Raw genomic sequence first — 71,637 nt, 5'->3', positions numbered from 1 at the left:
CTCACTAAAACTCTCCAATCACCAGCCATAGCTTCTTTGATCATGCCGGAATGAGGAAGAAAAAAAGGGATACTACTTTACCCAGGAGAGAAAGAAAAAGCAATCCGGTGAGCATTTTCGCCATAAAGCGCGAAGCAAGATCCGTGATACGAAAACCAAAATCTGGGTCTCCAAAACCCAATGTCGTAGGTTCAAATCCTTAAGGTGCTACTGAATTTTTTTCATTTTGGTCATGTAATAGGAAGGTGTAAACCTAGAAAGCCTTTGGTACTTCGGTAAAATACCTCATCTAGGGTGCGCTGCATCTTATTGCGCTCAAGGAGTTGGTTCACAAAGGTGGTCTACTGCGCAAGGGTGTTTGTCAAATTGGCGACATGTTGGGGCAGGTGGTGTTTGCCATTTAGATTGGAAAAGTCTGAAAAATGGGCGTCTTCATGGGTGGTGGAAGTATAGTGGGCTACAGGTACAAAACTTAAGCCCAAAATGGGCATTCCTGCAAGAAAGTTGAGTGTAAGTAACCCTGAATCGATCACATGACCTGTGGTCGGAATTTAGATTGCTAAAGGTGGCCTTGGAATGGGGCCACGGGCTGGGTCGCCAGAGCGGGCCGCGAGGCGCATTGGGCCAATGCCTACTCACCTTGGGCCTGCATGGCTGTGGGCCCTCCCAGCCATTTGACTGCTACATCTTGGCCTGCTAGCTGGGTAGTTTAGGTTTTGGGCCCGTTAAGCTGTCTAGCTAGCAGCAACTGCCACGTTTTGGGCTCGAGTTTGGGCTTCCTGTCGCAGTGGGCCAAGCCTCCTGCCCTGGGCTTGCTGGGGCAACTGCCAAGTTCTGGGCCTCCTGCCTATCGGCTTGAAAATGAACCTAGGCCTTTTGCCTAGGGTTTGGTTAGGTGCGGCATTGCAAAGGCAGCGGCAATGGAAATGGTGTCGTGGCCTGGTGCCTTGCCGTGGGTGCTAGCTCATGGCAATGGTGGTGGAACAACTCCGCAATGGTGGAACTCCTCCTGCCGTCTCATTAAGCCTTGAGGATCTCCATCGTAGGGCTATGTCCTCGCCTTTACTCTCAAGTCCAAATCCTTGCACGTACAGGGTTCCGTTCGTCATAGTTCCTAAATTTCCTACCATTGTATCCTCTTTCCAGGGATTGATCAAGAAACTTTTCTAGGAAAAATTAATTGATACGATGTGTGAGAAATTCAACGTAATAGAAAATTCAAGAAACATATGCGGGAGGCTTCTTCGAATATTTTGAATCAATTTTCAACGAAAGCACCAATTTCTTGATGCAAATTTCCGCCGTCTTCAGTCTTGATGAAAATGCACCTGCAAAACAATCAACACCTTTGATCAGAGACCTAAGCCTCACTCGCCCATGAGGTGAGGGAGTTAGGTCAACGGATCTCCGATGCCTAAGTTAGTTTCTCTAAGAGAGTAAAGTGTTTAGGACTTTTTTAGGGTTGCCAAAGCTTTGAAAATTTGGTAGAATATCGAGTATTTATAGGGATAGGGCCGGCCATATAGTGTTTAATGGAAAGATATTCTCTAAATATTGCCAAGATATTTAATAGGAGATAATATCTTAAGATAATGGGGCAATTATCCCTTATTGATTTAAATTAGGATTACTTACTTGATTGGAGTCAATCTTCAATTAGGAATGTATTAAAGATAAGGATTTGGGTAATTAATCCTTATCTTTAATTCCTTGCCAAGGGTAGGTAAGTTGTGGGCAGTCGTATTCAGCTACTAAGATCTCCAGGGATGTGAGCTGCGCGTGGAAGCATCTAAGAAACCGGCCCATCTATTGAGGGCAATCTTGTCTTTCTTGAATAAAAGTCCACGTGTCGCCTTTAGAATTTTTGGGATTATTTTAGGTTCCACACTATTCATACCATGTTTTAATACCACCTTAGGTGGCATCTGATGTGAATAGCCACATCATTTGAAAAATTTGCAAAACCCAAGAAAAGTAAGGAGAAAGACTCCTCATATACCACAATCATCATTTAATTAACTAGTTTTTCTTAATTATTAGTTTATTAAATAATGAACTAAATTTAAAAATCTAATTAATTCAAATGATGTGGCTGTCCACATCAAATGCCACCTAAAGTGGTATGAAAATGTGCTACAAAAACATGGTATGAATAGCATTACTAATAAATCACCGTAATTTCTAAAAATTTTATTAAATGGCATGATTTAAATTTTTTTTCTTTTCTACAAATTTATAATATATCTAATATACTTCCACCCCGTCCCCTCAACCTTCCCCATCTCGTTCCTCCCCTCACCCCTCCCCCCTCTTTCCCCGTACAAACTCATACATATAAATTACAAATTCATACATAACTCACAAGTAAATCACAAATTCAAAAATTACACATATAAATCAAAGCATTTCGTAGTGTAAAATTCTAATGTAAAAAATTAATTTTGAGATAAGTGGGGTATATCATATACCTTTGTGAGAGTTCGAGAGAGATGGCAAGTGAGAAGGCTGAGAGGATGAGGGGATTTTGCAGAGAGAGAATATCAACTGCAACGCAAGGAAGAAGAAAGAGGCTCTCGGTCTAATCTAAGAATACCAAACCTTTGTCCGACGAACCTATTCGTCGGCAATAGTTTAAAAAATTTGACATGTTTATTATGACCTAAAAAATTCGACTGCCAAACAAACCATTTCATCAGGCAAATATTACGTAGAAATGGCCACGCAATTAAATTATTTGCGGAAAAAAAATCTTTGGCCGATGAATTTTACATTGTTTTGTCGGGCAAACTCTTTAATCTGGGGGTTGCGAAATAAGTGAGAATTCGAAAGTTTTCCTAACAAATTTAGTATTGTTGCCGGACAAAATTAGATAAGTTTGGCTGACAAAAATGGTAAATTTTTTGGGGCAAACCCAAAAAATTTGAATTCTTCTCAATTTTTTATATATTTTCAAACGATTAAAATATCATCGAATTTGATGATCAGGTCAATTCAATGTGTAGTTTTAAAGTTATTAAAATGAAAGGTCATATAGTCGTTTAAATCGTGATGATACATTTGTACCGTTGAACCTTTTGTCATGTTACCTAATCCCTAAAATTTTGGTTTTTGGTCATTTTTGACGTATGCGATCTTGTACTATATTCAAACACATTTGATGATTGGATCGTGGAAATTAGTTTTGTAGTTTCTTTATCCAGTCAATACAATAGGTTCAACAAACACTTATAGCTTCTTCTATACTTCTATTAAGTAGAATGTAAGATTTTGTGGTAACCACTAGTGTAAATATTTATAGCTACTAATCGAGTCCCTTCATTGTATTCTTCTAGGGTCGAGGAATGTAATTGTAAAAAATCATCAAATTCGGAGCCAAAACCATTAAATCATGATGATATGTTTCTAACCGTCAAAGGATTTTGTCTCGCACTAACCTCTGAAAGTTAGTTTTGGGTGATTTTCCTGTTCCTTTTGACTCATGAAAAGCAAAACCTGAACCCTTTGTAAGATACAACTTTGCCCATATTTGAGTTTGTAGTCGGGCATGGATTTTGCCCGATGACATTTGTCATATTTTTTCAGGAGAAGTCCTTCCAGAGTTTTTTAACGTGAAACTTAAATTGCGAACTGAAATTAAATTAATAGAATACAATGGATTGCACATAATATTACCACAATGAATATACAAACTAAATTCAATCATTGTTGGTATACTTGTCTGATGCATTATTATAGTTTAAGTCAATTTTAGAATAACAATGAATTTAAAAACTAAATTCAATCATTGTACGAGGTGGTTGCTCCGTACTCCGAGAAGGTTTTAGGTGATTGTGGATGAATTCTCTCATTAAACATTTTGGTCATCATTAGTATCCTCATCATCATCATATTATGGTTCTAGCAAGTCCAAAATATTTCTTATGTTGTATGAATTTTACTACCACCCCTCCCTCTTTGGATCATCGAGATAGAATACTTGTTTTGCCGTACTTGCAAGGATGTAGGGATCATCCTCAAACCACTAGGTGCTTGTGTTGATGGATAACAAAAAATTATCTCAAATTACATTGCCTGAGTTGTCTGAGTTCGCATCATACCAATGACACTTGAACAGAATGACCTCTTTGTGCATTGTATATAAGAACCAAACCACACTTATAAGTTGCCGAAGACCAAACTATTTGCTTTTTTCCGCGGGACAAAATCTCCATTGTTTTGAGTGCACAATTTCTTGTCCCGTTCTGCTAAAGTCTGTTCATGTGACAGCTAGAGTACATTTTGTCTTTAATGGGACCACATGCTATTTCCAGTATTTTCTTTGTCGAACAAGCAATTTGTCATTTCTTAACTGTTTCATCTAGTAAGATCCAAATACCACTATATATATAATTTAAAAAATACTTACATGCTGGGTAAACCAACTCAGAAACAATTGTTTGTCTATTTCAACCTAATTTGAAGGATATTGGGTCTTCATCGATACCTCATGATGTTCGGGGAATGGGTACACTTCGTCGTAGTTGTTTAATATGAGTGAATAAGCCACCTTCAAGTCACCATCTTTGAACAGTTTAGAAGAAGGTCCTTCATTGACAAAGACAAATAGTTTTTTTACCCGTTCACACTCATCAAAATTGCTAGGGTGCTTGTTGAAGGATGCTTGAACATTCCAAAGGTACATCGCACAAAACCCAAGTGATTCTTGTATACTGATCACCTTCACTATAAATCCTTGAAATCATCCCCTGTTGTGCTTGTACTAGCCAAGCAGTTTGAGAACAACGTACTGGCAAGATTACCACTCAAGTATATTAACAAACATATTGACAAGATTACCTCTTAGTTGGATACATCCAACGATGATGCACCTACCCATCAAGCTTTGCCTCATCTGGCAGCTGTATCAGAAGATGAACCCTACTCATGAAAAATGTCAATGGATATATTTGCTCTAGCCAGCATAAGACGTACATAATTCTTCACTCATGTCATCTAAGTCCAACTTTCACAATGTTTTAGGATTGGTGGAAGAATTGAGACAAATATACAATTGTCTCAACAATCTCATTGTCTAAGTTGGGCTGAATACCAATTGGAGGGAACTGCTACAGTAACACATGACAAACATAACTCTTCTAACCTGACAATGTATCATTGTCCATTTTAACGTGACTTGATATATCGCTAGCATACCGGTCTGGAAATTTCACTTTGCAGCCACTTCAAGAATCATTTCTTGCCATCTGGCTTGAAAGTACAATTTGGCTTGTCTCTTCTCGTATTTACCATTGACATATTCCACCAACAGGTTAGGTCTTATCCTTACCCAATCAAGTCTTCATGGTGTTCTTTGAATTCCCCTCCTCAATAGGAGAGTTATTCCTACCACATTGTCATAAACGTTCTTCTCAATGCATGGGATTCACAATGTGTCTGATTTTCAACTTCGACCAGTATTTTAATTCAGAAAATATACTCTTTCTTGCCAAATTCAGATGTTCCCTTAGTCTCGGTCTTTTCGTGAATTGGAGACTACTCAACTTGGACAATATGTCATTTTTGGACCATTCCTTTGGTCTAGGCTGAACTCCATTTTCTTATCAAATGCTTCAAGCTCTCTATGCTACTCACAATCTCATGAGAACCATCCTCAGTGTCCCAAGTATCATACATTTCCAACGTGCTAAAATGACAATGTGTCTTCAGACTACAATCAATCAGTTACATATTACTTGGATATATTGTTTAAGCATGGATATATTGTTTAAGCGTGTAACATTTAATGAAACAGCTTTAATTAATAATTGTTAACCTTAAACTAAACAAAATTAGTTTAACATGTGAAATGTCCATAAAGTAACATCTCATGATTGGCTTGATAGCATATTTCCAATAGCTTGAAAGAGCTTAGTTGCGCATGGAGGCGCCTGGCGACCTCCTACCAACGCATGTGGTTGGCGTGGACCATTAACTTTTTTACGAATTCAGCTCTAGACTCCTCCTAGGGTATTCAGTGGGCTAATTCAAATCAAAACTCCATTTCTCCAAATTCAATTGTTTTAAGTGAGTTTGACTTACAGGTACATGCATTGAATTTCTTTTCTGGATGGTCAACTACGATTGGCTTGATCACTTCATAGGGTACGTATGTAGTTTAACTTCGAAGTTAGATGCCGCCATAAAATTAAATAAAAATTAAATGTTGTATTCATGTCTCGAAGTTTGGGTGTGGCATTAATTTGTTTTGTGATAGCAACATATTTATGCGACTTTGTTATCTTATTTTTTTGCGTTTACTTTAGTTAATTTCCATTTACTATAGCAATTTAAGTTATTTTCGTATTATTGTAGGTCCAGTTGGTAAAGATGACAATAAATAGTCAAATGAAGCAATCTGGAGCAGTTTTGGACATGGATTGGATAGCATGCGTGGATAGTATATGAGCTGGTGTAACATCCCACATCGCCCAGAGGTGTGATCCTTATATGTATATTCCCATATCTACCTAGCGCGAGGCCTTTTGAGAGCTCACTGGCTTTGGGTTCCGTAGGAACTCCGAAGTTAAGCGAGAAGGGGGCTAGAGCAATCCCATGATGGGTGACCCACTGGGAAGTTGCTCGTGAGTTCCCAAAAAAAAAAACCGTGAGGGAATGGTAAGCCCAAAGCGGACAATATCGTGCTACGGTGGTGGAGCGGGCCCAGGAAGTGGTCCCGCCCGGGCCGGGATGTGACAACTTGACATTTTTGGTGTTTAAAAGGTGTTAAACACATGTTAAAATCTGGAGAAATTAAAGTTGAGGCTTAGAAGGCAAGCAATTACACAAGAAAGAGGAATCCTAGTTGGAGAGAAGTTTAGTGGTTTGTTTTGGAGCTCAAATAAAGTTGTTACTTGTTTTGAAGTCCAAATAAAGAATCCAAGATGAATCTGGCTTGTTAGAAGACCAGGAACATAATGGGAAAGGAATTGGAATATCTAGCCTGATATGAAGGTTCCAAATAAGGCAAAAACATGCAAAATAAAGGCTAAGTTGCTGGGATCACTTTGGAATATCTTGCAGCCTCTTTTATCCTATAAAAACTTTCCTTTTAACCACTTTTACATGCATTTTTATTCTAGACGAATTACACAATTTGGAGGATCTATTTTCCTTTCTTTTCATTCACTCTAAAGAAAACCCTAGTCTTGCCCTGTATATATATATTGACACACCCCGACCTCAATTGAGGCATGTTGGCAGTCACGTGAGGGTGAAGTAACCATGTGCGCTGTGCGGAAATGGTAACGATGTGAAAATGGGACTAAATAAAAACCACAAGTTATCTTACCTTAAACTAGCTAACAAGTACGAATGAAAGTGATTAGAGTAAAGACACATACAAACAAAGCATAGGTATCAAAGTGTAGTCCAAAAGACTAAATAATAATTATACAGATCATAAAAGAAACCCTACACTGGTGGATGTCTGTCAGAACTGCCGAGAAGTCCTCATGAGCCACCGACACGAACTTCTATCTAGAACCTGAAAAGGCACAAAACAGAAAGTGTGAGCGAGCAAAAACAAAACTTTCAAAACCATTTATCTTTTCAAATATAATAACCCCTCACTGTAAAACCCGTATAAGTTTCCCAGAAAATAATACTATAAACATATATGAAAACTATACTCGAGAATAACCAAACCATGTGTATGCCATGACAATCATCTCAACCATGAATAAGCCAAGTGAATTGCACTAATATAAAGTGATATATCAGCCAGAGTCACCTAACGTGACCTGTACGGCTGAATCAATAACTCAACAATTAAATCAAATCCTGCACACAAGTCGGAACCACCTATGTGCTCTGTACAACAGGCTAGGTGTAAATAAGTACACTCAAGTGCTACGATCATTTAAAGGCTGTGCGAAGTATCGCAAGTCATCTACAAGTCGGAACCACCTAATGTGGTCTATACGACAGGCTAGCACCTGCCTTGAATCCAAGGTGAGCATGTGGTGCGAGAGGTGAACGATCACATGAAGGCTAGGCCCTATCCTCGGGCAGAGCACTAACACCGGGATGCATGATATAAATCACTAAAATCAACTCATCATAATCATACTCACTACCATCACAATCATCACTATATACTCACCTGAAGCTTACCTGAGCGTCTACAGCGTCGAGCAGTAATATGCATAGCTATAATAAGGCATATTCTAATATATAATGCATACGACATGGCATTTAAAACGTAAAAACCCATTTAAGCAATTTATGGGAAACATAAGGCATATATACATATATATATATATGTGTGTGTATATATATATATATATATATATATATATATATATATATATATGTATATATATATAACCAAAAAGCTCATTCACTGGTATGTAGCCAGGTCGTAAGCCCCAAGTCTTGCCTGGCTACGCTCGTCCTCTGGAAACGTCTCACCTATATGTGAAACAACTATTTTAATGTTACTTTTAAGCACATAACCATCACTATGAAATAACTTCTCATACGTCACTCAATTGGGGTGTTTGAATATACTATTGTGGCCTACTCAACACCACGAGCATCCCAATACTTATAGAAAAAAATTTCAACATCCCACGCGCCCTCACGCACTGGCAAAGGCACGGCCATGTGCCTGACACAATGGATCCCTAACGGCGTTAAGGAATATTCTGTTAAATAACAGCATATTCTGTCTAAAAACTAACAGTGTTACTTTACGCTGTTAGCATATTCCATCAAAGTTGACAGAATATTCCTCTTCTTCTCCAATGGTTCGCCAGATTTTGAAGCTGGCCGCCTCTACACTAGCCGATTTCTGGAAAAACTTTAAATCTTAATATCTTCGTTGTTTTAACACCAACTTTCATGAAATTGGTACCAAATTGAAGCTCTCAACTATAAGAACATGATCTTACCTATTTAAAAGCCTAAAATCAACGGAACATGGTCAAAAAATCCTTCGACAGCCAGGCCAAATCTGCAACTTCCTAAACCCGTGTATCTCGACGTCCAAACGACTCCAAAATTGTTCTAAAAGACTAGGGAAGTTGTTTGAGAACTACCACGAGCGTTAAATCCTTAAGTAGATCCCACGATCACGTCGAAGTAGTTTAACTCCTCGCCGAAGTTTAAGGATTCTCAGGTTCTTGAGGTCTTTTCCCCAAACTACTGGTATGACTGTGCTCCTCAGCTTGCAAGGAACTTAGAAGTAGTATCCACTAGCTCGATCTGTGCATGACGAGACTGGTTGGGTGTGTGGGTGTACGGACTATACGAAAGGGGAAGAATCGAGAAAAAGGGTGAGTGCAAGTACGTAAGGGTGAATGTGTGTGTGTGTGGTCCGGGTTGGGTGATAATAAAAAAGATAGGGCCTTAATTTGGGCCATAAAATTTAAGGCTAACAATTTAATCCAAACAAACCCAATTTTCCACTACAACCTAACAAGGCCCTTAATTCACGTCGGCATTCTCGTGGCATCAAATATAATTTGATTTCGTCAATAGAAAAATGATTCACAAATTATCTATGTACACCACGTCACAAGACCCACGAGGGCAAAATCATCATTTTCACGCATTCCAAGGATAAAATATATATTAATTTGGGACGTGCCGTCACATATATGAAGTGTCCTGCAACGTTTGAGGGGTGCCACTCCTACCATTCATCCATTGAAGTTGCTGGAATTTTCAGAGTTCTTTCTCTCTTTGTTTTAAGTTTCAATGTTTATTTTATATTGTTTTTCAGTTATGATGAACATCTGTAACTAAGTTTCTTTTTAGTTAGAGATAAATTCGAAACCATAATCATATGTTCTATATAAATTGGTTACATCCAATTATTGTTTCATAAAACATGAATACGATTTACTTATCTACTTTATAGAAAACTTATTCTTGTATGTTTATTAAGGATGCATACTTAGTTTTCATGCAAGGATTTGATGCTAGAATATAAGGGAATTCCACCTAATCGTTATGAACTTATATTTGCAAGTAGTAAAAGTCACGAGTTATGATCGAGTTAAGTAAATCCTTGGTAGGAGTATCATGCTTTTCATACTTACGAATGCTTTGTCAATGCTTATGATTTTCACAAAACTTAATGATCTTCGAGATGTATCTCTATCATTCTTTTCATAGTTAGCGAACTTGAGAAGAATAATTTGGTTGCGTCGTTGAGTCCAATTCAATGAACTTAAGAAAATTTGAGAGTTAATTAGTGTTGTTCACAGATAATTTGGGGCATTGTTGTTCATGGTTTATACGAAGAATAACTGGAAATCAATTTGTATGCATATGATTTATGTGTAGAGAAGAATCCTCTAGTTATCCTTTCATCCATATTTCATTCACAACTTAATTTACTTGTTGCCATTTACTTTTGTTTTAATTAAATTCGTCCAAAATCCCCCCAGTCATTGTTTTGTTGTTAGTTTAACTTAGTTTTCGATTTATTGAGTTTAATTTGTGTTGATTAGCATCCCTTCTAATCCCTGGAATAGAACGATCTCTACTTACTCATACTACGATTGCATAATTTATAGGATTTAATTTGTATGTTAATTTCTACCACATCATTTTGATCTAGGTACAGACTAGATTGACAAGGATGAGCTTCTTAGGGGGGAGTAAGCTGAAGGTGTGAATGGATTTTATTTCAGAAATGTCTTACGTATCAAACATGCTTAGCTAATTATGATTGCAGTTACGTATGGAGGTGTGAGTGTGTAATCGTATGTTTCAGCTTACATTATTTATGGCTAGTGAACATGGCATTCATTCAGGTCCATGTTACGGACATGACATTCAACTTACACATGTATGATTTATATTCAGCTTGTTCATATTACTGACATGACATTTAGCTTACATGTGTATGATATATATTCAACTTGTCCATACTACGAACAAGAAATCCAACTTACATGTGTATGATATATATCCAGTCAGTGTTTAAAATATTGACTTAAGTGGAAGTATCGATATACAAATTTATAGAAATATCTATGGATATATCGATATCGCTAACATATTAGTGCCTTCAACGAAAATTATGAAAATTTTCAATGGAGTGAGTATATCAACTCATTCAAATTTAATCGAAATAAAATAGAAATTTGTCCATAAAAATTCAAAGGTTCAAAACCTGCAATGGGTTCCAGCAAAATTTAGTAGTGAGTTTGTAAATATCGCCGATATTCATTGATTTTCCTGTACCTCACCAATATGGAGTTAAGTTTGCGTTTCACCCTCCCTTTCTATATCAATCCTTAATTTTTTTAGATTTCAATGAAAATATTAACCATTTCTTGGATATTTGAAACATAGTATCAACTTACACGTGTATTATATATCCAGCTTGTCCATAATAAGGTCATGACATCCAACTTACACGTGCATTATATATATTCAGTTTGTCCATACGGGGACATGACATCCAACTTACACTGTGATATATATTCAGCTTATCCATACTACGGACATGACATCCAACTTACACGTGTATGCTATATATTTAGCTTGTCAGCTTCCAGTGTATGATTATATGCTCTCAACTTGTCATTACTTCTAGATAAATCAGTAACTACATAGTTATATTTCAACTTACACTAGTTATGGCTAGTGTATGAGATTGTATGCTAATAACGCTTAAACAACTGGAATAAGTAGCAATTGTTATTAGCATATTCGACGTCGACACACCTTCATAGGCTCTGGCATATTCTTACCGAGTAGGATATCTACTCAGTTTTACCTGTAGAATTGGTATTAGTCAACCGTGCTCTTAACATATTATCGTGTATGTAATAGACGGTCGAAGACCTATCAAGTATGGCCCTTCGGGGTTGTGTTGAAAAATGTGGTAACTTGCAGGTGTTTATTTTGGGCTTATCTCACTTTTCTCAATTGAAAATTTTAGTTATGACTCCATGCACATCATGGCTTCGTCACCTCTTCGGATGATGGTCAGCACACATCAAGTTCAATGTTCACTGAATATCCGGGTCAGAATGTATCAATGAACCATATTGGTTGATTAAGATTATATTTTCTCACGTTGGAATTCAATTAGTAGCTAGTTTTCAGAGTAGATGCTAGCTGTGTATGCATGCAGACAACTCTGTAATATAGACTCTAAACAGGATTCAAAGAACAGCACATACTTTAGTATGTTTGCCATTGAAGAGAGAACTTTCTTTAATTGCATAGCTCACGCATGTTAACGGATTTAAACCTTCAAGTTCATAAATACTAACACCTCATAATTTGGATTAACTACGACTAAGTAAACTATCAATTCATATTAGCACACGACTTACAGCAAAAAAGAATAACATCATCACAGAAATAGACAACTTCAAAACCGTAAACACCATAATATGCATCTTTGCACAAGGACAATTCAACTTGTACGAATGAACGCTGCGCCCAGTGAGACCAAAACCAAGAACATGAAAGCAAACCAAAAACTAGACTAGAATTGCCAAATGCCCCTTACACCGAAAATTCCATCTGGATAAGTCAACATAACTAGGTACTAGAACATATAGGATACTCAATCAGTCCACCAGTAAATCAAACCGAAACCAGAGGACATTACCACAAGCAAGCGTATTGGTGAAACTAATAGTGGGTAAGCACATTCACTATCTTTACACTCAACTAGATTGATCCCAACATATCGGGGTCATCTACAAGCGACTATTTATCTCTCTATCCAGCCTTTGCCTAAAGCAAAATGTATTTTCTTCATTAGATCATCAATCTTCCTATCTTTCCTCACAAATCACGCTACACATCAATTCAACTTGTTCGAAACGCTTTGACCAGTCAGACCAAAACGAATAACATGAAAGTGAACCGAAAACTAGACTAGAATTGCTGAATGCCACTACCACTGAAAATTTCTTCTGGATAAGTCAACATAACTAGGTACTAGAACATACAGGATAATCAATCAGTCCACCAGTCAATCAAACCGAAACCGGAGGACATTACCACAGGCAAGTGTATTGGTGAAACTAATAGTGGGTAAGCACATTCACTATCTTTACACTCAACTCAACTAGATTCATCCCAACATATCGGGGTCATCTACAAGCGACTGTTTATCGCTCCATCCAGCCTCTACCTAAAGCAAAATGTATTTTCCTCATTAGATAATCAATCTTCCTATCTTTCCTCACAAATCACGCTACATAACCGAGAAGTTTTCGATACAACCTTACGGAAATAGCTAAATGCTTAAAGGAATCAAGAAAATGGGCAAAATTATTCCACCCCAAAAAAGATAAAACAAAAAAAAAAGAGGTAAAATATATTATAATTAACAAGCATCAATTCCAGTTGAATAACGAAACCAAGAGGTACAAGACTATATCAAATCACATGCATATATCATTCATTGTACAGAATTTCGCTTAAGTAATCCATATAACAGATTTGAAGTTTGAAAGAATTTACATTTGTAAATGACGGTGACGGATCCATCAGTGCCTCGCAGCTTTTCAACTTCTGAACACGAAAAATCAAATCCGAAATCCTTGTAATCTCTCTAATCTCTCTCTCTGTCTCTATATCAAAACTTTGTTTCTGAAATACCAAGAGAAAAATTCCCAAATCAGATTCAGAACAATTCCTAAACTTAAAACTTACTGGGGCAATTTGACCACTATGGGAAATTAAAGGGGTGGGAAATGATGAAAACGAAAAATTTTAAAAAGGCACACCTACGTCTGTTTGGAGTACGAAGAAGAAGTAGGGACGCGCTTGTTACGGAACATCATGTAACCGACGGGTAAGACCACTCCGATCATCATGATCGCCGCTCCGATTATGTATCTCAGCGGGCTCGGCGGTTCCACCTCTATCAATCTCCTTAACTGCACCGCACAAGATTAAGCCTCCATGATTCACAATTTTCATAAACAAAGAGATACAGATCTAGATCCATGATCACAGAGAGAGAGAGAGAGAGAGAGACTTACAGGCATTGTTGGGGCTCTGAAGGTTGAGAGAACGAGAGGCCGTCCGGAGGTGACAGAGGAGGCGGCGGAGGATCGTTCAGTTTGACGATGGAGGGAGGAAGAGGATCGGCGTTGAGCCCTTGAGTCGGGAATCAATGGCTCCTCACAAAGTCGTTAACTCGAGCCGCTACTTCGTAATGTTGTTTTCTGCACTTCTGGGAGCGTTGGATGGGCCTATGTTAAGTGGCGCCAAGGCACAGCCCAATAACAGCCCAAGTTAGTTAATTTCGTGCACAGTCCACACATTTCTTTTTACTTTTTACGCACATTTTTCAATTTTCGTCCATCGAATCAAAGTATGTTTAGGATCTTATATATATCTGAATTTTTTTTCATTGTTATAAATATTGTATTTAAATGTGATTGTGTAAATCCTAGATTATATTTGATACTAGTTATTTTTCCCTATTACAACTTGTATTCCTTGGAGGAGAAGGATTCTTCCCTCCCTTATTACTATAAATAAAGGCATTGCGGAGGGAGAATAACACATCCTCTACACAACCCTACAAACACATCTCTCTCCCTACTCCTTCTATGTTGTGCGCCCCCTCTCTCCCCTGTCTATATAAAATAAGCCACAAGACGTTATTAGCTCGCTCATACCGCTGCACTTAGGAATCTGACGTGGAAGTTTTTTGCATCAAACCAATTCATCAATGTCGTCAAGCAATCAGGTTCTTCCAAAACAACAGTTTTTATCTCGATATTTTTGCAGCCCTAATAGCATGAACATTCACCATAATGCATGACCCAACTTTACGTTTTTCAAATTTTAGATTCTACATAAATTGTGTATGCATTATATCCATAATTGTTGAATTATGTGAATTGATATTGCCATGAATTGCATCAAATATATGTTCATGCATTGAATTATAAGTTGAATATGCATTGAATAGAAATTTGAAAAAAAATTAAAATTAGGGTTTTTCAAGAAACCTATCTTGTCACCACCATGCCGCGAGCCGTTGGCTTCCAGCCACGTCATGTCGAGCCACCAACACCAACTTGTAGCCTATGTAGCTACGCCGAGCCACAAGACCACATGCCGGAGCCATAGGCTCCTGGTTTGAAACCCAACAAAATTTGATGCCTCCAATGGCGTCTCTACCATTGCAAGAAGGACTGCAACCCAACCTTGACATTAGGTCATCGTCTCAATGTCCTAACGAACGTCTCCGCGAGCTTTTCCAAAGATTCCTTCGAATCTCATCGGATTTTTTTCGAAATTCCAATTTGAATATCTAGGGTTTTTAGTTGAAACATTAAGATTTCCCTTCCTCCGTTCATATTCGCGGTCCCCGTTGATTCACAAACTCGCCTCGAGATTTTTTTGTCCAAAAACACGGTCGTCTGAAGCGGTGGCTCCAATCTTCTTCCCCAATGAGCACACCTAGCTATGGCTAGGGTGTTTTTGGTTCAAACCTAAACCCAATTAGGGCTTGGTTCCTCTTAGCCCAAAGCTAAAACCAATTATTGGTTTTGGGCTTGCATATTACAGCCCATATTCAGTTCATTTAACACCAGCACATCGGGCTATGGTGTCCTTGTTCACAGAACCACACCAGATCCCAGCCCGTAAATGGTAAGTCGATGCACCTGCATCGTGACACACCTTATCACAACCCCCCAAGGTTGTGATGTTCCCTTGTGCCACAACACATAGGATTGCGTACCCCTGGTACGCGTACACTATGAAGCACCAAAGCATACTTCCAGATAGAGCTTGTAGCCCTAGCCTGCTTCTTGGCGCACCAGATGAGAGCTCTTTTTGGGCCTTTTTTCTTAGGCATGTTACCCATATGAACCCAGCCCATGTTTTTGGGCCTGGACCGCACTCTCTCAGTCTGCTCAGCCTACCCGTGGGCTTTGACCCATTATTTTTTAGGCCCCGAGTTTAATTGCCTATTTTTGCAGGCACTTTTGGGTTTTATAATTTTTCACCCACACTTTAATATTGGCCCGAAGTCCAAATAATTAATTCAATTATAAATCGAGACCTGAAGATCTATTTGCATATTTTCTTGTTGCATATTTATGTACATATATTTGTGTTTGTCTGCAGGAACATATGAATCTGAAGTTCATAATTCTTTCAAAACCCGAAGTTTCTAGAAGCATGCCTTGTTTGAAAACCTGAAGTTTTCCTTAAAAACATCACCCGTGAAAACTCCAAGTTTTTTCATGTAAATTTAAACCAATAAATGTCTATTAGAACCTGAATGTTCTACTCCTATGTGAATGAATTGATTTTTTCTCCATTACACTAACCATATTCATGTCCATTAATTTTGTGATAGGGACATGTCGAATTTGAACAAACTCAACTTCACCGCTTTAGAGATCTCCAAAAAAAAAAAAAATACCTCAAGTGGGTCCAAAATGTGATGCTCCACTTCACCGCAACGAATTTGCGTCCTACCATTGAAGATGGGACAAACAACCCGGTTGGCAAAACTAAGAAAGCCACTGCCACGATCTTTATCCGAAACATTCATGATGCATTATAAACCAAGTACCTTTCTCAGGAAGATTCATGAGCGCTTTGGGTCGCTTTGGCTGATCGCTTCGATCACCAAAAGTATATTTTCTTATATAAAGCAAGACATGACTAGCAACATCTGCGCTTCCAAGACTTTAAGTCTATGAATGAATAAAATTCTAAAGTTTGTCGAATCCGATCACTTCAAGTTCTATAATGAGAACTTGACCGAAGAGGATCTCCTGGATAATACATATTCGACCTTCTCTGTTTCCAATATTGTCCTGCAACCATATAGGGCTCAAAAGTTCACTAAGTTTTCAGATTTGATCTCTGTTTTACTTCTCGCGGAAAAGCAGAATTAGTTGTTGATGGAAAATCATCAAGCTCGACTTACTGAGGTGACTGTTGTGCCTGAAGCACATTATAGCACAAACGAACACCCAAAACACCAACATAGGAGTGGTAGGGGCGGCCAGAAGCCACCCCATCAAGGTTAATAGATCCAAGACCCATCTAAGGGAGGAAATCAAGCCCAAAAGCACCCTAACCTTGCTCCTAAAACCCCAAACTTCAAGAATAAAGGCAAAGCAGTAGACACCATGAATGTGTATCCCGTGTTTGTCGTACTCCCTAGAAGGTTGTAGCTGAATATCATTCTTGTCATAAAAAGTTTGAATTAAACTTTATGCAAGTGGATGAACCGAAGAATACCAAAATGTAGGTTTCTGACTTTCAAGAGGCTATTACCCCTATGAAAGATTAGAATCTTAGTCATGAACTACTTTTAGCTGATTTTTAGACATTGACGTAGTAACTGCATATCTCTATAGGGATCTTGATACGGAAATTTTTATGAAAGTTCTCGAAAGACTTACATTGACTGGATCAAATATTTCCATAACCTCATAACGCACTCTCAATTCGGCTGAGGCGTTCACTATATGGTTTGAAGCAATCTAGAAGAATATGGTATAACCGTCTGAGTGAGTATTTGACTAGTCAGGGATAAGTGAACAACGAACTATGCCCTAACGTGTTCATTAAGAAGTCACATTCCAATTTTATGACTGTAGCAGTTTATATCGACGACATGAACCTCATCGGAACTTTTAAGTAACTCGCAAGAAATGCCACGCAATTGAAGTTGGAATTTAAGATGAAAGATCTAGGAAAGACTCGATACTGTCTCGGTCTCGAGATAGAGCATCGTTAGGATGGAATCTTAGTACATCAATTGAACTACACCCAGAAGGTGTTGCGCCGCTTTAACAAAGATAAAGTAAAGCCTTTGGGTACTCCTATGGTCGTTCGATCACTAGATGCAAAACGAGATCCCTTCTATCCAAAGAATGATGATGAAGAGATTTTGGAGCCCTAAGTTCCTTATCTAAATGTGATAGGCATTTTGTTGTACTTAGCTCAATGCACTAAACCTGACATCTCCTTCGCTGTTAATCTTTTGGCAAGATACAGTAACACCCAGACACTGGACCGATGTTAAAGACATCTTCCGTTACCTTAAAGGTATTAGGGATCTAGGCCTCTCCTATCCTTACAGATCCTCAAGTGATGTCGCACCCCCTTATCTCAAGTCGATTCTCACCTTGTTGGTTTATATCAACGCAAGATACTTATCTGTTCTGCACAAGGTGCGCTCTCAAATGGGTTATGTCTTTACCATTGGAAGCACCACAATCTCTTGGAAGTTAACTAAACAGACCTTAGTTACCACTTCGTCTAACCATGCTGAAATTCTCGCCTTACACGAAGCAACTCGAGAATTCTTCTAACGGAGAGCAATTATGGGCTATATTCGAAGCTCCTGCGATCTTTACCTTGTCGTTGATGTCCCGACGACGATCTATGAAGATAACGCATCATGCATCGAACAGCTCAAAAAGGGTTACATCAAATGAGACAACACCAAGCACATTGCGCTGAAGTTCTTCTTCTCACATCAATAGCAACAACATTAGAAGATTAAAGTTACACAAATCCGTTCACAACATAATCTGGTCTATCTCTTCACTTAATCACTACTGAATGCGACGTTTCAGAAGCTTGTTCAAGGAATAGGTATGCATAAACTTTCTGAGTTATAACATTGTTAGTTCTCTTTGGAATTATGTCAAACTCATGGGGAGTATCCTGAAGTATACTTGCTTGATCTTAATGTACTCTTTTTCCTACGATTAGGAGTATTTTTCCCTTAGGGCTTTTGCTACTAGTTGTTCTTCCCTATTAGGACTTGTAATCCTAGGAGGAGAAGGATTCTTCCCTCCCTTATTACTATAAATAAAGGCACGGTGTAGGGGGAATAATACATCATCTACACAACCCTACAAACACATCTTTCTCCTTACTCTCTCTCTCTCTGTACCGTGCGCCCCCTCTCTCCCCTGTTAGGTAAAATAAGCCACAACACCCATTGAATTTTTATTCAACAATTTAATTAATGAAGGCCTTGCCGCTCAACATCCTTCAAACACCCAAAAGATTTTCACGCTAACAACATGCTTACTTGCAAGAATAGGAATTTGAATCATTTTTATTCTTGAGTTTTCTGTGTTTACTAAAATATGAGTATGAGAATCATTGCACTCTTTATTTTTTTTTCCCCATATTTACTTACGCATATGAAATAAAAAAAGCGTAAGTTTCCCCTTAAAATCGGTAATCAAATATCTAAATTCTCTGATTTCTTATCACTTAGTACTATTGGCGTGAGTAATCTTTAGGGAAATAGGAATGTAAATATTGTGTAAATATTAGAGTCCTTTATTAGGAAGGATATTTCTTTGTGTCCTTTTTTGTTTCCTTGGAGAACAAGGAGTGTATGTACTTATATACCAAATTATGCAATACACGAAAAGTAAGCCATAAATTTCTATTTGGCATCAAGAGCTTGGTTTCGTTCAATGGTATTGTTGCGCTCGTGGGTTGCAGTGTACAATTGTTGTGCAATTGTTAGTATACGATTGCTTTGCACCCATTGTCAATGTACCTTTTTTACTTAATCACGCGGGTAGTATACAATTTGGCTTAGGCAATAGTATTTGTATTCCGCTGCGGTAACTTCAAGTTCAGCCTATGTAAAAGGGTTGTCTACCGTGCTTTACTACTGTTTGTAGTGCGGCAGTAATCAAAATTGTCGTTTGCGGTTGGCTTGTTGTCCAGTATCGTGCCTTTGTTCCTGTGCGTGTAAAGTACTAGTATTTCATCCTTCTATTTGCAACATTATCCATGTACCAGTTATTCCGTGTACCAGTTGTTCTGTGTATTAGTGTGCAGATTTTGTCTACAAGTTCAGCAAAATTTTTGGAAAAAAAAAAAAAAAAGATTCGTGGCTGCTTGCAACGTGTGAATTGTTCTCTTGTACCGTGGGCTACAGTTTATGCTAGTTATTTATGTCCATGGATCAGTGTGTCTACTACTGGAATTGCAGCATTATGCCATGTGGTTGTCTACTATTGCGTAGTTTGTTATGTATCGGTATTATGCGTACTTGTTGTTTTGTCAATGATGTGCAATGTGTAATGATTGTTGTGCAGTTGTTATTACAATGACCAATACAGGTTGGATTTTAGATTCCAATGCAACAGATCATATGACATATGATAGAACTTTGTTTTAGTCCATGAAAGATCATCATAGAAAGTGTGTGGCAACTGCTAATGGTTTCACTGTTGCTATTGTTGGAACGGGAACAGTGTCTCTTACACTCTTCCCTTACATAATTGTTTATTAGTTCCATCATTGTCCCATCACTTTTTGTCTGTACCCCAAGTCACTGAACAATTGGATTGTGTTGTATTAATGTATCTTTCATTTTGCTTGCTTCAGCATATTTAGACAAAGGAAATCATTGAGTGTGACACTAAGAGAGAAGGACTATATTATGTGGATGATGTGGTTCCTGGAAAAGCTAATTTGGTTCTTGCGTCGCATAATAGTAATCTATATAAGGTAGTGTTATTGCATCGTCGTTTGGGGCATGCATCATTTGGTTATTTGAAACATATATTACCTGATTTGTTCAGTGATATTGAAGACTCATAATTGAAATGTGAAACATGTATTTTAGCCAAAAGTCATCGTGCTTCATTCCCTCCAAGTATGAATAGAAACTCTTCTCCATTTGAGCTAGTACACTCTGGTGTGTGGGGGCATTCCCTTGTTAGTACTACTTCGAGAATCAAGTGGTTTGTTACTTTCGTGGATGATTGCACTAGTATAACGTGGTTGTATGTGTTGAAAAATAAAAGTGAGTATTCCTCTGTTTCATTAGATGTGTTTCGTCTGTTTCATTAGATGATTAAAACTCAGTATTCCTCTGATATTAAAGTTTTGCGTTCTAACAATGGTGGAGAGTACATAAATTCTGAGTTATCCCAGTTTCTACAAGATCATGGAATTATTCATCAAACTACTTGTCTGCATACTCTACAACAAAATGGGTTTGTTGAGAGAAAGAATCGTCATATTTTGGAAATTGCTCGTACCTTGCTTATTTGTGCGTTTGTGCCTGAACATTTTTGGCTTAAAGCTGTTACCTATGTTGTGTATGTGATTAACAGTATGCTATCTCGAGTTGTAGACTTCCGTACACCTCTTCAAGTATTGACAGAACATGTTCCCATAGTATCCACCAATACCTTAACTCCTCATGTGTTTGGATGTGTAGTGTATGTTCATATTCACAAGATTTGTCGTAGTAAATTGGATCCATGTGCTCTTCGGTGTGTCTTCATTGGATTTGCATCCCAACAAAAAGGTTATATTTGCTACCACCCTAAAACCCGACACATGTATGTGACAATGGATGTTACATTTTCTGAATCAAAATATTTTTGTGCTACGGTATCATCACCTTCAGATCACAAGGGGAAGAATGCTAGTATTTGTGTTCTTGATGGTGATTTTAGGTGGTTGGATGCCCAGGATGATGTGAAAATTGCTTCAAGGGGAGTAAACTGTGACAAACCCTGTGCAAACTGGTGCAGCAGAGCCTCGGTCATTCATGCTGAGATTGCTGTAGGAGTTCAATAGTTGTCTATCAATGAAGAACGTGCTGGCATTCAGCCAGCTTCTACCAAAGAAGAAACAACTCCACAGCAGGTTGTTGCCGAACCTAATACTAGTACTACCGAGACTCTTGCGGGAGCTTGCTTTCCCCTCTCTCTCTAGCTCAATAGTGTCGTCGTCTAATACTTATTCTCTGAATATCCTTGAGGTAAGTACTATTGATGCTCATGTAACTAATAATGTTATAAGTACATATAAGTTGCCACCAAGGCAAAATCGTGGTGTACCTTCTGACAGGTTTTCTTCGAAAGGAAAATTGAAGTATCCAATAGCCAATTATGTGTCATGTATAAATCTTTCACCCGAACGTCAAGCTTAGGTGAACAATGTGGAGGCAATTCAAATGCCAACTCGAGTGAAGGATGCTTTGAAGAATAAAAAATGGGCTAAAGCAATGGATGAAGAGATAGAAAAATAATACATAGGAAGTAGTAGAGCTGTCAAAGGGAAAAAAACCAGTTGGGTGTCGATGGGTTTATATGGTTAAATACAAGGCTGACGGATCACTGGATAGGTACAAAACAAGGTTGGTAGCAAAAGGATATACTCAAACGTATGGTGTTGAAACTTTTTCTCCGGTGGCCAAGATGAATACGATACAAGTTCTTATCTCATTAGTTGCAAATATGGATTGGCCATTAAAACAGTTTGATGTAAAAAAAGTGATTTTCTTCATGGACATCTAGAGGAGGAAGTGTATATGGATTTTCCTCCGGGGTATGATGTTGGGGGGAAAACTGGAGTGTGCCGATTACGAAAGTCGCTTTATGGACTTAAGCAATCACCTCGTGCATGGTTTGGAAGATTCACTCAGGCCATGAGAAAGAATGGGTATTCTCAAAGTCATTTTGATCATACACTATTTGTGAAATGGAGAAACGGTAAAGTAACAACCATAATTATTTATGTGGATGATATGATAATAACAGGTGATGATTCAGATAAGAGTGTCAAACTGGAAAAAAACCTTGCTATCGAGTTTGAGATGAAAATTTTGGGTGATTTAAAATATTTTCTTGGAGTCGAGGTTGCTCGTTTGTCCAAAGATATTTTCTTGTCTGAACGAGAATATGTTCTAGATTTGTTAAAGGAAATAGGTATGCTTGGGTGTAATCCTATAGATACTCCTATTGTGGAGAAACATCACTTGGAATTTATCTGGATCAAGAATCAGTGAATAAAGGCAGATATTAGAGATTAGTAGGAAGACTAATTTATTTAGCTCACACTCGTCCATATATAACCTATGCAGTGAGTGTGGGGAGTCAATTTATGCATTCACCAAGTGTAGATCATATGGTTGTGGTTATCTGAATTTTAGCATATTTAAAGTCTGCTCCGAGGAAGAGAATTTTGTTTAAGAATCACGGTCATCAAAAAATTGAGGGATTTACTGATGTTGATTGAGCAGGTGATGTGACTGATAGACATTCTACATCTGCATACTTTACGTTCGTTGGAGGAAATTTAGTTACTTGGAGGAGTAAGAAACAAAAGGTGGTGTCTAGGTCTTTTGCGGAGGCTGAGTTTAGAGGCATGGCACATGGAGTGTGTGAAGTCCTTTGGTTGCGTAAGTTGCATTGGGGTCTTGGTTTCAAACAAAAAGAGGCAATGAATTTGTATTGTGACAATAAGTCGGCAACAGAGATCACAAAGAATCCGGTACAGCATGGCAGAACAAAGCATGTGGAGGTTGATCAACACTTCATTAAGGAAAAGCTGGAGAAGAAGATTATGTCAATACCATTTGTGAACTCGGAAGAACAACTTGCAGATATTCTCACTCATGCTATGTGTAGTAAGATTTTTGGTGACTCACTTATCAAGTTGGGCACATGTGACATCTATGCTCTAACTTGAGGAGGAGTATTGGCGTGAGTAATCTTTAGGGAAATAGGAACGTAAATATTAGAGTCTTTTATTAGGACGGATATTTCTATGTACTTATATACCAAATTATGCAATACATGAAAATTAAGCCGTAATTTTCTATTAGTATTACAGTCTAGTGGTATTCCTCTTCAGTTGTAATAAGCCCACTCTCCTTCCACTTAGTGTAGATAATGTCGTTTGTCCAAAAAAAACAAAAAAAAAGATAAAAAATTTCCCAATTTCTTCATTTTTTTTTTCCGATTTTGTTAAGTAAACATACCCTAACAACGTCCAAAACCCTAGAAGGTCTCGAAAAGCACCCTAAAAGAACATGTCAACAACAATCAACCAACTCCTCAACATATGATCACTCGATTGGAATCAACCGCACCAACCCTCATCATTCCATAACTCTAAATGTGTCTATAAGGTATTTGCTTAAGTGGCAGGGAGTGTGAATAAAAGTGAGTAACGATTAGGATAATCAAGCAATGCATGTAACCAAACAAACACAATGCATAATATTAGGGATAAGTATTAAACTGGTCCAACTTTTCAAATCAGCCAAACCAAACCAAACTAATAAAAATCAAACCGTTTTTTTTTTTTTTTTTACGAACGATATTAGGGGGTGGATAAATAGGTTAAGTCTTATAATGGATTAGCAATAATGTGGTTTAAATTTGCCTTTGACGATAATCAAACCTAAAACCTCTCACTTACAAGTCAAGAGAAGTATCACTAGACCGTAGTACTAAGTAGCAAAATCAAGCGGTTTTAGTTTCAAGAAAAAAAAAAAGGTAATATAGGTCCGAATAGAATCAAACCGTAATTAGTTTGGATTGGTTAAGTTTAGGCTATATGGAAACCGTTAGTGTTTTAATACAATGATATACTTACACTTTGGTGTGAAAACTGTTTATATTTTGGTATTAAATGTGTTATTCACGAGTGTAGAATTTAAACATCCTATTTACAAGTAGAGAAAAATACATTACGTTTTAAAAAAAATCTAAAATATAGTGGACTGAAAGGAAAGACTATAACCACTAAAGTAATTCAACAATTTTTTTTTTTAACAAACGATATTATCTAATGGAGTAAGTCAAGCCTCACAATGGGTTAACCATAATAATGTAGTTCAAATTCGCCTTTAACAAGAATGAAGTCTAAAACTTCTTACTTATAAATAAAAAAAAATATCATTAGACCGCAGTACTCAGTAGTCAACTGTAAACAAAAACGACACCAGAGTACGGACTTAAGCTTCAGTTTGTGGTGAAGGTAAAAGGATAGGCGCGCCACCATTTGCAGCACAGACGGACAGAGAGATAGAAAATGAACCTCGTCCAAAGGGCAGCTCCAAGCCTCCCCAAGCTTTTCGGATTTGCCAAGAGGCCCTTCAAGTCCTTGAGATTCCCAGGGGAGACCCTCGACTCTTCATCTTCTCTCCCCCCTCTCTCCTACGGAATCCACGTCTTTCATTGCCCCGTAAGTCCTCTCTCTGTCTCTCTGCGTGCAGATTTGCACTGGCTTTCATTTTCTCTCTTTCTATTTTCTGGGAAACCAAACAGGTTATAAGGGATTGAAAATGGGTTTTATTGGAAATAGGATGCAGTTGGGATTGTGGCCAAGCTATCGGATTGCATTGCTTCTAAAGGCGGAAACATTCTCGGCGCCAGCGTCTTCGTGCCCGAAAACAAGCACGTTTTTTATTCCAGAAGGTACCCTTTTGCCATTTCTGCTTGATTCATTTGCAAATTCCTCAGATTTCATTTGCAAAGTCAAATTTATTTTTTATTTTTATAAAAAGTATGAATTTTTCTGGTTGGTTTTGTTTGGATGGATTGATAACAAATGTCAAAGCTTGAAGTGAATTTTATATGATTGTTATTGGAACCGTGTGATATTTTTATGATACGAAATCTAGTAATTCAATCAATGGGGTTTGCTAGTTAAAAGGAAATAAAGATTAAAGTACTCCAAGGTCAGTTTGTTTTACAGAAATCAGTTTAGAGCAATGGAGCATGTCGGTTTCACAGGTTGCTATTGTTTGATGCAATATGTCAAATTGCACGTATTCTTTAGTTTAATAGAACCAGCTGCACAGATAAAAAATCTAACTCTCTGCAACTTGGCAGCGAATTTATTTTCGATCCTCTTAAATGGCCAAGAAAGGAAATGGATGAGGATTTCCATAAGCTGTCGTTAACATACTCTGCAATGAGATCTGTTGTCCGGGTTCCAAATCTTGACCCCAAGTATAAGATTGGTGTCCTTGTCTCAAAACAGGTGTTGCCATTTGTAAAGTTTCTTATAGGTGTACACACTGATAGTCATACACCCACATTGTTTTAGATTATGATGTTGTGCATTATAAAACCGTCTTTATGCTGCTGCAGGATCATTGCCTGGTTGATTTATTACATCAGTGGCAGGAAGGCAGGCTTCCAGTAGATATAACTTGTGTAATAAGGTGAGCTTTTTGGAGGTTTTTCACTGTTTTAGTTCATAATTTTGGTTCTCAGAACTTTGACTGTGGTTGTAGCACTTTTTTTCCTCAGTAATCATCATCGAGGTCCGAACACCCATGTGCATCGTTTTCTAGAAAGACACAGTATACCTTACCATTATCTAAATACAACCATGGATGACAAAAGAGAAGGGGAGATACTGGAGTTGGTTCAAAACACTGATTTTTTAGTTCTTGCCAGGTACATGCAGGTAAATCAGGTTACGTTTTCACCATTCAATTATCATTTCAAACTTTATAAATTGTTTTGAAGTTTGTAGTGATGACTGGAGGAACACGCTTTCTCCTGTCCTTTCATTATAACAGTCAAAATAGTTAGATTGAAATCTTTCAAAACCTAAAGCATCAACCCTTGTAGCTTTTACTCGACGATTACTATATGTTATAAAGAATCAGTTAATTGGTTTGATATTCAGGAGTCAAAAACTCTTTAAATTAAGGAAGAAAACAAAAGAATAGAGAAAGTGGACTATTTGTTACAAAAGGGGTTAAACGAGCAGTTAAGAACTTAAGAATTGTTTTTATTTACGCAGATATTATCCGGTGATTTTTTAAAGAGCTATGGAAAGGATATAATTAACATTCATCATGGCCTTTTGCCGTCATTCAAAGGTGGAAAACCATCTAAACAGGTTCGCACTTCTCGTCATTCTCTGTGTTTGTTGCCCTTTAAAGTATATCTATACTTTCATCCTAACTGTCTATACATGTTTAATTTGCTAGATTATGTTCGCAGGCTTTTGATGCAGGGGTGAAGCTTATTGGTGCAACAACTCATTTTGTGACGCAAGAACTTGATGCTGGGCCTATTATTGAACAGATGGTAAATATGATGTTCTTTACTGCTGCTATGAAATTTACCCTTGTTTAGGCTTTGGAATCCTTGTGCTGTATTTTTGGTTTTGTGTCTCTGACAGTATAAGCTGACTTTTGGCGTTGATTGCTGATTATTCTCATGTTTGTTGTTTTTTGATAGTATTACGCATTTACCTTGATCCATAGAAAGCTTTGGTCTTTTCTAGGCAAGTTGGGATGAAAATATGACGAGATCAAACAGCTGAAACAAGTTACTTATAATGTAGATCATAGTGGAAACCATGACTTTGCTACCCACCCATGACATGGTTGGGTGGCATAGTCCTAGTTAAACATAAATATATCTAAGTTCTAACTTATTACAAGTCATAATGCTTTCAAGTGGCCTACTGTCAGAATCTCACTACAATATGGGAACGATATGGTAAATGTTCGTCTCTCAATAATCAGCGTTTACGAATGTTCGACCGCATTTTGGATCAATAATTCCAGATAGAATTCGCTAGGGTAGTAGGGACTTCCCAAATTGAACTCACTGTGTTCAAGTACTGGAGACAATTTGAATTGAAAGACTGTGAAGCCAAATTATCTTGGATAAAACCATGTATACTTCAGGTTTGGTGTACAACTGTGCTTCTGTGCTGTGGGAAACGCTAGGTCCAGGGGCAGAACTAGAATAAGGGGGCCACTCTAAATTTGTTTAAAACTTGGGGGGTTCATTTACTTATTTCAAAATTTGTACCATGTTATCAAATATTGTACCATATTTTTTAGAATAAGAAATTAAAAACCGGTGAAGCCATGGCCAATACATAGCCCCGTCACTGTCCAGGTGATGTGATGGATGGATACCATCTACTGTAAGGATTAGCAGTGAACCCAGTTGCTGAAATTAGTCAAGACGCCCTTATTAGCTTCTTGAATATATTTCTTAGTTCAAGATGCATTTCATTAACTAGGGAAATTGTTTTTGGAGGAGAACCTGATAATCCTTGTCCCTGGCATTTATGAGTGATGATCAAATGGTCAGGCACAGAGGGCCTTGGGTTAGCTTTAGCGCTCTATTGAATCATCGTGGCTCGATCCACCAATTAATATTCCGTTCTGGTACCATGATTATAAATTTAATATGGAGGGGTAGTGGGTTACATTCAGTAATTGTTAGTGCATAAATTTTGTTATTGAAGGTAGTACGAAAAGTATATGCTTCTGAAGAATTTGTACAAAACTTGCTGATTTCTGTTATATGGTGACTCAACCAGCGGTTTGGTCATACACCAAATCATCTTAGGTAGTTATTGCAAATTGTTCAGAAACAGACTTGCATTTAGATTATATGTTGTAAATAATATCTGTGCGCAATGCCCCTCAGCGGAGCTTTGGCAATTAGATCTATTAACCAAGCATTGATATTCAATGAGAGTAATTGTTGCAATTCATAAAGTTATAAGACATCTGATCCAATATGCAGGTTGCGAGAGTTTCACACAGAGATAACTTGCAGACTTTTGTGCAGAAATCGGAGAACCTCGAAAAACAATGCCTAACGATGGCTATCAAGTCATACTGTGAGCTGCGAGTATTACCTTACGAGGATAACAAGACTGTTGTATTTTGATGGAAAAAAGATCATAGATCTGTCAAGAGGTGGTTGAACTCTGTTTGTACATTAAAATCATTTGTATGAAAAGTTGCAATACATGTTTGCCATTTTTCTGCAAGTCTTGCAAATTTGTTGTTTACCAGATTTCGAACGTTAGCGAGTGTACTTTCAGTTTTACCTGTCATGAAAAAACACTCGTCATACATAACAGGGAAGAAAATTTGTGGAATACTATGGCTGTGGCAACGTATTTGACTCATCGTCGTTCTACAAATTTTCTTCCAGTTCATAAGTCAGAGAAGTTGCCGAAAGCACATCAGAACATCTGAAGTTGTTTTCTTACAACTTGTTTCTTACACCATAACATCTCAAGTTATTTGACTTATCGTTCACAGAAGAATCAAGAAACAGAAATAAATAGTGTGCAGGAGAAAATACATGCGGAAACCATTTCACTAAAAAAATTATTTAAATAAGGACAGAAAGTTAGATTTTGTTTTCACTATTAAAAGAGAGATTTTATTTGTTACCATTGAGGGAATCCAACGTAATTAATCTCTCTTTCTCTCTCTCTTAAGTCAAACCTAAGGCCTTTCACTTAAAAATGAAGAAAAATATCATTAGACCGTAGTGCTAAGCAGCCTCTGTGTGTGAAGTAATCTAAGCAAAAGTTTTGGATCGTAGGTATCCCATTCAGAAGGATGGTAGGAGCAGAAGCTGACCACGAGCAATACAAATGTGCCCATGATGCTGACTGCAGAGACAAATGTAAGGCTGATCACTGCAAGGAGAAATGTTTAGAGTTGCCAAGCAAGCGTTCTGCTGGCGTTTGTGTGTGCCCGTTTGGCCCTGAACACTCTGCTGAGAGAGTAATCTCATCTTCAAAATGTGCCAGCGATTCAGATTGCACCAACTTCTGTCCTACTGAATGCAATATCAAAACCTGCGTCGAGGCCAAGTGTTCATGCGGATGTCACAGGTGAAATAATAGACGATGTTTCTTTTATTGAATGATATGAAATAAAGCTTCTGAATTTTGAGATAAACTTTCTGGATTTCATATAGAAAACGAACAATTTCTGATGGCACCATGCACAAACACTCATATCCGACCACAAAATTCGCTATCTTGTAACCTATAAGAACAATGAATTGTTCAAAACCTAATATTCCTTCTTGCTTGTAAAAGAAGTATACTGCATAGTAAAAGTTTTATTTGTGGTAACTTGTACAAGTGACGAAGTGAATCACATACTATTACTTATACTTAAAAATCCCAAAGAGTGCTCAGCTTCATCAATGTAGCTGACTCGGCGAACAAGGCTTTTGATCCCATCAACCCATTTTTGCTTATGGACCTTGTTCTTGCACTTGAATTCCAGTAGACCCTGTCCGGTTTTGAGCCCGAAATAGACCTCCTCTGAAATTCCCCTTTCTTTTTTGTATGGCCAGGCAGAAGTCTCATCACAGACTCCATAAACAACACCTAGTACCAACACAACAAACATACAGATCAGATATGAACGAAGACATAACATATAGGCCTCGTTTGATAGAAAAGACTAACTTAGGACTATTCACTACATTGAAGGCGTTTTGAAGGAAGAAATGGATGAGAACTTCCATATTTTTGTCCAAGTTGAAGGCTACTCATGATGAAAAGATATCCCTACTAGTCTCCACAAGAATGGTAGTGAATAGTCCTATCCAAGCTAGTCCTCTACCTCCCTATCAAACAAGGCCATAGTACTGTAAATAGAACATAGAATTTGTGCAGAAGCATTACATTTCTTCCTCTTGGAGAAGGCTCCTCCAACGTGCTTACGTTTGAGTTTAACTACGACCTGAAAAGATAACATACGAATTAGGAATGCCATTTTTCTATCTGAATCATTCTCCAGATTATTCCTTTCACTCGATTTTGTACCTGAGATTTATTGTTGATGTACACAGAGACATGCTTCCATTGTAAAACACCTGTATACACCCATTGCAACATGTAAGTCCATTTGACACATTCAAGTTTCGACTGATTTCATGTGAAGAACATCATGTTTATAAGGCTAAGAGGATTTAGTTCTTATACATTTCTGTTTTTTCCATAAGAATTAGAGTTTCCGGTACTTTTTATATCATCTGGAGTCTGATTTAGTTAATATAGACGAGTTTAATAAGTTACCTTTTCCTGTAAGTTGCAGTAGCTCTCCAACACAGGGAGGATCTTGCTGCTCTTCCACTTTACTATAAAAAGCACCAACCGAAGGACTTTCACCCATTCCTTTATCATAGGGACTAATTGCAGCATTCTTTCTTGCTTCTTTTGGTAGTCTTGTTTTCAAAGCGGATTCTCCTCGCAAAGCTAAAGAAAGACTTCGTAAGTTCGTATCAATTTACAATCAATGGCATAAAACAAGAAGTTCATTACTTGGTACATCGGCTTTCCATTCGAAAGCTCAACCTTTTTTTTTTTTGGAAGTGAGCAAGTACCTGTAGCAGCTGCTGCTGTAAGAGTCATAAGATCACCGGGACTCCGGATGTCCACTGCTGATCTGACAGCAGATGCCACACGATCATGATCAGCGCCGGCTAACTCAGCCATTTCGATGCAATGTGATGCCAGCAACTCTGTAGCCAAAGCCAAAGCCATGGTGGTTTTCGAGCCAGAACCATTCGAGTTCTCTGCTGCAGTAACAGCAGCCAAGGCTGCAGCAACACCTGCAATGGAGACTGCAGAATGCACTCGCGCCCTTTCGACCCGTTCCTTGTCTTTCTTCTTCACTGCACTACTACTCAACTCCGTATGGTGGAACCATTTTCCGACAGACCCCGTTCTCCGATTGTTGACAGATTTTATGATCTTGCTTGTCTGCAAGAAAGAATCAAAACAATATAAAAAACAGAACCAAAATTGAAATTAAATCACGATTTATGTGGCCAATTACAACAACGATGATCACAACAAAGTTCAATACAAAGTAGGATAATGCTTGACATGAACATTTCTTCGAGTTAAGGAAAATTGAGCTTACTAGCTGTGGCACAACAGTTGCTTCTGGGAATGTTTCGGGACTTTTTTCGACGGAAAATTGTTTTTGCTTTTGAGCAAGAGCCTTTGAAATTTCGGAAGCTGAAAGACTCCATGATCTGGACAAGAACTCCATAGGCTCCTGTGGGGTTTGTGGCTGGGGGATCGCAGGCAATGGTGCCGCCATTTTCAGCTCTTCGGCTTCTTCCACATTCAACAAGCCATGCATAGAATCGGTGTTACTCTTCCAAGCTGAAAAATAACCACTTTCCATTTCTTAATTCTATGTCTTTCTGCAGAAAGATTTTTCCAAATGTTCTGACTAATTACTCAGAAATTGCCTTTCTTGTTTGTGCGCATTGGTAGTGATCTCCTATCAAAACCTCCACAATTGATGGCTTTGGCCTGTCCTTGTTCTGTGATATAGATCAATTCAGAGGTAAAAGTTCGCACACTACGGTAGATTAAGACATGATTAAAAGAAAATGAGTATAATTATCCCAGAAATTGGTTTGGTTGAACCAAACCACAGTAAATGAACTGCTCCAACACTAAAAAAATCTACTTCTGATGACCAAACAGTAAGGGTTTAGTATTGGTGGAATTTGGAAGTGTACACACCAGCGAAACTGCTTTTAACTTCTGCTTTTTTTAAAAGCAGAAAGAAAAACTTCCAAACGCCAGAATTACGTATGGTTGAAAAGGACTGTTGGGAAATATTTTTAAAAAGAAGGAAAAACCTAACAGGAGATTTTGTAAAATTGGCTTGGAAATGGAGGCTTCATAAAAACACTAGTGAGAAAGAGATTTGATTTTCTGTACTGACCTTCTTCCAATCTTGAAAGCTCTACACAAAGAACAAATCAAAACCCATTTCTCTTCTTTTTTTCCCAACAGAGTCCTTATATATAATGTGAGGATGTGAAAAGTTGTTTCGCGTCGAAAAGTTAAGAAAACAAGGACAGAAAGAGTGAGTGAATGAGATAGAATATATTACAAGAACACATACAGGAACCTAGTGCTTTGAGCTCCCATGAATTCAGGTTTCCCCTTACACAAAAAAACAGATCAAATCATGAAAAAACAAAGAAATGAAATTATGAAATTAGGGTTTCACCCAACTTGAAAGCTAGGGAACTCCAATTTAAAGAACAGGGACAAGGCACAACCCTGGATAAGTGGGGAATGGTTTCTTAACCCACGTACAAAACAAAGCTAATTCGATTTTTATATGTGTTAAATGCGTTTACAAATACTCTTAGTGGTTCTATGACTTATTGCCAATGGCCATGCACGAACGTTGACTGGACGGTGGGGACGGTGGGGACGGTTTGGGGTTTAGGCTTATGTTCTCTTCTTCCGAGGCCATGGTCCCTGTGGCGGTGCTGCCTTCTATGGGCCACGCGTTGTGTGTTTGTTTGACTGAACGGCAGAATGCGAACTTTGTATGGTAGTCTTGTAGCTATATAGAATATTAAATGACTGGTTGCATGGAAAGTTAAGATAAGTAGTTGCATGGAAAGTTAAGATAAGTGGGTAAGATATTATCATTTTTCGTTGAGATCAAATTAAGGACATTAGTAAGAGCATGTTAGCGCATCAGACAATTTGGACTTAAATCTTATATTTGGTCTAAGTATGAGTATACGGTTATCTACTGCATCAAAGATTTAAAACTCGTATATAAGTCTCCCACGAAGTTGAGATCTAAATTTGGGTTTCAATATAAGATTTGAGTCTAACCTATGCCAATTAGGAAAAATGTTATAACAAAAATCTAAGTCCAACATCTTCAATGAACATAACCAAATTATAAAGAGTAATGCTATGGAAACTCAATTTGTAGACTAAATTTTGAAAACTAAAGAACATGGAAGTTGATGATTGGTTTATTACTTAGGCATTGATAAACATGCTCATTTCTATTGGTGACACATCATTTAGTTTGCAAATTGAGTCTCCCTAACATTACCCAATTATAAACATACTCATTTCTATTAGAGATGCTCTAAGGAGTAAGGATTTCTCCACAAGTCGAAGAAATATAAATATTATATATAGTGCCAATCTAACACGTCCTTAGTTTTTTTTTTTTTCTCTTCTTTTTTCATATTTAAATAATACTATGGCGTGAGTGCAACTTACTTGGAATGGATTTAATGCTATGTAGCATCCTGATTCAATAATATAAAATGTCATTTGTTAAAATTTTTATACATATCATTATATTATTGGAAAAAGATGCACAAGGCCGATAAACCCGCTTCCATTTAAGTCTTTCCTCTAATGAGTGGGTAGCAAAAATCACCTACAAAAATTGAACTGTGATCAATTTTTTTTTTTTTTTTTTTTTTATGCAGAATAAAAATACTAAGTATATGGAGCTAAGATCATTTTTACCCCTTTTTATTTCTTTTCTTCATTTTTTGATTAAAAAGAGATCAATGATCCTTATAGCAGCACTTTCACCCCTCTCAAATTCCTGAAGGGATAGTGGATTAAATCTATGAAGTCTAGACTTTTAGGTTTGACTTTCCTTGTCAACATTGTAATTGTACCACATGCTTAATCTAGCTTTAGGCTTTTCTCTGTTTATGGGCTATGTCTACTGGGAAGAAATGTTCAACGAAGTGGCGCATCTCTCTTCAAAATGTTTGTTCATGCATTTGCATTTCATGTCTATATTCCTGTTTCATTATGACTAGCTTAATTGTCTAGTCAAGCTTGCGCACAGATTTCCAGCAAGCTAGGCACACAAATTAACACTTGCCCACATAGACTGACTAACACCTTTTTGCTGGTTACGAGTTTTTTGCTGTGGATCTGCCTAGATTGTTTTTTAATGTGACACATGTTCCTTGTCCTTGCTAGCTGAAATGAAACATCCCTTTTGCATATATTCTTTAGCTAGATTTTCACTTCTTCCTTGGGGTTTTCATATCATATTCCTAGAGATAGAAAGAGAGAAAGAGAGAAAGAGAGAAAAAGGCATTAAGGCCTCACCTTCCTCTTTGTTCTTCATTTATGAAACCCTAATTGCAAAACCTTCTTTCATGCATTAAACACTCAATCATTGAATGATAGAGTTGCATTGTTTTGTGGTTTTGCATTAAATTTGTGGTCAAGTGTTTCTAGTTTCAAATCTTTAAAACTGATACATTTTTAGGATTCTCATCAAGTTCCTTCAATAGTTTGACTGGAGAAACTGACTGGACATTTGAATCCAAATTTGCATATGATTGACATATCATCATATGCATAGTTCGTGTGTTAGTCTCGTCGCCACAAGGTAAGAGTTCAGGAGGAGCTACTATCATGTGAAGACTGGAGACAATACATTTTCGGTGTCATAAGGTGAAGAGCTGAGGACTTTGTGAAGACTGAAGGAATCCATCTTGTGTGAGGCAAGGTTACACAAAGGTAAAGCTGCACTGCAGACTAGATCTAGGAATTGAGCTTTGTGGTACTTTGTAAGAACCTTGATTATACTAATGGATTGGACTCAGTGGAGAGTCCCTCGTTTTAGCCCAGAGGTGGATTTTTCCGGCTAAAAACATCTTGTTGACAAAGTTATTTATATTGTGTCACATATCTCACATACATATACAACTACATGTATCACTTGAATATTTAATTAGTATGTGCTCACAATTATGCTCACTTGACACATTAATTGGAACGAACTGAGGCCTTGCTAACAAGGATAGCTTTTGGTATTTGAAATTGGTTATTGAATCTTTGTTTATCGACTAACAAATCTATCTTAATTGACTAGCGGGCTTGACTAGTTAGTCCAGCAGATTATAATTTTTATATATAGGATATTCCTTTTGGTACCAATTTCAAAATCCCTTCCCTCTCCCCAAAACTCCTCCACCTCATCCCAATCCAATGGGCTCTGGGGGAGCCTAGTTGCTTACCTAGGCTAAAATCGACTAGCCTAGTCCCTTGGCCATGTTACGCAAGGCTGATATCAACTACAATTAAAATTAATTAAAAATAAAAATTATAAAAAATCATAAAACTTAATTAAAAATATTAAAAAAAATAATTTTTTCTATAAATACCTAACCATGTTCTTTCACCTTACACCACATTTCAATATTTTCATATATTTTCAAATACTTTCAACCAATATTTTATTATCATCCGAAATTAAAAATAAAATTATCTTTTATTATTTTATAAAAAAATTTAATAATATTTTAATATGAATTGCCTAGGTTATTCAGTTTACGGGTGAAGATGCACTTGGACAGTTACTGTTCATTAAAGACAGTTACCATTCATTGGGAGATTGAATTGCATATTGCCCGTGGGCTTTTTAGGGGTGAAAATGTTCTTATTTCGTTCAAATTTTGATATCATCTTTTCGTTTTCCCTTTTATGTAAGCAATATTGCGTAAGAGACTCAAAATGAAAACTTCGGATGCAATTTCATTATTTATTGGTAATGGGCGTTAAGCCATTCGCCCAGGACAGTCTTTTTGGCCAGTTAGATCCTCTTTCCTGTATATTAGAATAGTTTAAATTATCACCCTGTTAAAATAAAACCATACTAAGTATGACTTTTTTTGTCAGTCAAAAACTTAAATTCATCAAACATAAAAATAGGGTTACACAAGGCCAACACAAAGTACATTCGGAGAATCCAAACACACATAAAGCCCAACCCAATAACCAAAAAGACATAAAATAACAAAACTTTAGTTCCTATCATCCAAGCACAGAGAATTGCCGCCACCGCCATGAACTCCTTCCTTGCTAGTAGCCGCACTAGAGAAAATGATTGAGTGATCAATTCAATCAAGACACCGTATCACAAAAGTTACAAACCTGCAACCAAATTTTGTCACCAGGAACGCTGTTCCGAACTATAGCCACTGAATCAAAATCACCTTCACTAACCCCTACAATTATATACAAATACAGAAACAGATGGTTGAGTGGTAAGGCTAAAGGGGTATAAGAAATACCCCTACTTTGGTATAAGTCGAAGAGTACTTGGCCTCGAGGGAAATCTGGCATGCCGGTCCGGGTATGGGTAATGAAGGCCGAAAATGGACATGGCCTCCATCTTCGGCTCGTCGCTCGAGGATCTGAGCAAAAGTTGGGGTGAGGATGAATTATGAGGGTGGGCTGCTAAGGGAAAAGATAGAGGAGGCTGGAGGTTGGGGTTTGAAAAGGGGCAACAGGGAGCTAAGAAAGGTGGAAACCAAATGAACTTAAAGCAACAAAAGCCGACAATAAAAGCCAGAAAAGCGGAGAAGAACGCCGAGCCCACATGCCACCGACTCTCAAACCGGTAGAGACAATTGAGAGCGGAGCACGGGAGAAAACTACAAATAGAGAGGGTTTTTTTTTAGGGAGAAAGAGGGGGAAATTGAGGGGGGAAAGTAGATGGGAAGAAGGGAGATGGGTTGGCTCGCAGTATCTGGGAGGGAAAAAAAAAGGCAGAACATATGGAAGGGAAGGAGGATTAAATATGATTTTAAAAATTGAAATCATTTTTTTGTACCATGTAAATTTTTATCATTCACCAAAAAAAAAAAAGTTCAAACTCCCAAAAAGATTAGTGGAACATTACACCATCCAATTGGTTTTAGATTTGATGTTCACAACCAATTGATTTTAGATTGATATTCGCATCCAATTAGTTTTAAATTGAATGCTTTTTACCTACAGTTAAAAAAAATAAATAAAAAAAAAATAAAAAAATAAAAAAATAAAAACCCTGTTTGGCGTGCATTCATATTGATACATAAGCTTTTATAAGTTGGTGCAAGAGAAATTTTCTAAACTCATTCATTTTGGATAGTGGTGGATCAGTTTGGATCACTTTCACTTTCAAACTCATTGTTAACCCTATGATTGAGTTCAATCTGAGGTAAAACCTGTAAAGAAATCAAGCTAGCATTAGAAGCTTTATGCAGCTCAAACCTAAGACCGGCCTTTTTTCCGTTTCTTTAGAGATTTTTAGCGCAATTGTATGTATGGTATGACTAATTAGATGATCATTATCAATTTGAAAATTTAACTAAGTTAGATTCCGCTTGATAATAGTTTAATATCTGACCGTCGAGATGATGATTATATATATGTGTGTATGTGTCACTTGATTTGTGCATGGTCATAATAACCCAATAATTTGGAAGATAATGAAATAAAAAAAGTTTGGTGATGGGTCAAGTTAGGGTGGTGTACTCACATTCCAAATCTTGGGACAATATGCAAGCTAGACACACCTAATTGTATTTATATGGCATGGGTTCGGTTGGATTGTATATACCAAGACATGTGCCACATTTATCAGTGATTGTCCCACTTACAGCTCATGTTTTTGGTAGCAAAACAAATGGCACATATTAATATTTGATCAATTCTTAGTTCTTACCTACCAAAATGTTCCAAGTCATCAAAACTTAAAATTATGTGGAATGGCACATTTCAATTATCATAAAGGCATCATCTTAGTGTCCCCCGCCCCCGCCACCCAACACCCCCCACCCCCCCCCCCCCCCCCCCCCAAAAAAAAAAAATTCCTCTTTGTTGTTATGATAGAGTGGAAAAGTAGAAACAAAAAAGTGACTCAAATTTTCCTTGTGAGGCATATTTCAATCAATATTGATACGTTTGTGCATATATGCAGGGTTGAACATAGCACATTTCAATTATCATAAAGGCATCATCTTCGTGTTCCCCGCCCCCGCCATCCCCCCACAAAAAAAAATCCTCTTTGTTGTTATGATAGAGTGGAAAAGCAGAAACAAAAAAGTGACTCAAATTTTCTTTGTGAGGCATATTTCAATCAATATTGATACGTTTGTATATATAAGTAGGGTTGAACATAGTCTGGTTTGAAGTAATTTAGGGTTCGACCTGTAGTACCAAACCAATATGGTATTGATTGGTGTAATTTTGAACTCTAATTAGCAACATAACTGAACCAAACCAGTCCCAGTCCATTTAGCAACTGGTTTGGTTTGGTCACTTTTCTTTATAAGCACTAGTAATTTCAACAGATGCGCAGGAAGTTATTATAGAACAAGTAACAAAAAGAGAAAAACAAAACAAAACAAAAAAGAAGAAAATAGGACGCAGGGAAGCAAGTGTAAAATTACTATTTCACCTTTATTTATGGAAATTAATATTAAACTTATTTGATTAAAAAGGGATACAATGGTGATTTTACCCTCACAAAGAGGGTGTTCTTAGGGAATCGTCTATTATTAAGCAAATATTTCATGTTTTCTTATGTGAATGGAACAATAGTTGAGAAAACTTTTCACTGTCGAAGATGAATTGAATTGTTAAGGATATTTAGAGCATCTTCAAATGAGGTGTCAAATTTTAGGTAGAGATGTGGTTGTGCATATTTAACATAAAAAATCTCTCTAACCGAAATATTATTTACTGACTGAATTTAAAACTTTTGTGATTAGGAGTTAAATTTGACATCAACGTTAAATTTATTTTTAATTAACTTTAATTGTGGGTTCCTTATTCCACTAATATTTCAACTAATAAATTTTTTGTTTGAATAGTTTTTTTGATAAATACATGCATTTAAAGCCCTATATTAATAAGAAATAACATTTAACAATTCGGTTAGTTAAGTACAAAATTTGATATAAGATTTCAAATTGCCACATCTGTCACATCCCGGTCCAGGACGGATCACTTCCCGGACCCGCTCCACCACCGTAGCACGATATTGTCCGCTTTGGACTTACCATTCCCTCACGGTTTTGTTTTTGGGAACTCAAGAGCAACTTCCCAGTGGGTCACCCATCATGAGATTGCTCTAGCCTCCTTCTCGCTTAACTTTGGAGTTCCTACGGAACTCGAAGCCAGTGAGCTCCCAAAAGGCCTTGTGCTAGGTAGGGATGAGAATATACATTTAAGGATCACTCCCCTGGGCGATGTGGGATGTCACAATCCACCCCCCTTAGGGGCCCGACGTCTTCGTCGGCACATACGCGACCAGGGTTAGGCTCTGATACCAATTTGTCACATCCCGGCCCGGGGCGGATCACTTCCAGGGCCCGCTCCACCACCGTAGCACGATATTGTCCGCTTTGGGCTTACCATTCCCTCACGGTTTTGTTTTTGGGAACTCACGAGCAACTTCCCAGTGGGTCACCCATCATGAGATTGCTCTAGCCTCCTTCTCGCTTAACTTCGGAGTTCCTACGGAACTCGAAGCCAGTGAGCTCCCAAAAGGCCTCGTGCTAGGTAGGGATGAGAATATACATTTAAGGATCACTCCCCTGGACGATGTGGGATGTCACAACATCAGTCGTCAATTGTAATTTAACTGTTATATATGGTCTTCTGTTATGCGCTTTACCGGGTTAATAAATAATGCAAACCGAGTTAAAGCAAACTAATTGTGGTTTGATTGAAAATAGTGATTTATCTTGGATAGAGTTTTTTTTTTTTTTTTTTTTTTTTTTTTTTTACTTGCAGCATCTCGAGTACAACGTAGAACTGATTGGGTCAACACTTTTTTTACAACCAAACCATGCTAATTAATACCTAAAAAAAACCATGCTAATTACTTTGATTTGAACGGTTCAAACGTTGTTTATATTTTTTTATTTTTATTTTATCAACCTATGGTGTTTAACAAAGCTCTTCGAGGCATCTCATTCTGATAAGTGATAACGAGTTGACAAAACCACTATAAAAGATTAAAGGAGTATGAGTGTCATCTTCCACAAACTCCATGCATTCACCTTCACCTAACTATAAATCCAGCTTTACACTCAACACAAAAAATAAAGATATATCCACATCATAAGAAAGAAGTGAAAAAAGAAAGTATATAATTGAATATTAAGCATCGTTTGATGCAGATGATTGGATTGGATTAAATGAATGTTTTTATTTTAAAGATTTGTGGTAAGAAGAAACAAAAAATTTGTGGTATGGAGTAGGAGATGGAGTAGATAAAATCGCTCTCATTTACTGTTAAATACCTTAAATTTATTGAGTTGTCCACATCAAATCCTTTACCCAACATGGCCTAGATATTTTGTTAGACATTTTAGCCAAAATGGTATTGATATAACTCTTTAGTCCATGACATGTAAGATCCCACATCGCTCGGGTGTGAGGATCTTGTAAGTCTTATATGTATATTCGCATCTCTACCTAACACGAGGTATTTTGGGAGCTCACTGGTTTCGGAGTTCATCGGAACTCCGAAGTTAAGCGAGTTTTCGCGAGAGCAATCCTAGGATGGGTGATCCACTGGTAAGTTCTCGCGTGAGTTCCCAGAAACAAAACGTGAGGGCATGGTCGGGGCCCAAAGCGAACAATATCATGCTACAGTGGAGTCGAGTCCGGGATATGGTGGGGGCCCGGATCAGGATGTGACATGACAAATATGTTAAATAAAGACCAAAATTACAAAAATATCCTTAATTTAATCAACAATGAGTCAAAATGATTTGACAAAATTTGAGAGTATTTTTATTATTTTGATCTTATTTAATAGAGATTTTTCATGAAATGATCAAAATGATTAATAATGAACACACTCAATGATCATTTCTATCGATTTAAATTTCAGATATTAAAATAAGGAATTATATCAATCTCATAAACTATTTTAACTAACCCTTTATCTTATATGTTGTAGTGTTAATTATCATCTCACATAAGTACAACATTTTGCATCGAATAAAGTTGCGATGATACATGCATGAAAACAGTTGCCATATGTCTGCAGAAAATTTTGAAATAGTTCTTCTCCAATTAATCTTCTTTACGTGTGACTCTACTTGATTGAACCCCGCCATGATCGGGACTCAGGATAATGTGCTTTTGATTGGTGAAGGGTGAAGCGTCTTCTTCAATCAAAATCCATGTCTTCTAATCCAACAAAAGGACAGCAGGTCTCCTAAAGTCTTCATTTTGAGAACATGTAAAGTTCTTCATTATATGATTCCTCATATCAATTTTTCGGTAGATTAAGTTATTAAGTTAAATACGGAAAGAAAATATTAATTGATGAAATAGAAAATAATAAAAAAGGAAAAATTAGAATTCCCATCACCTTTTTAGTACTTTTTAGATTAAACATTGGTTCTAATACAAAATTTGATTATGACGTCTAAACAATAGCCATGTCAACATTTTTATATTTATTTAGATTACAAGTCATTATTGTGTTTTTTTAATTTAATATATTAATTATTAAATTTCATATATATCTTTTATGTAGATATATTTATGTATGTGCCTATTCTTTAGGAAGCCGGTTCTCCCACGTTTTTATAATTCAATGCCATCTATGAAAGTCTCTTACACGTGAAACAACACCTGCCATTGGATGTGCTGCCTCATTACATTCGTGAGGAGCAAAACGAAAATCTGTTGACCTCAGTTGTGTTAAACATTTGATATCACATACCAAGCCTTCAATCAAAAACTCACATTCTTTTCTTCTCTTTCTTTTTTTTTTTTTTTTTTTCAAAAATAAAGCCTCCGAACAGAGAACCACATTTCTTAGTTGGCCTACTATATATATCGATACTAGCCCAATGGCGTCGTCCATTTCCATCTTTTAGTCTAATTTCTTTGTATAATCTCGTTTTGATAGGAGATAATGACCCGTGAGTATAACTTTGCACCTATGCAATTAACTTTACGTACCAAACGCCTTGAATGATCTAATTTAACATTATATTATGAACCAAAACATTAAGTAACGTACCAAACTCCTAGTACATTACAAACACATTGTATAACGTTTTTTTTTTTTCAAACAAATACGTTTCAAAAAAAAAAAAAAAAAACTTTACATACCAAATGCTTGGAATGATCTAATTTAATATTATATCATGAACCAAAAGATCATTATGAGTCAGTGTAACATTAAGTAATGTACCAAACTCCTGTTACATTACAAACACACTGTACAACGCTTTTCCAGACAAATACGTTTCAAAAATTACTGAAACTTTTACGTACCAAATGCCTGGAATGATCTAATTTAATATTATATCATGTACCAAACGATCATTATGAGTCAGTGTAACATTAAGTAACATACCAAACTCTTGGTAAATTACAAACACACACTATATAACATTTTTCCAGACAGATAAGTTTAAAAAATAAAAAAACTTTACGTACCAAACGCCTTGAATGATTTAATTTAACATTCTATCATGAACCAAATGATCAATATGAGTCAGTGTAACATTAAGTAACGTACCAAACTCCTGGTACATTACACACAATGTATAACGTTTTTCCAGACAAATACGTTTCAAAAATAAAAACTTTATGTACCAAATGATCAATATGAGTCAGCATAACATTAAATGACATATCAAACTCTTGGTACATTACAAAGTTGCATTCCAATAATGTACCAAATTAAAAATGTTAACTAGTACATTACAAAGTTGTAGTCCAATATGAGTCAGCATAACATTAATAATGTACTAATCATAGCCTTGCTCAGGACCCTCAACTTCTTATACTAGCTACGTACGTTGCGGTGTAACTCCTAGCAAGTTGGATGGATCTGAGATCCAACCGAAGCTCCATATAGGATTCTTAATTCGATTAATACTAAAACCCTAATTAACAATTTGGCTAATACACAACATGCATCGACCCTAATGTGTGAATCATGTTTTTTTAACTCGATAACAGCTTCAGTTATACCTAGATTAATCAAGTTTTCATCTTTTATTTGTTTTCGTTTAATCAAAACCCTCGACTTTGAAAGACAATCAAAATCAATGCACCCAACTGATGATTGAATAAAAATCAGTAACTGGAACCTGAATACCAACGTCGACCTTGGTACGAAAAGAAGGCTTCTGAAACTTATGGTATGTTCATAGGAAGGAAGTGCCGCTGGAAAATAAAATTCACTAGAAAAATAACATTATAAATATCCTTAAATTCAAATCCTTCTGATATTCAACAAGTATTCTACTCAAATTAAAACTATGAGACATAGTTAGCAAGAATCTAGGAAACTTGCGTGCATATTGGGGTGAAGAAACTGGATACAGTAAAGAGATATGTTAAAGGCTATGGCAAAATATGTAATTTAGGTACATTACAATGGGTTAATTAAAATACACATGACACCAAAATTGTCGGAGAATGTTTAATCAAATTGTTAAATTGAACAGATGTTTAATCTAAGAAGCCTAAAAATGAGGGGTCTATATCAAAACGTCCCAATAAAAAATTAAGAAGAGAGAAGAAGGTTTCACGTCATGTCAATTCTCTTTCATCTGCAAAACCTAGTCTCCTCATCGAATATCTAAATTCAACAAATCCAAATAAAACCGTATTAACTTTACACATACAATTTTATTCAAATCTTTTGTCAATAATATTCAAACCTAGTTAGTTACAAATCACTAAAATTGAGATTGTGTTGTTTTGAAAATTGGAAACCTTTCTTCTTGTATGCATGAACCCTTTTTTATATGAAATTTTCCGACAGTGGTGAAAATTTTGAAACAAATCCTTTCCCCCTTTCATAAGCAAAAAACAAAAACCAAAAATCTCAGGGGGGTAGAAGGGGAGTGAACGATCGCAAGAGAGACGGAGAGAGGAAGGAGATGTGGAGAAGAGAGATGGTAGGTGAAGAAGACAGACGGTTTTACGTTTTTCATTTAATCACTTAGTAGAATTATTGTGTTTCGTGTAACAAGAATGATTTAAGTTTATAACTTAACCTACCATAAGATTTATCTGAAGCTCGTATGAAAAAGGACCTCACATGTCCTCTAAATAAAGACTTTAGGAGAGTAGTTTTGTCCAATAAAATATCACAATTATTTCAACAAGTGGCACAGTGTTAGGCAACACCGGTGAAACTTAGTTTCTTCCAAACGTTGTGCAAATATAATAGTTAGGGCTTTGTATTGAAAAAAAAATAAAGAACAAATAAATATTGTTAAGGGTTCAGTGGTGTGGTTTATTATTTTGTTATCGATTAAAAAAAAGAAGAAAAAAGCCGAGCTGTGACATCCCACATCGCCCAGGGGAGTGATCCTTAAATGTATATTCCCATCCCTACCTAGCACGAGGCCTTTTGGGAGCTCACTGGCTTCGGGTTCCGTAGGAACTCCAAAGTTAAGCGAGAAGGGGGCTAGAGCAATCCCATGATGGGTGACCCACTGGGAAGTTGCTCGTGAGTTCCCAAAAAAAAAACCGTGAGGGAATGGTAAGCCCAAAGCGGACAATATCGTGCTACGGTAGTGGAGCGGGCCCAGGAAGTGATCCGCCCCGGGCCGGGGTGTGACAATTTGGTATCAGAGCCAATCCCTGGCCGGAAATGTGCCGACGAGGACGTCGGGCCCCTAAAGGGGGTGGATTGTGACATCCCACATCGCCTAGGGGAGTGATCCTTAAATGTATATTCCCATCCCTAGCTAGCACGAGGCCTTTTGGGAGCTCACTGGCTTCGGGTTCCGTAGGAACTCCGAAGTTAAGCGAGAAGGGGGCTAGAGTAATCCCATGATGGGTGACCCACTGGGAAGTTGCTTGTGAGTTCCCAAAAACAAAATCGTGAGGGAATGGTAAGCCCAAAGCGGACAATATCGTGCTACGGTGGTGGAGCGGGCCCGGGAAGTGATCCGCCCCGGGCCAGGATGTGACACAAGCTATTTTTATGATTTTACGATTTTATGTGACAACCCGTCCTTAATTTTACGATTTTATTAATTTTGAATGAGGGAATTGACGAAAACATCCTTAGAGACGAGAATATTGACTTTCGTTAATCGTCATTTCGTGACGCATATAGGTTATTATTTTATCGTATCTCGAAATATGCAACGGTACAAGCGTGTAGGTCCAAACGGAATTGAAATCGGAGTTATGATGAAGATTTTATGGAGCTACGCATCCAAGAAATACTTTTGTAAAAAAGTACTATTTTATATTTTATATATTTTTCGAATTATTATATTGTTATTTTAATATTTTTTGTTTGAATATTTTAAATATTATATTAATTTATATTTAGCTTGTGGGACCCACAATCACACCAAGTCACCACTCCCTCTCTTCCGCGTGGCTTCTCCTCCTAATTCTTTTAGACACTTTCTCTTCCCTCTATCTTCTTCCTCAGCTATCTTTTCCTCTTCAAACATTAGTGCCTAGACCATCACCAGCACACTCCCACTCCGGCGAGCACTGCCACCATAACCCCAACTATCACCTCGTTTCACATCTCTTTCCCCGAGCCCAGAGATTCAAACTAAACCCTCGGGCTTGCACGTAAACCAGGGAAACTGAGGATAGAGAACTCCGACGAGTTCTCAGATTTTCCGACCAAGGTAAGACTCGAAATACCTTCGATCTCTTCCTCTTGTACGTGTTGAGTTGATCTTTTGAGTTGTGCACATGTTTTGGTGACGATCTGGTGCAGAAACCAACTCTAGGAAACTTTTCCCGTTTTCCGGTGGAGACCTAACAGTTTTCAAGCCATTTTCCAGCCAACTCTGGCCACGACCGAGGAAACCAAGTTTATAATTCAAACCCTTGTTCTTTGATCTTCATTTTGGTATATTACTTGGATAGGTTTGGTGAAGTTTTCAGTTAGTCGGAACCGAGATTTACTCTGGCCATTTCATTCCCAGATTCCGACAGTTGCAGTGACAATTGGCCGGAGAAGAAGAAGAAGAAAAAAAAAAGGCTTTAGGCCCAAAGCCTAGTCCAAGTCCTTGGCCCAAACCTTTGGACTGATGTTTTAGGCCAACCAAGTTTCAAAATGGGCTCAGAATATTCTGGGAATATTTTTTGGAATATTCCTTAGGTTGACTTTTTCGGAATTTTCTCGGAAACCTTTCTAGGCTAATTTGACGCCCCGAGTTCGTTTTTGACATCCATTTAGTGAAATCCCAAAGTTTTGACGTAGTTGATCATCGAGGCATCTTTATTGACTTTTTAGGGTTGACCGTTGACTTTTTACAAAATTTGCTGAGGACCTTCCTTAGCGTATTTCGATGCCCTGATTCAAAATCGGCACTCCATTTTCCCAAATTTAATTTTCGTAGTGGAGTTTTACTAACGGGTCCCAATATTATGCTTAGGTGCGATTACTATTGTAGGCCCCAGCTTCTCACGTTCGAACGACTACTATTTCGCAAGTATCTGTGAATGGGTCTTTTCTTTTATATAGTATATATATATATATAATTGTTAGTTTCCATTTATACATTTCATAAAGAGTTTTCTACAATACGCCTAGATTAGCTTGATGTTTATAAGTTTTAGCACATTGATAGAAATTATGACGTTATGATGCATCGTACAGGATGCACATGTATGCGTATTATTATTATTGATGGCTTAATTATACTTGTGGACATGAATAATATTATGTTGACTGGAATTATCAAATCATTGTGGCATGATTATATTTATATTATCTGCTTATCGTTGCTGCACCAGTGTTGGTACTCACCCAGATCAGGGCCAGTTTTTCACGTGTATATGCACATCGCACCGTATACTCACTTTGGATCCACTGTAGGTGCCAGTCCTGTCCTAGATTGCTATAGGCAATTAGGACTTGTATGCGTTGCACATAACGCCAATCTTCCCATGATTGTAGTACTAAAGTGTATATCATTGTTACACCCAGTCTTGTTCATGTCAGAATACCTCTGCATTAACTCATGTGTTAGCATATGTCGATGAGCACTCGATATGAGATGTTTACTTATACGAGATTATGTTGATTACGAAGTCATGTGTTTACTTATGAAATATTGAGTTGTATTGAATTCTTGAGATATTTCAGGCGACGGTAAGTATTTTCACACTATACGTAGTATGTATATTTTGAAAACTATACTTGTTTTACGGAGAGGGGTTATAATGTTTTCAAAAAGGTTTTTATAAAACTTTATTTTTAGGCCCACTCACCCTTGTTTTTCGCCCTTCCAGGTTTTAGCAACTGAACTTTCGTATCGACAAGGATTCTTGGCAAATATGGTATTGGAGACTACCTTCAATGGTATAATTCTCAATCCACTCTGCTATACTTTATTTATGCTCTGACATCACGTGTGAAATTTGTTCATTCCCGCTCACCAACGCACTCTTGTGTTTAGGCACTTTTAGGTTTAAATTTAGTCTCATTTTTCATATCACTACACTTTATGGCTTCATCACCCTCTTTGTATCAGGGTATGTTGTAATTGTTTTTTATTTAAATTCTAATTCATGGAAGTTTTCATCTACTAGAGAGCAAATAAAATATTGTAAAAGGGTTTAGTGGTTTAGTTATTGGATTAGGTAATGTTAGGGAAACTTAGATATAATTCTTTAAATTAAATGGTATGGAAGTTAATGATTGGATATTACTTAAGCGTTGATTAAAGTACTCATTTCTATTGGTCACACTTTATTTAGTTTGCTAATTTTTCTTGCAAATTTAGTCTATGTAGCATTACTTATTGGATTGGATACTTCTACATTTGGATATTTTTCCAATTGAACATTTAATTTGTTAGTTTAGTTTGACATAGTAGTTTAAGAGTCTAAATTTTAAGGGTCATTAATTGTTTGAACAGTCGGATCTGTGGCACTACTTTTTGACATATGTTTTTGTGGGCCTTTTTTGGTAATGTAGTTCAACGATCTGAATCGTCTATTTTTTATATCTTCCCTCAAAGATCATGTCTTCCAAAATCACCCAGATTTGAAACCATATGACCATTGAATTAAGTGTTTAGGGTTTCTTTGCAGTACTGTACTCATTCATTTTTCTTCACTAAAAATGAATTTCTTAATGGTTTTGGTTTGTCTATTTTTTGCAATGATGATCTATAAATGATGTTTTAAAAAATAAACGGTTTGGATTGTTAAAATACATTATGGAGTGGGCCTTATAAAAATTTGTGTAAAAAATAGTGTAAAAAAAGTGGTGTCACGAATCCACCATCTTATTTGAAATGATCAAATATTTCAGCAGTATATCGACAACATCTCACCAGCATTTAATTTTACCTTAAAATTTGTAATTTAATCGTTTCAGCCAGTTTTTTAAAATTTTGTAAATCAAACAACCATATAAAACCGCAAAAGCATCAAACATAATTCACAATATGTACATTTTTTTTATTCAAGCCTTGAATTTTTCCTTTTTTTCTTTTTCTTTCCTGGAATTGACAAGTACCATCTTAGATGCTCAACCAGAAAGCAAGAACACAGCTCACAAAAGGAAAGCATAAGCAGGGAAGCAAATAAGAGGAGAAGAAACCACAAATCACATGAACAAAGCTAATGAATTACGCATAGTCCTCAGATTGTGGGACTGGGGCATAGGACGCAATGAAAATGTCACCATAGACTAGCCCGGCAAGCCCACCACCAATAAGTGGCCCGACCCAGTAGATCCAAATATCTGTATAGCTGCCGCTGGCCACTGCTGGGCCGAACGATCGGGCCGGATTCATTGAGCCCCCGCTGAAGGGGCCAGCAGCGAGAATGTTAGCGCCAACAATGAAGCCGATCGCTATGGGCGCTATGGTTCCCAGTGAACCCTTCTTGGGGTCTGCAGCTGTAGCATAGACCGTGTAGACGAGACCAAAGGTTATGATGATCTCAAACACCACACCTTCAATAGCACCTACTCCTGCACCGAGTGCATGGGTTGGAACATCCTGCCAAATACAAAGACATATAAGAACAACGTTCTATCAGACTGTCTAACATATTATGTTGTTAAGATGTCGACTGGAATGATCGATCATTTGAATTCTTAACAATATGTAATTCAGATTAATAATCATTTTCCTTGTATCTAACGTGTCAAACGAGTATGAAATTTGTTGAAGGAAATATTATATAATACCAATTGAGTAACAAACTTGACGAGAAAGCTAGCAACGATGGAGCCCAAGAGTTGGGCAATCCAATAGAAAATGCCAGTGAGGATGGTGATGTTGCCTCCGATGGCCAATCCAAATGTAACAGCTGGATTCAAATGGCCACCTGAGATGTTTGCAGCGATGGAAACCCCCACAAACAGCGCAAATGCATGGGCCACGGCAATCGCTACTAGCCCCGCAGGATCCAAGGATGCATCTGTGAGCTTACCTGCATACACATAAAAAAATAATTTAATTGGCTTGAAATTAAACACTTTAATTATGAAATAGTTAATCAAGTAATTACACTACTAAGTTGTAACAAACTTTTGATCATATTAGTTTCAGCATATCTGAAACTACATGATTTTTTATATGAATCATTAATCTGATTAATTTTGTCTAACGGTTTAAATTCACGGTTGTAAATTTACAACATACACAGTTGTTCAACTATATTTGCTTTTAACATAGGTTAACCTTTATAACCATAGCCCGTGCCATCTTTTTAGACAAGTAATCTCTCGTGCAAGTAAATTTATTAAAAAAAGCTTCATCAGTGCAGTCTTGCGGTGTGCTATTATAAGAGAGTGTGTGCACATAAACGCTCGAAAAACTTTATCGATGCTCTTTTAACATTTCAACACACAAAAGATCATGAACGCATGATTGTGAGAGTTGTTGACACACGTTTTAGCAAGTCTACCACGTATGATGATTGATGTTAAAAATTATGATATATAGTAATTATGACGAGTGCAAATTAATAATTAAGCACAGTTAATTACCGTAAGCAACTGCGGATCCAACACCAGCAAACACAAAAACAAGGGTGGCAATGAACTCAGCTATGTAAGACTTGAGGGAGCAAACACTAAAAGAGTCACCAAAGCTACCAAAAGCTAGCTTCACCATTTTTGGTCACTAGAAAAACCAGGAAGAGAAGCAAAGAGTGTAATTTAGAAACTTAAACCAGCTGCAGCTGCTAATTCAGTTTAATTAGTGGCTTAATTGCACATTCTTTCAGCATGATCAACTATATATAGTGGTTAGTGACCGTCGATAGTAGTAGTTTATGCAACTCTGCCGGCGCCAACCGTGTGGGACCCGAATGAGTCGCTGGCATTGTCCGATTGGGTCCAAATGAGTCGCTGGCATTGTCCGATTGGGTCCAAATGAGTCGCTGGCATCGTTCGATTGGATGCCGACCAACCGCCAGATAATTGTTTTTTAGGAATAGAGTTTATGTCATATAATAGGGGCATTATGAAGATAAGACAACTACATTAATTACTAGTTTTAATTAATTAGTGAACCGACATTGTATATTATAACTCTTTTGAGGAGATAAGCATGTTTATTCCGATGGAATATACAAGAATTTCATGAGCACCACGACATAGTATATTTTGATTTAATTTTGGATGTGCAATGTCATTTTCCTAGGAACTTTTAGATTTAATATGTTGTAGGTTATGATGATTGAATATATAACAATGTTGTTAATCAAAACTCTCTTCAATGCACCGAAAAATATGTCATATTTGATTTTAAATTTGCTCACTCTTTCTAATGCTTCGTAAAAATTGAGGTTATGAGTTCATTAGGAAGTGCTTCTTAAATAGCTAAAAGCAGCTTTAGTGAAAATATTTTTGGAACCTATTCTTAATAAAAATGTAAGTGAATTTTGGAAAAACAATTAAAGTGATTCCTACAAAAAGCAGATGACTGGTGCTTCTAGCAGAAAACACTTTTGAGTGATTTTAGAACCTAAAAACATTTCGTCTAAAACCGCTTTTAGTCGTTTTAAAAGTACTTCCAAACAAGTCTTATATATAACATTGGTGCTATATCTAAAGTCACATTTGAATTTGGGTATATTTCTAGAGTTAATTTTTGGATCCCCACCTCAGAAAGATACGAAAATTATATTTAATTCTAAAGTTGGCTAAGGTTGAGTTTGGTAAAGCATTTACAAGAATCACCTGTTAATCAAAACTTAAGGGTAAAACTGTGAAAAGCGCGCGGTAATATCGACTTTGAGGAAAATTTGTTTTCCATTGCCAAAGAAATTGAAACAAGAACCTCGGAATAGAAAACCATAATTTGAAAACCTATCAATTTTTATCAGCCCAAAATAATTGTTACCCATATCCATGATAAAGATTAACATCAGCCTTTTAAGATCAGTCCTTACAAAAGTGATCTAGTTCAAACATGCATGGGATTTTTTTAGAAGATTCCAGGATGTGAATATGCTATAAAACTCTAGCAAGGTGCAGCAACAAAGGTAGCAAGATGGAAAAGCCAAGTCCAACGCTAAGAAAATCTTGAAAAATGTCTTTATTTGTAGAAAACTCTAGAACAAGTGAACAACAACTTATGGCTAGGATAAAAGGAACCAAATTCCACCTAGTAAGTCGGTTTTGCATATGTATAAATGTAAGGTGTGGTGCTAAGTAAGAAACCACCCAATCAAGAAACTAAGAAAGTAAGATTGTAGCAACCAAAAAGAGCAGCAAGAAAATAACTTAAAAGTGAGTGTGGTCTAGAGTGTGTCTCTGGAAAGAGAGAGTGTCATATCTTCTAAAGTGTGTCTTTAAGAGTTTTTGTGTTGTAAAATTTTGTGAGTGTAATACAAGTAATTTGTTACTTGTTTTGTCTCTCCAACACTTGTGTCAAAGTTGTGTACTCTAATTTTCCTCAACAATTGGTATCAGAGTGATACAATCAGGGACCAGCTCTAGTGAAGTTTTTGAGAACCGTGCAAAGTTTAGTACCGCAAAATTGTTGGCTAATCTTGTTCGGCATATTAAAGCTCTACCGACACGATGAACGATTCTCAAGTTGTTGGAGGAATCAAGAAGTTGAACAACACAAATTACAACACATGGGCGACATGCATGGAGTCGTACCTACAAGGCCAAGATCTTTGGGAGATCGTTGGCTATAATGAAGTTACGCAATTGGAAGAAGACACTAGCAGCACTTTGCGTAAGTGGAAGATCAAGCTAGTCAAAGCCATGTTTGCCCTAAAAACTACGGTTGAAGAGGACATGTTAGAGCACCTAAGGAAAAGCAAAACATCGAAAGAAACATGATACACATTTGCCACACTCTTTTCAAAGTGGAACGATACAATATTGCAACTTCTGTTATCAGTGGCCCAAGGGGACATGACGATTGCACATATTTTCACAAGGTAAAGTCTATTTGCCATGAAATTTCTAAATTAAATCCTAGTGTTGTCATTGTAGAATCTAGGATAAAAAGAATAATTATTAATGGGTTGAGACTTGAATACCGAAGCTTTGTTGCTTCGTACAAGGATGGCTGACCCAACCATCACTTGTTGAGTTTGAAAATTTGCTTGCCAATCAAGAAGCTTTTGGCAAAGCAAATGGGAGGGGTCTCGACAAAAGGTGAAGAGGAAGCGCTCTACACCAACAAAAGTAAGGCAGCTTCAAGAAGCATGTTGGTGAAGGATCTAAAATAAATCGTGGCAAGTTGACAAGTCATTGGACGGAGGAGAGTTCTCGGCAAAGGGTGGCTCCAAAGTATCATAGCAATTATGGTTAGTCCCAGAATAATATGTTTGAGAGCAAACTGTGGAAAGAAAGGCCACATGGCGAAGAATTTCTGGTTCAAAAGGTATGTAGAGAGTAATGTTGCCATTTGCAGCTTAAAGAAGAAAAGTGAAGATGATTGGGATGCCGTAGCATATCACCATAGAGGAAGAATGAGACGCAGAAACATCTTCTTATTGGTGGTCAAAAAATGCAGTGTTGCCTGACTCGAGATAGATTCAAGATACGTTGCAGGAGAAAATAAGAGAACAAATAGCCCAAATTCAATCAAGTCCAGATGAGCCTGAGGATTTGCTTGATGGTGATGATGTCAAGTAAGAAGTGCCTCATAATCCTATAGAACTGGCATGTACCAACAACCAGAAGAAGATAGACCTAGTGAAGTGGAAGTATCAACTCCACAATCACAACTAAGGAGGTCAACGAGAATACCAAAGCCAAATCCCAAATACACTAACACAACCATAGTAGAAGAAGCAGTTGAAGCTGAGATGCATAAAGAAGTGTCACAGAATTGCGAGTGACGTACAACTGGGCGAAGCCAAGAAACGTGAAACCTATATCTTGCAAATGGGTGTTCAAGATAAAGCATCCACTCAGCGTGGAGAAAAGAATGAGCTGGTGTTGAGGGGGAGTGTTAAAGATCAACACCAACCCATTAAGATCAATCGGTACAAAGGAACTAAATTGGTCTGGTTCAAACATGCATGGGATTTTTCTAGAAGATTCTATAATGGGAATATGCTAAAAAACTCTAGCAAAGTGCAGCAACAAAGGTAGCAAGATGGAAAAGCCAAGTCCACCGCCTTAGGCTAAGAAAATCTAGAAAAAATATTTTTGTTTGTAGAAAATTCTAGAACAAAAACTTATGACTAGGATGAAATGAACCCAATTCCACCGACTTAGTAAGTCGGTTTTGCACATGTATAAATATAAGGTGTGGTGCTCAGTAAGAAACCAACTAATCAAGAAACTAAGAAAGTAAGAGAGTAGCAACCAAGAAGAGAAGCAAGAAAATAACTTAGATGTAAGAATGGTCTTTCCAAGGAGTGTGAGTGGTCTAGAGTGTCTCTAGAAAGATGGAGTGTCATAGCTTCTAATGTGTTCTTGAAAGTTTTTGTGTTGTAGTATTTTGCGAGTGTAATACAAGTAATTTGTTTACTTGTTTTGTCTCTCAAACACTAGTGTACTCTAATTTTCCTCAACAATCCATACACATCTCGCATGAACAAATAACGGTCCTGCTCAAGTTTAAATTTTTTCTTAAAAGAAGAAAAATATGAATTAAGGGGTTGGGAATTAGAAAACCAAATCTGACAATACTAGAAAGGCAAAATACATCAATGTGGTTGGGCTTAACGATGTGGATGCCGACAATGAAGAGGGTACGAGTGAGCTGATCAAACAACAAGAATGCCGAAACGGTTATAAAATCCTTAGATGCTACATCATGACAAACTTATTCTACAGAGTTACGAAACATTATATTTAGGTTTTTTTTTTTTTTTTTTTTATCACAAATGGTCCCTGAAATTGAAAATCAATCAATGTAATTCTTGAGAAGAGATGTCACGAATCAATGTGGTTCTTCCGTCACAATTCTATTAAAAATTTTGTTAAGTGCTAATGTGGCACATAAATGCGCTCCACAAGATTTACGGGTTTTATTACAAATGGTCTCTGAAATTAACCCACACCATCAAGATGGTCTCTGAAATTGAAAATCCATCAATGTAGTCCTTGAAAATAGGTGTCGCAAATCAATTTGATCATACAATTCTGTAAAACATTTTGTTATGTGTTGATGTGGGTTTAATTAGACTTGACATTCATGTCGTGTTTCTCGCGTTTGTGTCATACCCGATAGCTTATCAGGTCGTGTCATGTAACACCCGTTAAAATAAACGGATAATATGACCTGATTCGAAATCGACCCGTTAATATTATCAAGTAATATGATCCGACCCGTTATTCGTTAAGAAAAATATATTTTAAATCAATAAATAATGAAAATGAAAAACATAATTTGACCTAAAAAAATGTAAAACATAATAATAAACTAGTATATGCATGCCACATTTTCACATAAATATTACTTCAAAACATAAAATAAAAAAAATAAAAAAAAACATTTGTCTTTCAAATTTACATACCCCAAACTAAGAGCCTAATGAAAAAACATTGGTCATACTACAAAATACGAATGTTCAAAGATATGCAAAATGAAGAGAGTTGTGTTTCAAGGTTAAGGAACCTTGCATGTTTTTTACAATAAAACACTTCAATTTCATAAATCACCAAGGGAAATGATATTGGAACTTTGGTTTGATATATTGTCTTCAAGGGTTATATTGACGATATTTTCACTAAGGTTTTCCATAATCCATAACCTATAGATCTAAATTTAACTGTTGATTGCCGTTTATATTTATGCTCCATTCTTCTCACCAAATTTTGTTTTTTTTTTTCTTTAGATCTTCTTTTTTGAAAACATGATCTCTTAGAGGATGCAGGAAGATGAATGGTTCAGATTGTTGATATTATGTTCAGAGTTTTACCATTAGTGAAAATATAGCTCAATGTTTATAAAGTCTCTAGAAACTATATAACATCAACTCGTATTTTAGTTAACTGTAAATATCTTAATATCGTATCAACAATCTGAACCGTTCATTTTTCTACATCTACTAAAAGATCACTTTTCAAAAAAAAAAAAAAAAATCTAAAAAATGAAATTCGGTGAGTAGAATAAAGTGTAAATGATAATGGATGGTTAAATTTAAATCTAAGGTTTATGGATTATGGTGTCAAATTTCGGAGTTGACCCCTGCACGAAAGTTGTAAAGCTTGTCATTACGAGTGATTGTATATTTTTTTTACATTTTTCACACTTCTACAATAATTATTATTAATTTTATTAATTTTTCTCTCAAATAAAAAAAACACTATTCATGAGATTTGGAAGGCTTTAAAAATCTAAACAACTATGTAACCATCGTCTAAGCATAGAGGACGCAATCACAAGTGTTTATATATGCTTTCACATTTTTCAGACTTATATATTAATGATTATGAATTTTATTTATTTTGAACTCCCTCAAAAATATTATTCATGAGGGTTTGTATGATTTTAAAATTTCAAACGGCGATGTACCTATCCTCAAAGTATAGTGGATGCGATTACGAGCATTTGCTTATTTTTTTTTCACATTTTTTGCACTTGCAAATTAATTATTATAATTTTTTAAATGTGTTTGGTATTTTTAAATTACTTGATATTTTTATTTTTAATGTGTTTTATAATTTTTTAATCTCACTCTTTGCCTATAGTATACTATAAAAATAATTAATTAATTAAAACTTAAATTTTTAAAGTTTATATAGAATAATTATACAATAATAATTAATAAACAATATATACATATGGCATATCCACTGTATCTTTTGTATTTTATAGTAAGTTTCTTAAGTAGTTTAAAAAATTAAAATCATCAAAACAACTTTTTTCTTATCGTGTCGAAACAGGTTACCCGATTATCACTCTCGTGTAATGTGTTAACCCGAAACCCGTTATTTTCTTGTTGTTTATGTGTCGTGTTAATGGGTTGGGTAAGAAATTGTCAGGTCTAGGTTTAATAATTAATTTAAAAAGTTGTCTAAATACTTTTTTGCGCAATGAAATTTTTTTATATTGTAGGGCCTACTCCGAAGAAAGATCCCTTCCATAAATTCTCAAAGGTACAAGGCTTAACCAAGGCCTAATATGGGGTGTGGAAATAATTTTCAACCAACAATAGATGCACATCGATTATAACCTCACTATCTCAAGGCAGACCTTGCCATTCTTTGCATCACCAGACCACCAGGGTAGCGTTGAACAAGCTCTTCAAGATTAAGGTTGTGAGGATGTTGATCACTTAATGTTAACGGTGATGTCCCCGAAGTCGTTGGCAATCGGCCAAGTCATCACCAAAGGTGATCTCAATTTAGGTTCAATTCGGTGAAGGTGTCGAAATGTGTAAAAATTGGTGTATTAAATTTTTATTTTTTTAAAGAATAGAGAGCGAAGGATGTAGAGAAATGTGGACTGGAATCAAAGGTGATTGCAGGACTGAGTTTTTGGGTTGACAATTTTCTTTATTAACTATTAAATTATTAAGCCTATTTGTAATTTTTTTTTAAATTTAATTAAACTTATGTGACCCATTTATGCCTCACATCAGCATATAATAATTGACAGAATTATGACGGAAGGACTACATTAATCAATTTTCAATTTCAGGAACCATTTTGATGTCGCGGGTCAATTTCAAGAATCATTTATGAGAAAAAATAACTTATGGGACCCATTTATGTGTCACATCAGCACTTAACAGAATTTTTAATAGAATTATGACGGAATAACCATATTGATTTGCGACACCTATTTTTAGGGACTATATTGATTGATTTTCTATTTCAATGACCATCTTGATGGTGAGTGACAATTTTAGTGACCATTTGTGATAAAAAAAAAATACAAAACCTAAACAATATAATACTTAAAATATTAATATTTTCCGCCGGAAACGAGACAAGGGACTGTGAAGGGAAGGAGGGTGGGGACTGGGAGGAGGGGGACTGGGAGGACGTCGACGCCGTCGCCGAAAAGGGCGCGACAGGTTATTGATGATGATTGTCATGACATTTCCAACTACTGAAGTTTACCATGAGATTGGCACTACCAAGTACTCGGTCGCGTCATGGCTACTGTTTCCAGTTTGTGTTTGTTATCGTCTATCAGTTATATCGAATACAAATATCATCACGTACAGTTTCGCTTGAATTTTTATTTGAAATGCCCTCCAAATTTTCAACTATTAGAAGTACCTTTTCTCTAAGCATGAAGTTTCTCTCTAATCACTATGCGAAATATGAGAAACCCCACAACTAACCAGAGCCCACAAAACATAATCATGACCATTTAGGCACCATTTCCACATCTCCAAACCCCATTTCACTTTTGTTTTTACAAAAATCTAGGGGTTAGGGATCATATTAAATAAGTCATTATTATGAGAACAAAGTCCAGTCAGTTATAGCTCGCTTGTTTATCTTTCTCTTCCTCTCTTTTGTGGTGTGTTTACGTGTTGTAATTAGAATCAATATACAAAATTAGATTCCGATTACGGGATACCCTTCTTGATTTTCATTATCCTTACGTAAACGTGTCATTATTTACTTAACTTTGAATAATCAAAATGTATGTGGGGTGCTCACAAATTTAGGAATTCAACTCCTCATTTTGGAAGAATTAGACTCCCTTGATGAAGGAGGTACTTGAATTCCTTGACATGTGGGGAATCGGAATAGATTTCTTTTGCCAATTATGCCCCCACTTGGTTCTTATTATTGCAAGTTGGCCTCACTTGGTTTTCTATTAATTAGACTAAAAAAAAATTTATAAACAAAAAAAATTATAAAATAATAATTTATTATGTGACATCCCACATCGCCCAGGGGAGTGATCCTTATATGTATATTCACATCTCTACCTAGCACGAGGCCTTTTGGGAGCTCACTGGCTTCGGGTTCCATGGGAACTCCGAAGTTAAGCGAGAAGGGGGCTAGAGCAATCCTATGATGGGTGACCCACTGGGAAGTTGCTCGTGAGTTCCCAAAAACAAAACCGTGAGGGAATGGTAAGCCCAAAGCGGACAATATCGTGCTGCGGTGATGGAGTAGGCCCGAGAAGGGATCCGCCCCGGGCCGGGATGTGACAATTGGCATCAGAGCCTAACCCTGGTCGCGTGTGTGCCGACGAGGACGTCGGGCCCCTAAGGGGGGTGGATTGTGACATCTCACATCGCCCAGGGGAGTGATCCTTATATGTATATTCACATCTCTACCTAGCACGAGACATTTTGGGAGCTCATTGGCTTCGGGTTCCATGGGAACTCCGAAGTTAAGCGAGAAAGGGGCTAGAACAATCCCATGATGGGTGACCCACTAGGAAGTTGCTCGTAAGTTCCCAAAAACAAAACCGTGAGGGAATGGTAAGCCCAAAGCGGACAATATCGTGCTACGGTGGTGGAGCGGGCCCGGGAAGTGATCCGCCCCGGGCCGGGATGTGACATATTAACCATAAAAAAAAGGTGAGTAAAACTAATCGAATGTTTATTTTATAGGGATAATAATTAATTATTATCTAAACTATATATTAGTAAAACTCTGTTTGTCAACTAAAATTTTAGCATATTACTACTCTAACCCTCTCACAAGAACTAAATAAAAATAAAAATGTGGACAATTTAGTAATTACGCCTAACATAAATTTTATTGTTTCTTGTACTAATATCATAGCTATGTAAATATAATATATCTTATTTAAAAATTAAAAAATAAATAAATAAACCCCACTTTTTCTCCTTCTCTTCCTCTCTCTACATTATCTTTTTTCTCTTCCTTTTTTGTATTTTTTTTTTAAGTTGTCATACGTGCTCATTAATGATAAGTCATAATAAAATAAAAGACAAATTTAATTGCAAACAATAAGAACATAAAAATAATTTATTTGGAATAAAAGCATTTTGGTAATCATATTGACTTTCATTCCAATTTAGCTAAACCAGTAAACAACTTATATGGAATTAGTAATGTTCCTATCCCGATTACAGAAAATTTTAGTAAACAGTTTCAACAATAATTTGATTCTGACCCTTTCCCATTTTAGCTTCTCCTAAATTCAATTCTTATAATTTTGATTACGTATTGGTCAACAAGCCATCGTCGGTGCTGTCCTTGCTTGCCGTCACATGAGTACAATGTGAAACATAGTTGAGTCAGCCTTAAATAGGTCGAGTCGAACTGGACTGATCACTTGTTGTACACATGTAGTTACGGGCTTGGGTTCTCTAGATTTGTATCCTAGTAAACCGAATCTTAAGCCTAAAAACTTTCAAGTATATGATGAGATTATGAATAATTTCTTCAAAATGATCAATAAAATATTTTGTCACATTGTTTATATAACGAGTAATAAAGTGCTTATATTCCTATTCAAATATCATGCCCCATCACAACGAAATTTAAATCATTGAGCACGTTTAACTTTTAATAAATTAGTCTATATATTCAATTTCAAATTTTATTGGTTTTCACAGCTATTTAGCTTTTCTACAGCATGTGCTAATTTCACATGTCTTTTTTGTTGTCACTCCACTTACAACACTATCATGTAATTTTCACGAAAGATATTATCCAAAGTTTTGCACGAAAAAAGTTGGGTACTGATACATGCAAAAGTAGGGATAAAAAACATTAAAATACTTGAAAGAGTATAATATAATTTTAGTATAGATAGTTCTAGTAATGTCGTTCTCCACAAGGATTGAATGAATAATTTATGGTAAAACCAAATCTTAATTAATTATTTGAAAACAAAGTTTGGAAGATGTTGATTTTATGACCTAAAATATTAAAAACGAATTTAATTAAAAACAATTAAATAAATTGGGAAAGGAAAGAAAATAAAAGAAAATAGTTTTGAAAATCTATTTAAGCACTAAGGTTCCGCCATCACCTTATCTTCCAATTACTTATGACTTATACATGCATATTTGAAGGTTAGGTTTTCCTAATATGTATCCTACTTGGAGCCTCCAACATAGAACGTATATCTAACATGTAACCCGTCCGTGGCGTCCAAATTAAATGTGAACATGCAAGACTCATCAAGTTTTGTGAAAAAACTTTTGAAAAACCATATAACCTTAAGACATGTCGTCCATCCTAAGAAGTTACACATTAAGAAGCCTTAGTCAATTCCAGAGACAGCCCTCCACCAAAATTGCATCAAATTACTTTTCTAAATATCCTAATGGTGGCCAATCATCAAGACAATTGGATAGTTTAAACCGGGGATTAATAATTCAAAACTTGCATGCATAATATCATAAGCAAATTGAAAAGAAACTACATATTTTTGCTAAGGCTCGTGGTCTCACCCTAGCAAACGAAACTAGTTACAAACAATCATAAACAAAAATATTATTAAAAACATGGATAGAAAACACCTTGAAAATAAACTTAGATCCAAAAGCTCTCTAAAGTAGTGTGTCCTTTCTTCTCTTTTTCCCCTTTAACCCTAATGGCTAAATATCTTTATGTATACTACTACAAAATAAAACCCCAAAAGGTCTTAGAATAAAGGAAACATAATAAAATAATAAAATAGAAAATAAAAGGTTTCCTATTTAAACAAAAATTTGGATTGCTCAGAAAATCAGACTTTTGACCGACCAAATCAACTCTGATTTGGTCTCAAAAAGTCTCTTTTGAAAGCTTAATTAAGTCATCCCCTACAAATCCTCAGAAGGAATCTTCCTTAAAATATGCCATATTGACCTTTAAAATATGCCATATTGACCTTTAAAATACCCAAAACGTCCAAAAACGTCAATTTGAGTTATTTCATTGCCATAAAGAATTGAATTGCATTTGAGAAGAAAATTAGTTGGACAGTAGGGTCCCATAAATAATAGATTAACAAAGTTTTTCCTATATGTTTCCATTGATCACTTTTATGAAATGGTTTCGAGTCATACCAAATATCATCGTAGACGAAGTTGAGATTTTATCGGCCTAGAGTTTTGGTTTTCGTGTTTTGGGCTTGAATCGAGCGAGCAATGCTACGTAACATAACACAAACACACATAATAGATTCTGGCGGGAAGCGGGCGGAGAAGCCACCGCCACTGCCGCCACTACCACCACCACCTCCAGGCCCACCACAGAGTCTGCAGCTGCCTTTATCGTACCATCTCAAAATCCAGAGAGAGACTTGACCGAGTTGACCCATCAGCTCAAATTGAATGCTCTCAACGACCCAAAAGTGAAGAAATTTAATATCGTAGCAGCAGTGGCACTGCAGCAACTCTATTACTACCTCTGCTACTTTTTTGTTTTCTCCTTGGATTATTAAATAAAAATATTTATTGTAAAAGCTCTTAAATTCAACACAATCAATCCAAGTTGCAAACTCTTGCATTCAAGCAATATCCCTTCCGGAAAACTATTTTATGTTCTCTTTCCTTCCTCCCCATTGCATGATGTTTATCACATGAATATTGTGTGATTGAGGAAAAAGTAGGTGAATGGTTTGTGGGTTTTCTTAGAAAACAAAATAAATATCATATACAATATATATTATGGTTGGTTTTATGTGTAACAATATAGTTGAAGAACAAGCTGCAGTTGGGAAGAAAGAGAATGGAGATTCAGTTGCTCATGGCCAACACAGGCGCTCAAAGAGGTGTAATTTCAGTACTGAAATCATCGTTGTTAGTTTTAGTGTTATGAATATGTTATCTAAAAGTGAGTGTTTATTTATTTTATTTTGGTGTTTATTTATTTATCTCTGGTGAAGTGGATGTTTGCATTTCTATCTTCTTCTTCCTCATCGATTTTTCTATGGTCGTTTTCTTGTTCTAAGAATCTAAGATTTTTGTTATTAAGTTACATGGGACATTGGGAAAGTATTTTCTTTATGTGCTGCATGATCTGGGAAGCAAAAAAAAAAAAAAATTCACCCAAAAGGGTTGACTGTTTGAGTTGTTTGGGGTTCATTTGTTTGTGTTAAGTACAGTTTTTGTAATTGTGTTTAGATTTGTGGTTTAGTAAGAAAGGAAATTTGTGAGTACAAGTAGACGATGTATCAAAAGACTTTGGTAAGGCGATTTTGCATTGAGTTCAAGAGACTGATGAATTTACAGATTGTTTCGGTGTCTCATTTCCTATATTTATGTGGTTCTTCTCCCTTTTCCTTCCAGTGCTTCTGACAGGAACTCAAGTGTTCCAAGAGGTCGAGTTTTAAGTTCCAGGAAGAAAGGCGAAAATGAAACGCAGGTGAGAACACATCTCACTTCAAATTACCATAATAATTTTCTCATGCTATATCAATAGGACTGATGCAATTATTGATATAAGTTAAAACTTGACAATGAATAAATTCATAAATGACCGCAGTTTGAGTCTTATTTATGATCATGGATGTAAACAAAGATAGAATCGTTAACTATTTTCTCGATGAATTTACCAGGTTTCATCACCTTCAACAAGTGCTTCTAGGGGACAAAGTCCTTGGCACAACAATCCTGCTTATATCAACAAAAATTCGCCATCACACCACAGAGCCTCCTTGGAAAAAGATGTAAGAAATGCAATTCAATTTCTGTCTCTTTCAAAATTGTGTTCGATGAATCTTTCTGTAACACGATGTGTGGCAGAGGTTAATCTTACTGCAGTAGGCTTACCTGTTAAATATATTTTATTGATGAGTGTCATAGATTATATATTGCAAACATTTCAATTCATATAGCTTCCATTTTTTTCTTCTGGTGACTGTTACCGAATATTTGCAAAGATTCCTCGATTATTACTAAATACTGAATATTCGTATGAATCTTTATCAATCATCATTTTACTGCACAAATAGAAGTTTGGGTTTCCAAACTGTAGGCACCCCTTGTCGACAAAACTGGATGACATGCATGATGTGACTGGCCGAATCTTTACACCTTGTTACCATTTGTTTTCCATGTAATATATGGTCCAAGCATAATATGGTTTAACCACCAGTGATATGTACCTTTGCAGATTGAACAGTTACAGTTGCATTTGCAGCAAGAGAAATCTATGCGTAATATGCTTGAGAGGGCAATGGGCCGAGCTTCAAGTACTCTATCTCCGGGACATAGGCATTTTTCTGTCCAGGTAGTTACTCGCCTTTTAGTTTCTTTTCTTCAAGAGTTGTTGAGAATTTTATCATACTTAAAATATTGACTAAGACACGAATTTTGGGCCTTCATGTTTCCGCTCATCCAGTATGGAAACGATTAAGATGCAACATGCCAACATGACGAATTTTGGAGAAACTTATGAAAATGTCATGGCTGTGATTGCTTTGCATATAACTTTCAGTTCAGTGTTGTAGACTAGGATGACGTACCCGAGTTGGCTAGAGCACTGCTGCAGACCTGCATATTATCTTTTCGTTTTCTTTTATTTTTTTCAGTACTTCCACTTGAACACATATCTCCATGAACCAATTCATATAATCTTAAAAGTGTAGACTGTTCAGACGAACAAAGCAGTGTTCTGTCAATGCATCGGAGCCTTTTCCAGTAGTTGCACCTGAGGCCTTTTAATTAATTGTTTATTCTACTTCATTTTCTGTCTTCTTACAATTGTATTAGAAACTTTCAAAATTAATTCTAAAAAGTTTGCATCATGTAGCGTATGAATTGTTGTTTATAACTGCAATAAAGATATATTTTTCTCAAACTGGCTCCATGTATTATTGATATAATTCCATTTATTAGCTGTAAACATGACTTATGGACTGCAAATTGTTTTCTTTTCGTGTTTAGACAAAGGAATTGATTTCTGAAATTGAATTGCTTGAAGAAGAAGTTGCAAACCGCGAGCAGCATGTTCTCTCTCTCTACAGGAGTATTTTTGAACAACGCATTAGCAGGGCACCTTCTGAGCTGAACTCAGTTGTGGCTTCCCCTGCCCATGTGAAGAATATGAAGAATGGATCCAGGAAGCATCCCAGTATCATTACCAATGCATTTTGTTCTTCAAAAAAGTTTCCTTTCCGACATTTGCGAGCTCTAGTTCTTACAGAAAACTCAGGAAAACGAACTTCTACGACTAGAAATGCTCCACTATCCAGTGGCAAAAGTGACATCGATATTGGAAAGAATTGTTCAAATCCAGCAGAGGTAGGATATAACTCTATTCTACTTTTCCAGATTGACTTCTGTTATTGAGTTAATTTTGTCAAACTGGTGACGGCAGTTTTCCATTACGACACGTAGTGATTTTCTCTTTAGCCATAAAATGTGACAGACTAAATAATTAGTATGTTTTTCATGTTACCTTCCAGCCATAAAATGGCGCCATGTTGTTCAAGCCCTTTCACATGATTTATTATTTTGTTTCCAGGTTCACGAAAGGGTTCCGTCCTTAGAGAAAACATCTATGCTGCGAACTTTGAAAGATCATCTCCACCAGTGCCCTAGCAAGTTATCTGAGAAAATGGTCAGGTGTATGGCTGTTGTTTATTGTTGGCTTTGCAGTGCATCATCTGTGAACACTGAAAAAAACCGATTATCTTTGTTGTCGAGGTCATCAACCAGCGTTATACAAGCTCGACACGGAACAGGAGATGCCCCAGATTGGTCGGGCAAATCAATGGTAGAAATAACTTGGATATCTACTGATAAGAGCAAGCTTCCTCATGCTTCTTTTGCCATTGACAACTACAGGTTCGCTTTTCAGACTTAATCTATAATTTACCCAAGTAACAGTAATATAATAGTAAAAGAAAGAGCAGGTACGTCTTTCCTTGATTCACTATGACCTTAACTGGAGCAAGTTTGATTGCAAATATTTGGTCCTTGCGTTTCTCAACCGCACTAAATTCTGGTTGAAGCAATTTTGATTCACCGTGAATTTCTGTTGTTCGTAAGTACAGGCTAAGGGTACACCACTGACAACCATTCCGCTTCTGTCAACTTTTACAGCACCCCCAGGGATACTGATCTAAATTATAACCTTTTTCGCTGTCCTAGTTTGTCTTAAAAGAAATCCACCACTAATGTTTTTATTTGATCTCTTCAATCTAATATTCTTATATGCAATGTGGAGAAATGATTCTAAAAATATGGTGATGGTTCACAACAGAATAAGATGCAACCATAAATCTAGAGCTATGCTAATAAACAATAGATTCTGGAATTTTGGATCGTAATGTAGGGGGATGGCGTGAGGTACTTGTACAAATATTAGTTTTCTGTATGTAGGGCGCATGGTTTAAGACACGCATAAATGCAGCTAACAAACTTGCCATTGATCGTTTCTTATGTTTTTCCTCATCAGGAGTGCGGACTTGATGTATTTTCGTGTTTAAATTTCAGAACTTTGGTTGAACAACTGGAGAGGGTGAATGTTACTCAGATGGAAATGAATGCGCAAATCGCATTTTGGATCAACATGTACAATGCTCTTGTTATGCATGTAATAACTTCTTCACCAGCCATTTCTTTTCTCTTACTGCAACGTATGTGTGTCTAAGTTTCTCCTTAATTACCCTTGCGCAGGCACATTTAGCATATGGAATTCCTCACAGCTCTCTAAAAAGGTTGGCTTTGTTCCACAAGGTAAGGTAGTTCACTTCTTTGCTGACAACTTAAGAAAACTAGTGCATCTCATCGCAAATGAATACGTCCTCTTGAAGTACTATCGGGCAAACGTAATTCTGGTTAATCTAAAATAATTTGAATCTATCGTTGTATTCTAAACTCAGAAAAATGAAACCGATGATGGCCTTTCTGGTATAGTGCAGGCTGCTTACAATATTGGGGGCCAAGTTATCAGCGCAAATGCCATAGAGCAATCCATATTTGGCTTCCAAACACTCCGAGTTGGACGGGTACTTGCTTCCTCACTCTACTTTTTATATAAGAGTGCGAGAAAATGCTTAGATTCTTAGAATTATTTCCTTTGTTTCAGAGTTTAAGAGGGGTGACAAATCGTTTGAGGGTTTGAGCTATATTTTGAATGAATTTTAACAACGGCTTTTCCTAATCTTCTTTCTTAAAAAAGGAATGTGAAATATGTACCATGTTTTAGAATACTGATCCACTTGCATGTTACCAGTGGCTTGAGACCTTCCTTTCAACTGGGTGGAGAAAAAAATTTGGTGAAGACAAACAACTTCACAATTCAAAATTACGGCTTCCAGTCTCCGAACCCCTTGTGTGCTTTGCTCTTTGTAATGGAGCTTTCTCCGATCCTGCGGTAACTTCTCTTCTGCACACGATTTTCTGTTAAAATTTCATATATCTTATCTTTACCTTGTTTTTTAGTTTAATCAGAAGCATATGGGGTAGCAACTTTAACACTGAATGTTGTAAACCATTCTTCTAAACACACTCCGATCATGATATATCTTGTAGCTAAAAGTATACACAGCGGCAAATGTTAGGAATGAACTTGAAGAGGCAAAGAAAGAGTTCATTAAAGCAACTGTAGTCGTAAAGAAGTCGAAGAAAATTCTTCTGTCAAAGGTACTTGAAAGGTTTGCAAGAGAAGCATCTTTTGGCTCTGATGATCTTCTAAAATGGGTTACTGAAAATGTCGATAAGAAGCTTCATGATTCGATACAAAAATGCATTGACCATAAGTCCAGCAAGAAGGCGTCTCAGATGGTAGAGTGGCTGCCATATAATCCAAGGTTCCGATATGTGTTCTCAAAGGATCTATCTGAGAAGCCATGGTGGTTGTGATTTGTGAGATTAGTTCCAGATGCTTGAAGAAACAGAAATCTGACCGTCGTTCGGCTTGAGGCAGCTAGTTGGTAGTAGCTGATCGCACCGGGTGATCAATTAGCACGACAATTCTATTACCCTCAACCTAGGGCTTTGTATGAACTTGATGGTATGATCCAACAAGCTTAGCATTACTTGCAGATGTCGTATAATTCTTGTTTGACACCTTATTTGTATATTGGACATGCGTTTGTGTATAAAAGATAATGACGTCCCCTAATTTATGCATTAAGGCAGTAAATTGTAACGGTAAATTTGTAGGTTAAACTATATAAACTGCAGAGACAGAAATAGATACAAGTAATCACTAACAAATAGGTTGGATTCATCTAATGGTTCCTGATTATAGGATTTTGTTGAGCAAAAATTGTACAATGACCGTAAACAAATAATTCACTCAACACAATTTCATCCTCGTTCATCTTTCTGATGAGGGTTTTATTTTTAATTTGAGTTCCATCCATTCTAAACTATGTGTCTATTAATTTCATCCCTTCATATAAAGAACGGAATACTCTTTGATTCTAACATGAAAAATATGAATTTTGAGGGTAGGTGTTTTTGTTTGATTTTGTGGCTGCATTTAGGTGAAATGCCTAAGTTGCCTACGTACGATTAAGCCATTCGTAGTTCTTTGAATGGTATTTAGAATTTTTTTAGGAAACTGTTATTGGCACTCAAAAAATCTCGTTCTACACTCCTTACAAGTGTATGTTTCTTTTCAAATATAGAAAGTTTGGAGTGTAGAATGAGATTTTTGGAGTGCTAATAATAATTCCCTCTTTTTTAGTGAATGCATGATCCACTAAAAAAAATATGAAAAATAATTTGGTCTTTGGTTTAGTAGAACGATTTGGACAAACTTTGGAGTGAATTTAGTTTATATAAACTAGGGATTCGTTTTTGTTTCGCGGTGGCATCTAATGTTTGATATTAGATTGCCTACTTATTATTAACGAAATCAAACCAGCGTAGTTCATAAAAATGAATTTGACTTGAATTTGTTGTCCTGTGCTAAGACTTTGATAAAATAAAATGCCTGTTGGATTTATTTGAGACCAATGGGTGATAATCGGCAAAATTACGTGACAAGCTTTGAAAAAGAAAATTTTGATTTGTCTTCTCCTTTTATCAGCCCAAAGCTTGACACCATAAAGTGGGACTTAGAATTGCACGTGAGATGCAGACTTAGAATGTGACGACCTGTCCTTAATTTTTCATGTAATTTCATTCTCGAGTGTGTAAAATAACAATTATGCCTTTGTTGGCAAAGTGGAACGTGACGTGGGTGTTGTTATTCGGCTTTTAATTTATTTTTCCTTTTATCGTAATTAAATAGTACTCGTTGTTACAAATGTGTGAGCATGAGTTAGACCCGAATCGGATTTGTAACAAAAAAGTTACACTTAGTTGAAGTACGTTAACAACTGGTAGAATTGTAGACGTGTGTGCTAATACTTTAGTGTTGGAAATTACTGTTTTTGATAAGGTGAGCCAGACTGTGTAATTTTAAAGTGCACTAAATCTTATCACTTATCTCTTTAAATATGTCCCGTGACCTGCTTTCCCTCACCAACCAATAAATCACTTTCCTCATTTCTCTCGCCCAATCAGACAGCTTCCTTTTCTCTTTTGTCCAATTAGAAAACCCCTCTCTCTCTTCTTCTTCTCTCCTTCACGCTGAGCCTTTCTTCCCTCTGCAACACAAACACCATAATCAAACCTCACAGATCAGACCTTAAAACCCCACCATCGTACTCTCCTCATCATCACAAGTCCATCCGTACGAACATATTCTAAAATGACTGAGTTTTGAGCTTCCAACTCGAAGCAACTCGGAGCTCCGACACAGGTGTGAGTTCTCCAACAATTTTCCGTTCGAGTTGCAAGGTTTTGGAAAGTTTGGAAACAACTACACAACTTCCTGGAGTCACTAGCCAAAGTTTGAAGTGGAGCCAACGTGAAAACACACGATTTTGAGATGACGAAAATAGGTCCGAGACATTCTAGGCTTTTTTCAATCCATTTTCATCCACCTTTTGGACTTTTAAAAGGTACAAACCTTTTCTTCTCTTTCCAAGCTTCATTTCCACATAAAGTACGTCGAAAATGGTTGAGAAATGAAGAAGTCATGAAGTTCCAAAGTTTTTACAAAATCCGGCTACATTTTCCAGAATCTGGCGAAAGAAGGGGAATATTCCATTAAACTTAACAGAATATTTTGACGCCGTTAGGTAACGCCATTAGACTAAACGGAATATTTGATGCGTGTAGCCTGCTAGTGGGCACACGCATGGCCGCGAGCTGGCGATGTGTGAGGGCGCGTCCGGCCTCATGGCGGTAAGTGGTTGTCGTGTACGGGTTCGTGACGTCATGTAGAATGTTTTAGTATATTTAAACCCTTTGTTTGAGCAAACTATGGGGGATTTTCCTAGCCTTTTAGTGTATGTCCTAATTAATTAATTAGTATAGTTGTTTCACATATAAGAGAGAATTATCCCGAGGAAGTACGAGGATAAGTAAAGCTAAGAGGCTATGATCTGACTACGTATTAGTGAGTGGGCATTTGTTTTTATATATTATATATAAAGTTTTATAATTTCCACAAATGCTTTTGGATTGATATTACGCCTATCATGCCATGTTTTATTTTAATTTTAAAAGTGCTATTATATTGTTGAGATTTATAAATTTTCATGGCATGTTCATATTCATTTTACTTGCTTATTATGCATGCTTGCACCGGTGTAGTACTCGCTCCGGGCCAGGGCCAAGCTTCACGTGTATATTCACATCACACCGCATGCTCACCTTGGATCCATTGTCGGTGCCAATCATGTCCTAGGTTGCAATAGGCAACTAGGACTTGTATGTGATGCACCTAGCGCTAGTCTTCACGTGATTGTAGTACTAGAGCGTATATTATGATTACATCCAGTCCTATTCATGGCAAAACTAATCTGCATGAGCTCGTGTGTTAGCATAGATTGATGAGCACCTGATTTTCTTATGCTACGGTTGAGATATTATGATTGGCATATTTCTAGAATTATTGTTGATTTACATTTGATTTCATACTTATACGTAGTATGATTTTCTGGAAACTATACATGTTTTACGGTGAGGGGTTAGTATGTTCAGAAAATAAATGTGTTTTATAAACCTTTGTTTTTGCCCACTCACACCTTCTGTTTTTCGCCCCTTCAGGACTTAGTTAGCTGAATTCTCTGTGGCGTACGAGGGATCTCTGGTGGTTCTGACATTTCCATAAATAAATGTAAAAGCTCATTTCCGGTTGTGTAATAAGTACCTTAACTAGATTCGACTGCTCTACTTATGTTGTACTGTCGTCTACGCTTTGAACACTTGTGTTTTATGGGTTCTTCCCACTACTACGCACTCTCTTTATTAGCTTAAATAAATGTTAGCTTTGGTTTAAATTTATCCACATTTTATGCATCACTTTCCTTTTTGGTTACGTCACATTCGGGCGTCGACCAGCATGCCTCGACTCCGATTGGGGTGTGTCATAGAATCCCACGCGAGATGTAGAACTTTGAAGGTCCCATCTTTGCTCCAGTATTCGTTGTCGTTCCTCTACAAGCAAAATAGCAATTCCGATATGAAGTAGGATTATTTCCCCTCCTATTACTGATGCGTATTAATTAGCACACAAATTAAACCCTCTTTTCGTCAGATTGTAGTATATGTATAAGTAGGGATCGTTCTGGACCGGGGATTAGGAGGGATTGTTAACCACTTGGATTTGACTCAAAAACGTAAAATAACAATATGAAACACTATACTAGACTCAAAGAATGCAAAACTAAACTTTAAAACACTAAGACAAACCAAAAGACTCAAAACAACACAAACACACTCAAATCTGCCTAAAACCACTTTCTGGGCAGATTTGAGCACAAACACAATTTTGGACGAAATTAAGTAATAACTTGACTCAAGAACGTAAAAACACAATATAAAACACTAAACTAACTCAAAGAATGTAAAACTAAATGCTTGAAACACTAAAACAAACCAAAACACTCAAAACTGCCTTAAAATCACTTTCTGGGCAGTTTTGAGCACTTTGGTGAATTTGGACGAAATTGGGAAATAAAATGAATCAAAACACTCATAAACACAAACTAAATTGATTTCTAACTAATTTGAACATTAAAGTAAAGGGGGAATTAGATTTGACGAAAATTGAAATAATGAAACAAATTAATAAACTAAACAGAATGTAAATATGAAATTGAAATAGAATGAATGGAATTGAAATGAATGAATGCTAGCTAAGGGGTTCATCTTCACATATGTTACACTTGCATAATA

At 36.7% G+C, this 71,637-nt stretch overlaps 5 protein-coding genes across 13 annotated transcripts; 2 read left to right on the top strand and 3 right to left on the bottom strand.

The window, feature by feature from the left end:
• Positions 1-13,394: 13,394 nt before the first annotated feature.
• On the bottom strand, positions 13,395-14,156 carry LOC137711557 (uncharacterized). 2 transcript variants are annotated; one of them, XM_068450809.2, is made up of 3 exons: positions 14,007-14,156; positions 13,753-13,901; positions 13,395-13,611 (listed from the first exon to the last, which is right to left on the bottom strand). In XM_068450809.2, exons 1-3 carry the CDS (start codon positions 14,010-14,012, stop codon positions 13,593-13,595), a joined length of 174 nt encoding a protein of 57 aa, XP_068306910.1. In that variant the 5' UTR covers positions 14,013-14,156; the 3' UTR covers positions 13,395-13,592. The 2 variants fall into 2 exon arrangements, with proteins under 2 accessions (XP_068306910.1, XP_068306909.1); XM_068450808.2 differs by having other exon boundaries at positions 13,749-13,901; positions 14,007-14,142.
• A 10,558-nt stretch (positions 14,157-24,714) lies between these two features.
• On the top strand, positions 24,715-28,701 carry LOC137711159 (formyltetrahydrofolate deformylase). 2 transcript variants are annotated; one of them, XM_068450367.2, is made up of 8 exons: positions 24,715-24,981; positions 25,102-25,214; positions 25,632-25,782; positions 25,893-25,966; positions 26,055-26,214; positions 26,557-26,655; positions 26,760-26,846; positions 28,311-28,701. In XM_068450367.2, exons 1-8 carry the CDS (start codon positions 24,829-24,831, stop codon positions 28,455-28,457), a joined length of 984 nt encoding a protein of 327 aa, XP_068306468.2. In that variant the 5' UTR covers positions 24,715-24,828; the 3' UTR covers positions 28,458-28,701. The 2 variants fall into 2 exon arrangements, with proteins under 2 accessions (XP_068306468.2, XP_088552009.1); XM_088695883.1 differs by having other exon boundaries at positions 24,721-24,981; positions 28,356-28,701.
• Positions 28,702-29,476: 775 nt separating this feature from the next.
• On the bottom strand, positions 29,477-32,689 carry LOC137711128 (VAN3-binding protein). Of its 5 annotated transcripts, none has more exons than XM_088695879.1 (7): positions 32,294-32,689; positions 31,472-31,883; positions 30,930-31,308; positions 30,622-30,801; positions 30,370-30,419; positions 30,229-30,286; positions 29,477-29,928 (listed from the first exon to the last, which is right to left on the bottom strand). In XM_088695879.1, exons 2-7 carry the CDS (start codon positions 31,739-31,741, stop codon positions 29,690-29,692), a joined length of 1,176 nt encoding a protein of 391 aa, XP_088552005.1. In that variant the 5' UTR covers positions 31,742-31,883; positions 32,294-32,689; the 3' UTR covers positions 29,477-29,689. The 5 variants fall into 5 exon arrangements, with proteins under 5 accessions (XP_088552005.1, XP_088552006.1, XP_068306436.2 ...); XM_088695880.1 differs by having other exon boundaries at positions 32,465-32,689; XM_068450335.2 differs by having other exon boundaries at positions 32,477-32,667.
• A 15,872-nt stretch (positions 32,690-48,561) lies between these two features.
• Positions 48,562-50,353, bottom strand: LOC137711682 (putative aquaporin TIP-type). The gene is made up of 3 exons (XM_068450943.2): positions 50,126-50,353; positions 49,322-49,566; positions 48,562-49,130 (listed from the first exon to the last, which is right to left on the bottom strand). Exons 1-3 carry the CDS (start codon positions 50,250-50,252, stop codon positions 48,756-48,758), a joined length of 747 nt encoding a protein of 248 aa, XP_068307044.2. The 5' UTR covers positions 50,253-50,353; the 3' UTR covers positions 48,562-48,755.
• Positions 50,354-61,464: 11,111 nt separating this feature from the next.
• LOC137709960 (electron transporter, putative (Protein of unknown function, DUF547)) lies at positions 61,465-67,553 on the top strand. Of its 3 annotated transcripts, XM_088695877.1 has the most exons (12): positions 61,921-62,050; positions 62,141-62,216; positions 62,734-62,809; positions 63,003-63,113; positions 63,560-63,676; positions 64,333-64,689; positions 64,913-65,235; positions 65,887-65,986; positions 66,070-66,129; positions 66,315-66,401; positions 66,629-66,769; positions 66,928-67,553. In XM_088695877.1, exons 5-12 carry the CDS (start codon positions 63,599-63,601, stop codon positions 67,255-67,257), a joined length of 1,476 nt encoding a protein of 491 aa, XP_088552003.1. In that variant the 5' UTR covers positions 61,921-62,050; positions 62,141-62,216; positions 62,734-62,809; positions 63,003-63,113; positions 63,560-63,598; the 3' UTR covers positions 67,258-67,553. The 3 variants fall into 3 exon arrangements, with proteins under 3 accessions (XP_088552001.1, XP_088552002.1, XP_088552003.1); XM_088695875.1 differs by having other exon boundaries at positions 61,465-62,216; XM_088695876.1 differs by having other exon boundaries at positions 61,877-62,216; positions 66,847-66,969.
• The last annotated feature ends 4,084 nt before the right edge of the window (positions 67,554-71,637 follow it).

The sequence above is a fragment of the Pyrus communis genome, chromosome 6, assembly GCF_041283825.1.
Source record: "Pyrus communis isolate YQ-2024b chromosome 6, ASM4128382v1, whole genome shotgun sequence".
NCBI classification, from domain to species: Eukaryota; Viridiplantae; Streptophyta; class Magnoliopsida; order Rosales; family Rosaceae; genus Pyrus; species Pyrus communis.
This window is presented reverse-complemented; position numbering and strand designations above follow the sequence as displayed.

Coding starts and splice junctions, on each gene's coding strand:
- LOC137711128 (XM_088695879.1), bottom strand. CDS start 31,741: ATGGAAAGTGGTTATTTTTCAGCTTGGAAGAGTAACACCGATTCTATG. Junction 30,802..30,929: donor TACAGCAGCAGCTGCTACAG/GTACTTGCTCAC, acceptor GTCTTTCTTTAG/CTTTGCGAGGAGAATCCGCT. Junction 30,287..30,369: donor ACATCAACAATAAATCTCAG/GTACAAAATCGA, acceptor TTATCTTTTCAG/GTCGTAGTTAAACTCAAACG.
- LOC137709960 (XM_088695875.1), top strand. CDS start 62,113: ATGGTTGGTTTTATGTGTAACAATATAGTTGAAGAACAAGCTGCAGTT. Junction 65,987..66,069: donor ACAATGCTCTTGTTATGCAT/GTAATAACTTCT, acceptor ACCCTTGCGCAG/GCACATTTAGCATATGGAAT. Junction 66,130..66,314: donor GGTTGGCTTTGTTCCACAAG/GTAAGGTAGTTC, acceptor GGTATAGTGCAG/GCTGCTTACAATATTGGGGG.
- LOC137711159 (XM_068450367.2), top strand. CDS start 24,829: ATGAACCTCGTCCAAAGGGCAGCTCCAAGCCTCCCCAAGCTTTTCGGA. Junction 25,215..25,631: donor CACGTTTTTTATTCCAGAAG/GTACCCTTTTGC, acceptor GCAACTTGGCAG/CGAATTTATTTTCGATCCTC. Junction 26,656..26,759: donor GTGGAAAACCATCTAAACAG/GTTCGCACTTCT, acceptor TTATGTTCGCAG/GCTTTTGATGCAGGGGTGAA.
- LOC137711682 (XM_068450943.2), bottom strand. CDS start 50,252: ATGGTGAAGCTAGCTTTTGGTAGCTTTGGTGACTCTTTTAGTGTTTGC. Junction 49,567..50,125: donor TGGATCCGCAGTTGCTTACG/GTAATTAACTGT, acceptor ATGTGTATGCAG/GTAAGCTCACAGATGCATCC. Junction 49,131..49,321: donor TCAAGTTTGTTACTCAATTG/GTATTATATAAT, acceptor TGTATTTGGCAG/GATGTTCCAACCCATGCACT.